This window comes from Cannabis sativa, chromosome 6 (genome assembly GCF_029168945.1).
Source record: "Cannabis sativa cultivar Pink pepper isolate KNU-18-1 chromosome 6, ASM2916894v1, whole genome shotgun sequence".
Classification (NCBI taxonomy): domain Eukaryota; kingdom Viridiplantae; phylum Streptophyta; class Magnoliopsida; order Rosales; family Cannabaceae; genus Cannabis; species Cannabis sativa.
Genome location: NC_083606.1, coordinates 34,638,450 through 34,710,538, shown reverse-complemented (window position 1 = coordinate 34,710,538; position 72,089 = coordinate 34,638,450). Strand labels below are relative to the sequence as shown.

General features: G+C 35.4%; 1 protein-coding gene across 3 annotated transcripts; it reads right to left on the bottom strand.

The window, feature by feature from the left end:
* Positions 1–44,287: 44,287 nt before the first annotated feature.
* On the bottom strand, positions 44,288–49,924 carry LOC133039466 (uncharacterized). 3 transcript variants are annotated; one of them, XR_009688624.1, is made up of 2 exons: positions 49,838–49,924; positions 44,288–44,536 (listed from the first exon to the last, which is right to left on the bottom strand). XR_009688624.1 is itself a non-coding variant. In XM_061118382.1 (2 exons), exons 1-2 carry the CDS (start codon positions 46,854–46,856, stop codon positions 44,533–44,535), a joined length of 387 nt encoding a protein of 128 aa, XP_060974365.1. In that variant the 5' UTR covers positions 46,857–46,862; the 3' UTR covers positions 44,288–44,532. The 3 variants fall into 3 exon arrangements, 1 of the variants encoding a protein (XP_060974365.1); XR_009688623.1 differs by lacking the exon at positions 49,838–49,924 and adding an exon at positions 45,008–45,219; XM_061118382.1 differs by lacking the exon at positions 49,838–49,924 and adding an exon at positions 46,474–46,862.
* Between the last annotated feature and the right edge of the window lie 22,165 nt (positions 49,925–72,089).

Here is a 72,089-nt window from a genome sequence, read left to right as displayed (position 1 = left end):
GTACATCCATCTGCGAATGAGATGAACTACTTTCAGTGGATATAGGCATATTAACTCTTTGCAGAGATTGATCTTGTCAAATCCCCTATGAACAAGATACTAATGCCATAGATTAATGAAAAATGTGGTTGAGTCTTTTGATGACTTAGGTATAGTTACATGAAAGAGTTCTTAGAATACTGCAAGTGGATCCTGGTCACAGAATACCTAACTCATATTCCATACAGTTTTAATCCTTTAATAGAAGTTGGATATTAAACACTTGAGAAAGTGTAACTGTATTGTATTCCGGAATTAGAAATATAAGAAAATTTCTATTTGGAATCTAAAATTAAAGTCAAAGACTTAAATTTATACCAAATATAATGAGTAATTCTATCTTGGACCACCACTACTAATACAAACTCTAAGTCAGATTTGCTCATACAAGTAGGAGATTTCTAAGATTGAGGATTTATATCAATTGGGAATAGAATTTCGGGATTATAATCATATGCGTCATTTAAATTTCTTAAGAGAAAATATAGAATGACATGAAATGATTTATAGACCATTCATCCAATGATATGTTATTGAGCTAATTCGAAATGAATAAGCTAAGAGGAATTAGGATAATTTCGTTTAAAATAAGAATCCAACGATGCTTCGATTAGCGAAAGTCAAAGTAATCTTATTTATACAATCTTCTTGTTTCATATCGTAAAGATACTAGTCTAAGGTGTCATCAATTGATGAACAGCTAGATGTCGCATATACAATATTTATCTTCCGAGATCTAACACTATTATGTATGTCTAATGGTGAAAATCCACTAGGGATTTATCTCATTAGATAAACAAGCCAAGTTAGACCAACAATGAAGATTCAAAATTAAACTACAACTTAATAACAGAAAATAACATGGTTCAATATAAATTCATACACAATTCAGAAATTATAAACATATAGCAAGTAGGAATGACAGGTGAAAATACTAAAACTTACAATCCTAAATAATTTCCAAGGTTTTCAACAAACTGATATCAGTGTCCCGTTTAGGCGAGAGTCAAAGCTACCATCCATTGAATAAAGTTGTCAGCTCATCTAAAATGTTAAACATTCTATCAACCTTTTATTCGATCAAGATTGGAATTCAGCGTTGTCCCGTTTAGGCGAGAGTCAAGGCAATTCTATCTTATGAGCTTCCACCATTGTTTCGCAATTTGCAAGTCAAATATGGTCGCCACCATTAGGGTGATCCATACCATATAAAACACTTACAAACTACTTATCTTTCGAGATTAAACGATGCGAAATTGCTAATGAACGTTCCTCAATTAGGGAGGATTACTCACTAAAACAAACGCGATGTAAAACAAACAATGGAGATCGAATATCTTAATAATAAAGCTCATTATTTAAAGAGAGTTGTATTTTCTTTGATTCTCTTTATTTAATCTATTTATTTTAAATATATATTTATTTAATTAAAGTTTCCAATTCATAATGAAAAATTCTAAATATAAATTTTAATTTAATATTTATAAATTTTACTTAGATGGATATGAAAATAACATGAATTATTTCCATCTTAGTAATAATTTCCAATAAATATTTATAAAAATATTCAATTTAAGTTGTTACAAAATTAATTTAAATTAATTTACAACTCAAATTTAACTTTCTATAAATATATATTGCATTTCGAAAAATTAAAGTATTTAAGAATACAATTTTCGAAAATGCATGTTAAAATAAAAAATAAATCCTGGAAAAATTATTCTAATTTAATGTTGGCCCAAAATTAATTAATAAAATTAATTTACAACAAAAAATATAATTTTTCTATTTAATTAAATATATAAGAAAAATTTCAAATATTTAATTATGATGATGAAAATCAACTTAAATATTAATTTTCTATTTAATTAAATACACTAGAAAAATACTTCAAGCAAAAATATCACCTATCTAGATTTTCCTTTGACTAATTAATTCAATTTCTAATAATATATTTTAATTCATTTATTTTAAATTAATCAATTAATGAAAAAAAAAAACATTGATTTAAGTTTGTCCAAAATTAAAATAAATAATTCACAACTTTAATCTATTTTTCAAATAAAATTCGAAATTCCAGCATTTAAGAAATGCAATTTCGAAATTTGATTAATAAAATAAAGAAAAAAATATATTTTGAAAATTATTTAAATTTAGTTGAAAAATTAAATTTCAACTAAAAATAATTTTCTATTTAATTAAGTGTCATGAAAAAGAAATATTTAAGTATCATGATGAAAATCAACTTAGATATTTAATTTTCAAATTAATTAAATGTATTAAATTCAAGAAATAAATAATTAAGTGTAGAGAAGGCTTAATTATTAATCTCTAGTTTAATACTAGGAAAAATATACTTAAAATAAATTGTACCAAAATTAATTATATAAATAATTAATTTCACAATGTATAATATTTTCCTATTTAATATTAGAAATAATAAGTAGTCTAGAAATAACTATCTAGAAAATATCTTATTTGACTAAGTATCTTTTCCACACAATTTGAAAAAATATCTAATTTAAGTTATATTAGAAAAAATCTAAAACTTAAATATTTTCAAATTTAAATTTAATTAAATAACAAAAATTAAGTTATAACCACTTAATCTAAAAAAATATTACATTTTAAGTTAATATTTGAAAAAGATATTAACTTTAAAAAATATTTAAAATATTCCATTTTAAGTTAATATTCGAAAAGATATTAACTTAAAAAATATCTAAAGAATCTTAATAACCAATGCCTAAAATTCCTCAACTTAATTTTGAAATTTTAAATCCAAAAGATATTCAGATTTAAGTTGGTTAGTTGTAGATAACTAAATATCAACTTAAATAAGAATATTTAATGAAAAATTTAAATTAAGTTCCAGAAAGAATCTAGATGGTTATAATTTTATATTTAATTAAATACAAGAAAATACATATAGTTTAGCTTAGAATAAAGAATTCTTTAAACTATAATTTTCTTAAATTAATTTCAAAATAAATAAAATTAATTATGCTGCTAATCAAGTTTATTAGGTTAAACTAGTGTAATTAACCTAGTACAGTTGTTCAAATCAGGCAAATGGGCCTTAACAATTGGGGTGGTTCATGTGAGGGGGTGCTGGGTTCAGTATGTCGTACTGTAATGACCGCTCTAGTAATATGGATTAGAAAAGGCAATTAGCACTAATTTTTATTATTTTATTATTATTTGTGAATTAAATTTAAATGTGGACCCCAATATTTAGAAATAAATATTAGAGTTATAATTTCTCAATTTCGGAGATTTTATTAAACTCTAGGGGTATTATTTAGCTTATATGTGTAATATGTTATTTTTGTAATTTTTGTTTGGCGACAACGGAAAATGCGATGGATGGCTAGATTGATCACATGGGTAAGTTTAGAACCTTATTTCATAGTGGGAAATATTTTAGAGAAAATATTTTATCGGGATTGAGCGGGGTTATGGAATTGACCATTTTACCCCTAGCTTTAGAATTAACCAAGTTATAACCTTAAGGGCTTTTTAGTCTTTTCTTAATTGGTGAGGGGTAGGTGGCTGCCCTTAGTGTTGACACCTATTTTATTTTGAATTTTAACTAAATGAAAAGGGGTTTTTATTTTGAAAAAGAGATTTAAAAAATTAAAGAAAATCAAGAACCATTTTCTCCTTTCTCTCTCTTGGGGTTCGGCTCTCTCAACCAGAAGGAAAAAACCCAGAATTTTCTTCATAATTTTCTGTATTTCCATCCAAGGATTCAAGGGAAAATATTTAAGGTAACCCTAGCTCCTTTCTCTTTCAAGTTCATGAAGTTGTAAGTTGGTTTTTGAGGTGATTTTGGGTAATAGGGTACATTAGGGTTTAAGGTTTGCTTAGTTCGAATTTTAGGGTTTGTTTAGCTTAATTCTAGTTCATGGTAGCTGGTTTAGAGATTGGTTGTTGGTTTTGAGCAATTCTAAGCTTTGAGTTCAAGCTTTAAGCTTTAATGGCAAGTTGTTATTTATTGTGAATTTACGTGAAATACCGGGCCGGGATTTATTGTGTATGCATTGTTTAGGAGCTGCGGAAAGTTTGGTATCATTTGGTGGAAAATTGAGCAAAGAAGGAAGTGTTTTGGGATTATCGGTGCAAACCGCAAACCGGTTTGCCATGCCCCAAAAACCGGTTTGCGGTTTTGGCAGATTCCCGAACACTTCGTTTTCTCAATTTTTGTCCATTTCAGTACCTCGGTTGGGTGTTTTCCCATTTCCAGAGTTAGAATAACCCCTTTAGAGTATTGCAGAACCTAGGGTTTTGGTTTTGGGTTTCCCGGGATTAGGGTTTTAATCATGTGACTTGCCCGGTTTCAAAATGTGATTAGGGCATCCATCTAGCACAGAAATTCCGTTCAGGTCGGCTAGCACACTTGAATTCGGAAAACAGGTAAGAACTGTGTATAATGTATGATGTGATTATCTGAATGTATGTATGTGTTAATTTGTATACATGCTTATTTATTGCGATTCATACACTACCAACACTTGTACGGTTGTGGTACGGAGTGCATTGGTAAGGTGTGTGATGTTTGGTAGTACATCATAGTGTTACCAGCACTTGTACGGGAAGGTACAAGGTGTTTGTGGTACAACACTAGATAGTACTCAGGGTGCGGTCATACCTTACCTATACTAATACGAAGGTATAATGAGTGTATGTGGTACATGGTACATGGTCGTGTCCCAGTTAGAACGTTCATACTCATCTGTTAAGCTCTGTAAATAGGTGTATGGGCGCCTATTTACAGGTCGGAAATTATATGATATGTTATATGCATTTCTTACTGAGTCTATTGACTCACAATTTCTGCTTCCATGTGTAGGTAAAGGAAAGGCGAAAGCTGAACAGGAGTGAACCTGAGCTCGGGTGAGATTGTACATGTCAAGCAGCGCGACCTGGAGTGTTCGGTCTCGGGACATCTGGGAGTTGTATTTTGAAAGTCGCTGTGCGACCTGTAAATCTGTATATTTTGGAATGTATGCTTAATAAGTAAAGTTTGTAAAGTTTTAAAAATCGGGATCCCGGCACTTGTAAATATTTCATTAAATTACAAAGTTTAATGTTTAATGCAAAAGTTTTAATTTGACACGTTTTTCGAGAAATTTCTTTGATTAGCAAAGATTGCATGATTATTAAAAAAAAGCACTGTAGCGTGCCTTAGCATTAGGGCGTTACAATTTTGGTATCAGAGCCGCCAGGTTTGTCTACCAAAGCTTGCTATGACATGTACAATCTTCATCAGAGAAAGCTCGGTTCACGGTTCAGTAAGCCTGTACTTGTTTAGTATCTTAAATAAATGTGAATGTGAAAGCATGTTAGGTAGCATATTAGATTTAAATTAAATATATTTTCTTAAAAGAAAAGAAAGTGTGTTGCCTTTAAGTTATTAAGAGCGGTGTTAATTTTGATCGCTGTCTAACCTTCCTGGCTTATGGATTCGCAGGCTAAGTCCTATTAAATGGACGCCCCGCGAAATACAAGAAGTCAGGGTGGCATGGTTGAGACCGGAGGCGGTCAGAGGAATCCTCAAAATCCTCGTGGTCGCGGCCGTGGCCGTGGCAGAGCTCAGGGTGGTCGCCCTGTAAATCCACCTCAAGCTCCTCCTGATTGGGAGCAAAGGTTTGCGGAGATGCAAGATAGAATCCGCCAGCAAGATGAAGAGATCCAAAGGTTGAGGCAGCAGGGTCCTCCTGCCGTGCCTCCTCAAGAAGTTCAGGCTGTTGCAGTTCCTGCAGTGCCAGCAGAACAACCTGCTGTTGGCAACCGTATGGAACCGTTGTACGAAAGATTTCGAAAACAGGCACCTCTAGTGTTTCTGGGAGGCCCTGATGTGATGAAGGCCGAGCAGTGGCTTTCGGTAATAGAACGCATCCTCAATTTTATGGGAGTGGTTGGAAATGACCGGGTAACCTGTGCCACTTTCCAGTTTCAGGAAGACGCTCTCGTGTGGTGGGAGTTAATAACCCTCACTCGAGACGTCACGCTGATGACCTGGGAAGAATTCAAGGAGTTGTTTAACTCCAAGTATTACAATGAAGCAGTCCGCAGTGCAAAGCGGAAAGAGTTCACTGATCTGGTTCAGACTGAGGGAATGTCGGTTACTGAATATACGACGAAGTTTGACCGGTTGGCCAAGTTGGCAGTGGGAATTGTGCCAACCGAGCTTCGCAAAAAGGAAAAATACTTGGCGGGTTTGAGTGCAAAAATTAGACATGATCTGGTTATTACTACTACTGAGGCAACCACTTATGCGGAGATGGTTGAAAAGGCTTTGAGAGCCGAGGGTGCGGTAAAATTCCTTCAGGAGGCCCGGGTGACTCCAAGTGTTGGTGGAACCCCCACTATTCCTACTCCTGTTTATGGTAGGGATGGTGGTGACTCCACCACCGAGCAGAAAAGAAAAGTTATTCCAGCTTCTGGTGCCTCGGGGCAAAGCAAGCGGTTCCGTGGGAACCAAGGCAGAGGGGGACGCCAGGGTTATTCTTATCCTGAGTGTCCAAGATGCAAGAAACATCATCCGGGAGAGTGTAACCGGAAGACATGCTTCCTGTGTGGCATGGTGGGGCATTTCAAGAAAGATTGCCCCTGTGCAAAGAAAGAGGAGCGGAAACCGAGGTGAAACCGGTTCTGCTCGTGTGTTTGCCATTACCCAAGCCGACGCCGCAGCCTACCTTCATAGTGACAGGTCAGCTTCCCGTCAACAACTTGTTATTTACAGTATTATTTGACTCGGGAGCTACACGTTCATATGTGGCTACAAGAGTGATTGATCTTTTGGGTAGGCCTTGTGAAATTTTAGAAAGAGGGTTCGGAACCCTAATGCCTAGCGGGGAATTGGTTATCTCTAATAGGCGCATTAGGTCTATGCCGATTAGGATCGAAGATAGGGAATTGAGTATTGATCTCATAGAATTGAAACTAACTGAGTTTGATATTATACTGGGAATGGATTTCTTATCCAAGTATTCGGCCAGTATAGATTGTAGGCGTAAAATGGTGACTTTTCAAATTTAAGGTGAAGATCCATTTGTTTATGTTGGATCGGTTCGGGGGTCTCGGATCCCGGTTATTTCTGTGTTGAGAGCTAGGGATTTACTATGCAATGGTTGTGTAGGATTTCTAGCGGTAGTATTTGACTCCAGCAGACCTGAAACATTTGGGCCTGAGGTAGTTCAGGTAGTGAAAGATTTTCTTGATGTGTTTCCCGAGGAGTTGCCGGGATTGCCGCCACAACGAGAGATTGATTTTGTTATTGATTTGGCACCTGGAGTCGAACCTGTTTCTAAAGCTCCATATAGGATGGCTCCAGCAGAACTCAAGGAGCTTAAGTTGCAACTTCAGGGGATGTTGGACATTGGGTTTATTCGACCCAGTGTATCGCCCTGGGGAGCTCCGGTTCTCTTTGTGAAAAAGAAAGATGGTTCCCTCAGAATGTGTATTGATTATCGGGAACTTAACAAGCTGACGATTAAGAATAAGTACCCGTTGCCCAGAATCGACGATTTGTTCGATCAACTTCAGGGAAAGACTGTGTTTTCAAAGATCGATTTACGGTCGGGTTATCACCAACTCAGAATTCGGGAGGAGGACATACCGAAGACTGCTTTTAGAACCAGATATAGGCACTATGAGTTTCTGGTCATGTCATTCGGATTGACTAATGCTCCTGCGGCCTTTATGGATCTTATGAATAGAGTATTCAAGGATTTCCTCGATAACTGCGTTATAGTGTTTATCGATGACATTCTTGTATACTCTCGGTCAGATGAGGAGCACGAGCATCATCTTCGAATGGTGTTACAGCGACTTAGGGATCACAAGCTGTATGCCAAGTTCAAAAAGTGTGAATTCTGGTTGTCCGAGGTATCCTTTCTGGGTCATATTGTGGGAAAGAATGGAATTATGGTTGATCCAAACAAGGTGGAATCAGTGAAGAATTGGCCGAGGCCTAAGTCTGTGACAGAAATTCGAAGTTTTCTCGGGTTAGCAGGGTATTATCGACGTTTCGTCGAAGGATTTTCTAAACTTTCTATGCCCTTAACCGAATTGACTAAGAAAAATCAGAGATTCGTGTGGTCAGATAAGTGTGAATCAAGCTTTCAGGAGTTGAAGCAGCGTTTGATAACAGCTCCGGTGTTAACTTTGCCATCAGATCAAGAGAAATTTGTTGTGTATTGTGATGCATCCAGACGAGTGCGGGATGTGTTCTGATGCAAGCTGACAGAGTCATAGCCTATGCCTCTCGTCAGCTGAAGGATTATGAGCAGCGTTATCCAACTCATGATTTAGAGCTCGCTGCTGTGGTTTTTGCTTTGAAGATATGGCGACATTATCTTTACGGTGAAAAGTGTGAAATTTATACTGATCATAAAAGTCTTAAATACTTTTTCACCCAAAAAGATCTGAATATGAGGCAGAGAAGGTGGTTGGAGTTAGTTAAGGACTACGATTGTGAAATACTGTATCACCCCGGGAAAGCCAATGTCGTGGCCGATGCTCTGCGAGAAAAGGTCCGGTCAAGTGTGTACTACGGTTATGATAGCTCCTCAACTAGCCTCGGAAATGGTTAGTGCAGGAATTGAGTTCGTGGTCGGGAAATTACATAATTTAACACTCCAATCTGATCTGTTGGAGAGAATCAGAAAGGCACAACTGGAAGATCCCGAGCTAGTTAAAGTTCGAGATGAAGTGATAGCTGGTCGACCTAAAGGTTTTACAGTCTCGAGCAGTGGAATGTTGCTATATAAAGCTCGAGTTTGTGTTCCTAGTGTGGATGAGCTTAAGAAAGAGATACTTGATGAAGCTCACACCACACCTTATTCGTTGCATCCGGGAACCACCAAGATGTATCAGGATTTGAAACCCTACTTCTGGTGGTATGGGATGAAAATAGATGTGGTGGACTACGTGTCCAAGTGTTTAACTTGCCAGCAGATTAAGGCTGAACATCAGAGGCCGGCAGGGTTATTACAGCCTTTAGTCCTTCCAGAATGGAAGTGGGAGGACATCACAATGGACTTCGTAACTGGTTTGCCTAGAACTACAGGAATGTATGATTCTGTTTGGGTCATCGTGGACAGATTCACAAAGTCAGCTCACTTCTTACCAGTGAAAATTACATATTCAGTGGATCAATATGCTGAATTGTATGTGAAGGAAATAGTTCGTCTCCATGGAGCCCCTAAATCTATTGTGTCAGACAGGGATCCAAAGTTCACATCGAAGTTTTGGGTGAGTCTCCAGAAGGCTATGGGTACCAAGTTAAAGTTTAGTACAGCCTTTCACCCTCAGACTGATGGTCAGTCAGAAAGAACTATTCAGATTTTAGAAGACCTATTGCGAGCCTGTGTCATGGACTTTGAGGGTTCATGGAGTAAGTACTTGCCTTTAATTGAATTCTCCTACAACAACAGCTACCAAAGTACAATAGGGATGGCTCCCTATGAGATGTTATATGGTAGAAAATGTCGTTCTCCTATTCATTGGGACGAGACAGGAGAAAGGAAGTACCTGGGTCCTGAGTTAGTGCAGAGGACCAGTGAAGCTATTGATAAGATCAAGGCTCGGATGCTTGCTTCTCAAAGCAGGCAGAAAAGTTATGCTGATCCGAAGCGTAGAGATGTTACATTTCAGGCAGGAGAACATGTTTTCCTGCGGGTTTCACCAATGAAGGGTATTAGACGCTTCGGGAAGAAGGGTAAGTTAAGCCCTAGGTTCATTGGGCCATTTCAGATACTTGAGAAGGTCGGGCAGGTAGCGTATCGGCTAGCCTTACCACCGGCATTATCGAGTACATTCATGACGTATTTCACATTTCTATGTTAAGGAAATACGTATCAGACCCGACTCATGTCTTGAGTTATGAAGCCCTTGAACTTCAACCAGATTTATCCTATGAAGAGCAACCTGTTCAAATTTTGGATAGAAAAGAAAAAGTTCTTCGGAACAAGACTATTGCACTGGTTAAGGTGCTCTGGAGGAATAGTAAGGTGGAAGAGGCCACCTGGGAGTTGGAATCAGATATGAGAACTCAACATCCAGAGCTATTCAGGTTAGATTTCGGGGACGAAATCCTATTAACGGGGGGATAATTGTAATGACCGCTCTAGTAATATGGATTAGAAAAGGCAATTAGCACTAATTTTTATTATTTTATTATTATTTGTGAATTAAATTTAAATGTGGACCCCAATATTTAGAAATAAATATTAGAGTTATAATTTCTCAATTTCGGAGATTTTATTAAACTCTAGGGGTATTATTTAGCTTATATGTGTAATATGTTATTTTTGTAATTTTTGTTTGGCGACAACGGAAAATGCGATGGATGGCTAGATTGATCACATGGGTAAGTTTAGAACCTTATTTCATAGTGGGAAATATTTTAGAGAAAATATTTTATCGGGATTGAGCGGGGTTATGGAATTGACCATTTTACCCCTAGCTTTAGAATTAACCAAGTTATAACCTTAAGGGCTTTTTAGTCTTTTCTTAATTGGTGAGGGGTAGGTGGCTGCCCTTAGTGTTGACACCTATTTTATTTTGAATTTTAACTAAATGAAAAGGGGTTTTTATTTTGAAAAAGAGATTTAAAAAATTAAAGAAAATCAAGAACCATTTTCTCCTTTCTCTCTCTTGGGGTTCGGCTCTCTCAACCAGAAGGAAAAACCCAGAATTTTCTTCATAATTTTCTGTATTTCCATCCAAGGATTCAAGGGAAAATATTTAAGGTAACCCTAGCTCCTTTCTCTTTCAAGTTCATGAAGTTGTAAGTTGGTTTTTGAGGTGATTTTGGGTAATAGGGGCTGTTAGGGTTTAAGGTTTGCTTAGTTCGAATTTTAGGGTTTGTTTAGCTTAATTCTAGTTCATGGTAGCTGGTTTAGAGATTGGTTGTTGGTTTTGAGCAATTCTAAGCTTTGAGTTCAAGCTTTAAGCTTTAATGGCAAGTTGTTATTTATTGTGAATTTCTGTGAAATACCGGGCCGGGATTTATTGTGTATGCATTGTTTAGGAGCTCTGGAAAGTTTGGTATCATTTGGTGGAAAATTGAGCAAAGAAGGAAGTGTTTTGGGATTACTGGTGCAAACCGGCAAACCGGTTTGCCATGCCCCAAAAACCGGTTTGCCGGTTTTGGCAGGATTCCCGAACACTTCGTTTTCTCAATTTTTGTCCATTTCAGTACCTCAGTTGGGTGTTTTCCCATTTCCAGAGTTAGAATAACCCCTTTAGAGTATTGCAGAACCTAGGGTTTTGGTTTTGGGTTTCCCGGGATTAGGGTTTTAATCATGTGACTTACCCGGTTTCAAAATGTGATTAGGGCATCCATCTAGCACAGAAATTCCGTTCAGGTCGGCTAGCACACTTGAATTCGGAAAACAGGTAAGAACTGTGTATAATGTATGATGTGATTATCTGAATGTATGTATGTGTTAATATGTATACATGCTTATTTATTGCGATTCATACACTACCAACACTTGTACGGTTGTGGTACGGAGTGCATTGGTAAGGTGTGTGATGTTTGGTAGTACATCATAGTGTTACCAGCACTTGTACGGGAAGGTACAAGGTGTTTGTGGTACAACACTAGATAGTACTCAGGGTGCGGTCATACCTTACCTATACTAATACGAAGGTATAATGAGTGTATGTGGTACATGGTACATGGTCGTGTCCCAGTTAGAACGTTCATACTCATCTGTTAAGCTCTGTAAATAGGTGTATGGGCGCCTATTTACAGGTCGGAAATTATATGATATGTTATATGCATTTCTTACTGAGTCTATTGACTCACAGTTTCTGCTTCCATGTGTAGGTAAAGGAAAGGCGAAAGCTGAACAGGAGTGAACCTGAGCTCGGGTGAGATTGTACATGTCAAGCAGCGCGACCTGGAGTGTTCGGTCTCGGGACATCTGGGAGTTGTATTTTGAAAGTCGCTGTGCGACCTGTAAATCTGTATATTTTGGAATGTATGCTTAATAAGTAAAGTTTGTAAAGTTTTAAAAATCGGGATCCCGGCACTTGTAAATATTTCATTAAATTACAAAGTTTAATGTTTAATGCAAAAGTTTTAATTTGACACGTTTTTCGAGAAATTTCTTTGATTAGCAAAGATTGCACGATTATTAAAAAAAAGCACTGTAGCGTGCCTTAGCATTAGGGCGTTACACGTACCCACTTCTATGGCTCCCAACTCTCACACAAGGCCCAAAAGAGAGGAATTTAACCTTAATAAAAACAACTGTTATTAATTGAATAAGCCCAATAACTAAATTGGCCTAAATAAATTCTATCAAGAACTATGATAATTTATTTTAGCAACAACAACCTATATGTATCTATAATCAAATTAAACACATAGGCTCACACAGGCACACTTTGGATGGGTCCTATCATGTTGCTAGGTCATACACAAATGAAAGAAGATTGTAAATATACGTGTTATAAATTATTAACTTGACCAAGGGAGCCATCAGATCATTAGATCTGGCAAAAAGTAATCATGGCTATTTGCAATCAAGTAATAAAAGGTTTTGAAAACTTACAAACAAGCTAAAACACATACTCCTGCAACAAGGTTAGCTGGATAGTTGGATGTAGGATTTATTTAATTTTAAATTAAATAATTAATTTCGAAATAATTAATTAATTAAAAAATAATTTTTCGAAAATTTAAAAAAAAAAAAAAATTGAATCATTCAAAATTTAAAAAAAAATTTAAATTTAAAATTAAACCTACAATTTTGAAAAATTAGGTTTCAACCAACCTAAATATCATTTCAAAATTTGCTAACTACTTTTAAAATTTAAATGTTATTTTATAAATAAAAATTAGAAAAGATAAGTTAAATATCTTTTTCAGATTTTAAATTTAATTTAAATAAATAAAATAACAAAATTTAAAAGTTAGCAAAATATCTTACATCTATTTAAAATTACATGATTATAATTATCTTATTTTAAATTTAAATAAGGTCAAAATATCTAAAAAAAATTTAATTTAAAAAATATATATAAAATCTGACCTTAAATTTAAAATTAAGATAAGATATAATCAAATTTAAAAATAATTAAGCAAGAAGATAGATACTAATTCTATTCAAATTCAAATTACACTAATATCTTGAATTAAATTTAAAAAATATTAAATTAATTCAAAATGATAATTAGAATTAAATTAAGAATAGTAATAGTATAAATACAAAACTAACCAAAAAATCGGAAGTTAATTCCATGAAAAAGCATGAAAAATCGAAGAAAAACGAAAAATTGTGAACTGTACGGACAGTTTTCGCGATCGCAGGAAAATTTCAGCACAGCTTCGATTTTTTCGAATCTTCAAAAAATCATAACTAATTCAAATAAAATCGAAATTGAGTTCTGTAAAAGGCTAACTTGCTTAATGTTTTCCATACTATCCAATAAAAATAATTTCAGAAACAGAATCGCAATTATTTTTTACGAAAATTTACAAACATCAATCAATCATCAAATAACACTCAATACAACATGATACCATCCAAAAACATACAAACAATCGTTTTAAAGTCCAAATTTCTTGCAAGTAAATCAATTACCATGGCTCTGAGGCCAGTTGTTGGAATTTATTTTACCAGGATCTTAGATCTACTCACAAGTATGTTGATTAACACCCTAAATATGAACTTTCTAAAACGATGAAATAAACACATATAAAGTTTAGGAAACCTTACAATGGGTGCAGCAGAATAATATGACTCCTTCCGTTCAGATATCTAGCCCTTGATTCCTTTTTGTAGCAGTGCATTATCAATATCTTAACCTGGATCTCTTTCTCTGAATCTTTGACGCTGAATCTCCTTTGCTGATGATCTTTCTTCACGATCTTCCTCACTATGATTGAGGTATCACTTGCTGTGTGTGGGCACTACTCATACACTAAGGATTTTGAAATTATCAAGGAAGAAGAGAGAGAGAGAGTGGCGGCTAGAGAAGAGAGAGGAGGCTCAGGTTTTTCTGATTCAGAAAGTGTCAGAAGAAAAGTGTGTTTTTCCTGAAGCCTTCACTATCTATTTATAGCATTCCACTAGGGTTAGGTTTGAATTATATGGCATTAAAATAATGAAAAAATCAACTTAAAATACCTACAATACGTGGCCAGCCATGCACTTAGTGGATTGGGCCTTGCTTTTTGCAATTTTGCAATTTTAACACCTTTTGTATCTGATTTTCTCAAAAATGCCAATTTCCTAATTCAACTATTTAAATGCCAATTCTAACTATTTAATAACTATAAATAATTATTAAATAATATTGTCATTTATCATGTTTATTAATTGAACCATACAAAGTATCATAATTAACAAATATGCCCCTATAAACTCTTTCTTTACAATTTCGCCCTTACTTAGTGAAAAATTCACAAATAGACATAGTCTAATTTGAGAATTATAATTGATTAATCAAAACCAATTACATGAGTCTTACAAGAAATATTATCTCAACTAGTGGGGGGACCATGGGTCTATATAACCGAGCTTCCAATAAGTAGATCAAGAATTTAGCACTAAAATTCACTAACTTATTAATTCTTCGTTGAATCCACGCATAGAACTTAGAATTGCACTCTCAGTATATAGAATGCTCTATATGTTCCACCATATAGACACATCATTAGTTATCCATTGTTATAATCCTAATTTGATCAATGATCCTCTATATGAATGATCTACACAGTAAAGGGATTAAATTACCGTAACACCCTACTATGTATTTTATCCTTAAAACACTTGACCCCGTATAAATGATATTTCAGCTTATGTGAAATGAGATCTCCACCATTTATTTTCGTTTGGTCAAGCTCGAAGAAGATCATCCTTTGCTTACTATTCGCCAGATAGAAGCTATAGATTCCATGTTTATGCTAGCGCTCCCACTCAATTGCACTACCGTGTTCCCAAAATGTACGTATCACCCTGACCTAAAAGTAGGCTTAACTAACAAATCAAAGAACACGAATAGCCTTTCAAGATTGAGCCTAATCATAACAGGATTAAGATCATTTGATCTAGGATCAACTAGGCGATATTGACTTGAATAGATATTACGGTAAGTTTAATAAATCTAAGTCAAAGTTCAATATCGGTCCCTTCCGATGCATACTCCATGCATCCAACCTGAGCTTTACTTTAACCAATGCTCTGGAAAGAACATAGCACTTCTCCAAATGCAAGTAAACTCTGTTGTAGATTATCATATCAGTAAAACCCTATGTCTGATAAATCTAGGAAACTTTATTCACATAGTCATGTTTTTCCAATTCTAATCATTTAAATGCCAAAACTAATTATTTAATAACTAAAATAGATTATTAAATAATATTGTCATTTAAAATAATTATTAATTAGACATACAAAGTCTCTTAATTAATAATTAAACCTAGAAACCCTTTTATTTACGATTTCATCCTTAAACTGTGAGAATTCATAAAGTGGACATAGTCTAACTTTTAGAATTATAATTGATTAATTAAAATCAATTAACTGAGTCTTACAAGCAGTATGGCCTCAACTAGTATGGGGACCATGGGTCTATATAACCGAGCTTCCAATAAGTCGAACCGAATTTACCAAGTAAATTCCCTAACTTATTAATTTCTCATTGAATCCACATTTAGAACTTGGAATTGCACTCTCAGTCATATAGAAATGCTCTATATGTTCCACGATATAGACACGTCATTAGTTATCCATTGTTATAACCCTAATGTGATCAATGATCCTCTATATAGATGATTTACACTGTACAGGATTAAATTACCGTAACACCCTACAATGTATTTTATCCTTAAAACACTTAACCCTGTATAAATGATATTTCACCTAAGTGAAATGAGATCTCCACCATTTATCTTCGTTTGGTTAAGCTCGAAGGAAATCATCCTTTACTTCTATTTGCCAAATAGAAGCTATAGATTCCATATTTATGTTAGCGCTCCCCCACTCAATTGTATTACCGTGTTCCCAAAATGTATATATTGCCCAGAGTAAAAATTAGGCTTAACTAACAAATCAAAGAACACGAATAATACTCTTGAAATTGAGCCTAACCATATCAGGATTTCGATCATGTGATCTAGGATCAACTTATGATATTGAATTGAATAGATATTTACGGTAAGTTTCAAAATCTAATTCAAAGTTCAATATCGGTCCATTCCGATGTATACTCCATACATCCGATACTGGTAAACTTTGCCAATGCCCTGGAAAGGACATAACACTTTTCCAAGGTGTAAGAATACCTATCGCTGATTATACCATGTCAGTCTAAATCCAGTGTTCTGACAAATCAGGGAATCTACTTTTGAACATATAATAAAGATTATATTCCACTGTGCTGACAACAATATAATCTTTAACCAACTCATATGTTCTGGACTTAAAAAGAATTCATACTTTATATACACATATAATCATGAAATAAATCATGTGAACCATGCAACATAAAATGTTATTTCTGATCTTTATTAATAAGTAAATCTGATTATACGAAATGAGTTTTATTTAGGGCATAAAACCCAACAAACTCCCCCTTGCACTAATATAAAACAAAAAGTGCATTTCAAATAATCATTAACACCTTGATATACCAATCAAGTGTAATAGTAGTATACTCCTCGTAATAGGATCTGATAGGTTGAATTAAACACAACCTCTTCTCCACCATTACTCTTCCTTAATCACAAAATCCTTGATAATGTGAAATTCCTCTCTATATGTTTACTCTTTTGGGATACTGGATTCTATACTTTTGGGCAACTACTCTTTTGTTATACAGGAAGTAACCCTAGTAGTTAAGGCAAGTTGGAACACTGCCACAAATGTATAGAACTTTCCTTAGACTGAAAAAGTATCTTTCCTGCAACTTTTAACATTCAGTCTCTTTCTGGTAGACTAAGAGATTTCAGATAGGTTTTTACACTTTTCCAAAATCACTACTCCACCCCCAAAGTAATCACCATCTCATCAGCCGACTTTCTAGCACAAAGGCAAGTCTTGAAATCTGATGTGGTGTAGTCTAAGAGTTTCAAAACCACCCTTATTGACTAACATATCGTTCCTCTTCTTAATCTTAAAATTTACTTGATTGTCTTCCAATGTTCTTCTCCTGGATTAATCTGATACTTACTCATTACTCCCACTCAACAGCAGGTGTCTGGTCTAAGGCATACAAAAGCATATCTGAGACCTCTCACTGTTGATTTAAGAATTCTTTCATGGCTTTATCTTCTCTGGAATAGTTGAGACTTTTCCTTAGATAAATAAAATCTATGTCTAAGAAGTTGTGAAGCTTCTATAGATTTCCATTGGAAAGAAAATGCATCAGCATCTCATGCTTGCATTAGAGTAAGTAATTTCCAGGTATACCACAAGCCATAGGTTTAGATAAACTCATACCTATAATACTAGGAACAAGAATTTTTGTTAAGTCCATTGAATAGACTTTCGAACGAAAATTTCCTTTCATGTCCTTGTAATAGAAAACTTTAGGTTACTCCATGTGAATGGATCAAACTATAGTTCTCTTGGCTTTCTTCTTAGTTTCTTATCTTGACAATCCATTACTTATTTAAACTCACAATGGGTTTTAATCACTAGTGTCTTCCAAGTCATAAGAAGAGTGAGTTCCTAGAAACTCTCCCACTACAAGAAGGTACCGTGAACTATGTCAAAGAAAACTAAATGGTAAAGACCTCTTCAGTTGTGTTAAGACAACAGAGGCAGTGGGATCATCTTGTAAAATAAGATGATAGAACACTTTTGGAATCAAGAAAAAAAAATATCTCCTTTATTTGCTACTTTATTTTCAAACTTAGTCATTTTCTTAGAAAGTAGTATTTGTTTAAACAAACACTTTCTTGTCTAATGACTATTGGATGCTCCACCCCTAATCACTAAGAATAGCTAACAAACATGCAAACCAGGGTTAGCAGTTCTAGCTTTTCTTAAGATTTCGATTAGGTCATCCATGAATCTAGTAATGATTTACATTAAGTATACAACCATTGCATCATTTTGAAATTTTATTTCCATAGAAGGATTTAGGCAACGACTAGTAACTAATCATCAATATGCAACTCGAATTTCTGGGGAGGTAAGTTTGGATATTATTCAAAATCAAATTAATGATCTTTGAACTGCATATCTACTAACTTTTTCTCCACCCCTATCAGTTCGCAAGATCTTTAACCACTTACCTTCACCATTGCTAGAAATTCATGAAATTTTTTTTTTAAACATTTCAAATTTCTTTTGCGTAAGGTAAAATCTAGAGTGATCGTTTTAAGAATACAACGAATACTCATATCCACCCCTGAATGTACATCCATCTGCGAATGAGATGAACTTAATTTCATTGGATATAGGCATATTAACTCTTTGCAGAGAATGATCTTGTCAAAACCACTATGAACAAGATACAAATGCCTTAGATTTATAAAATATGTGGTTGTATCTTTTGATGACTTAAGTTTAGTTACATCAAAGAGTTCTTAGAATAGTGCAAGTGGATTCTGGTCACAGAATACTAAACTCATACAGTTTAAATCCATTGATAGAAAATGGTTATGAAACACTTGGGAAAGTGTAACTGTATAATTAGTAATTCTTTCTTGGACCACCACTACTAATCTAACTCTATGATTTGCCTATACAAGTAGGAGATATCTAAGATTGAGGATTTATATCATTTTGGGATAGAATTCCGGGAATATAATCATATGTGTCATCTAATTTCTTAAGAGAAAATAAGACTTTATATGATTTATAGACCATTCATCCAATGATATGTCATTAAGCTAATTCGAAATGAATAAGCTAAGAGGAATTAGGATAATTTCGTTTTAAATAAGAATCCAACGATGCTCCGATTAGCGAGAGTCAAAGTAATCTTATTTATATAATCTTCTTGTTTCATATTGTAAAATACTAGTCTAAGGTGTCATCAATTGATGAACAGCTAGATGTTGCATATACAATATTTATCTTTCGAGATCTAACACTATTATGTTAGTCTAATGGTGAAAATCCATTAGGGATTTATCTCATTAGAAAAACAAATCAAGTTAGACCAACAATGAAGATTCGAAATTAAACTACAATTTAATAACAGAAAATAACATGGTTCAATTCAAATTCATACACAATTCAGAAATTATGAAGCACATAGCAAGTAGGAATGACAAGTGAAAATACTAAAACATACAATCCTAAATAATTTCCAAGGTTTTCAACAAACTGATATCAGTGTCCCGTTTAGGCGAGACTCAAAGCTATCATCCATTGAATAGAGTTGTCAGCTCATCTAAAATGTCAAACATTCTAGCAACCTTTTATTCGATCAAGATGTGAATCCGCGTTGTCCCGTTTAGGCGAGAGTCAAGGCTATTCTATCTTATGAGCTTCCACCATTGTTTCATATTCTTGCAAGTCTTATACAGTCGCCACCATTAGGGTGGTCATAAACTATATAAAAAACTTACAAGATTACTTATCTTTTGAGATTAAACGGTGCTAACTTGCTAATGAACGTTCCTCCATTAGGGAGGATTACTCACTAAAACAATAGCTATGTAAAACCAACAATGGAGATCGAATATCCTTATAATAAAGCTCATTATTTAATGAAGGGTTGTATTTTCTTCTAATATTTATTTTAATCCATTTATTTTAAATATATATTTATTTAATTAAAATTTCTAATTTAGAATGAAAAATTCCAAATATAAATTTTAATTTAACATTTATAAATTATACTTAGATGGATAAATAACGTGAATTATTTCCATCTTAGTAATAATTTCCATAAATATTTAGAAAATTATTCAATTTAAGTTGTTTCAAAATTAATTTGAATTAATTTACAACTCAAATTTAATTTTCTATAAATATATATTGCATTTCGAAAATGCTTTAAAATAAAATAAAAATAAATCCTGAAAAATTATTCTAATTTTATGTTGCCCAAAATTAATAAAATTAATTTTCAACAAAAAATATAATTTCCCTATTTAATTAAATATCTAAGAAAAATTTCAAATATTTAAGTATCATGATTAAAAAATTAACTTAAATATTAATTTTCTATTTAATTAAATACACTAGAAAAATACTTCAAGCAAAACAGATAATAACTATCTAGACTTTTCATAGACTAATTAATTCAATTTCTAATTATTATATATTTTAGTTCATTTATTTTAATTAACCATCAAATGAAAAAGTCACTGATTTAAGTTGGTCCAAAATTAAATAAATAATTTTCAACTTTAATCTATTTTTCAAATAAAATTCGAAATTTCTACATTAAAGAAATGTAATTTCGAAATTTTGGGAAATGATTAATAAAATAAAATAAAATATATTCTGAAAATTATTCATACTTAAGTTATTCTGAAATAAGATTCCAAACTTAAAATAATTTTCAACTTTAATTAAATAATATGAAAATAACAATATCAAAGTATCATGATGAAAATCAACTTAGATATTGAAATTTTCAATTTAATTAAATGTATTAAATTCAAGAAACAAATAATTAAGTAAAGAGGAAACTTAATTATTAATTCTAGTTTAATACTAGGAAAATATACTAAACTTAGATTGTACCAAAATTAATTAGGAAACAATTAATTTCACAATCAATGATATTTTCCTATTTAATATTAGAAATAATAACTAGTATTAGAAATAACTATCTAGAATATATCATTGACTAAGTGTTTTTCTAAAATTAACTTTAAAATATTACAATGAAAATAAATTTCATATATTTTAAAAGTTAATTATGTTGCTAATTCAATTTTAATTAGGTTAGACTAATATAATTAACCTAATACCATTATTTAAATAAGGCAAATGGGCCTTCACAATTGGGGTAGTTCATGTGAGGGGGAGCTGGGTTCAGTATGTCGTACCCACTTCTATGGCCCCCAACTCTCACACAAGGCCCAAAAGAGAGGAATTTAACCTTAAAATAAACAATTGTTATTCATTGAATAAGCCCAAATCTAATTGGACCTAAATAAATTTCCTTATGTCAAAATTTATTTTAGCAACCTAGTCCATTTACTTAGTAAAAACTTAAATGGGCTCCCTATATGCATCTAAGCCCAAAAGCAAACATATAGGCTCACACAGGTCAAATGATTTGGATGGATCCTATCATGTTACTAGGTTTACACAGATGAAAGAAGTACAAAATTTACCTGTTACAAATTATTTATAAGATCTATCGTCAATTGGACTATGATTAAAATCAGATCATTGGATCATGATCTGTCAACAAGTTAATCATAGCAATTTAGATCAGATAAATAATAGGTTTGTTAAAAAGTTTTGAATAAACAATATAAACAAACAAACATTGTCCATGTAACAGATGTGAAAACAAGATATTAATATAATTAAATTATTATTCTTAAACTAACCAAATAAAGGAAACTAATTTTAAAATATCTAGGTTTATTTGAATCAAAATTAAATTAAATATCTAATAAGATCAATGATTTGAAGGAAAGAATCTTCAATATCACTTTCAGATCTTATAATTTAATAAAATAAACCAATTTTAAAATAGATTTGGTTAGATAATTATTAAAATAATAAATGAATAATAATTACCATAATTATATGTCAAAATATCTCAAATTAAGCAATATTCAAATCTCCACAAAAATATCTATGTTATTTAAATATTTAAGATATGATTTATAAATTTCTAATAAGGAAAAAATGATATATATATATAGAAAAAATATCATTTTTATACTTATAATTTATAAATAATTAAATATTTAACAAAATAACAAATTTTTGAATTTGAAAACATTATGGTAAGTATATCTATAAAAATATCTATGTTAATTTCAAATTTATTAATTATTTAATTTGTCATATAAGATAATTTTAATATAATATTTTAAATAAAAAGACAAAGTTATCTTTTAATTTAAAATATCTTAAATATCAAAATATCTAATCTTATAATTAAATAATAAATAAATATTAAAGAAGTTAACAAATTTTTAAATCTGACCATTAGAGGAAATATTTAAAAATTGGAAACAATCCAAAATAGAAATATTTAAAATTGGAAAAATTCCAAATTGAAAATATTTAAAATTGGAAACATTTCAATTTAGAAATATTTAAAATTGGAAAAATGAATTTTTGGGAAACAAACCCATGAAAAAATTGGATTTTTAGGAAAAAATCCATAAAATCGCAATTTTGGGTTTTTGCTGCCAGTAGGCTGCAACTGCAGCCAAAATAGGCTGCATGACACCCAATACGCGCGCGGAGCAGGTGGTGACGCCGAGAAAACTCGGCGCTTGCAGGGACTTTGACCGAGAAGCCTCGGTCAGCTGCAGGGTGCACGCCCAGACTTACGCGCGCAGATGGAAAGGCTGATCCGAGGGTCTGGTGCGCATGAGCACCACCCTTGAGAGCCTTGAATCCCGATTTTCAAAAATTCATATCTTTCTCGATTTTTATCGGAATCGAGTTCCGTAAAAAATAAAATTGCTTAATTTTTCACAAGGAATCCAAATAAAATATTTTCAAAAATTGAAAAAATATTTTTCATTGAAAACGAAACTGTACAACATCAACATTCATCAAACAACACATAAACCAACATGAAACCATCCAAATCAACACAGAACATATCAATCATCGTTTTAATTCATATTACATGAAAGTAAATCATTACCATGGCTCTGGTGCCAGTTGTTGGAAATTATTTTACCAGGATCTAGATTTACTAACAAGTATGTTGGATTAACAACCTAATATGAATTCTAAAACAATGAAAATAAACACATATAAAGTTAGAAAACCTTACAGTGGGTGCAGCGGAATAATATGACTCCTTCCGTTCAGATCTCTAGCCCTTGATTCCTTTCTGTAGCAGAGCATCACCAAGATCTGAACCTGGATCTTCTTTTCTCCTTCTTTGATGCATAAATTCCATAGTCTTCCATACTATGATTGAGATACCACTTGATGTGTGTGGGCACTACTCATCTCACAAGGATTTCGAAAATTCTCTCTCTTTTCTCTCTTAATTTCGTGGCTTTTCATGCATACAAGAGAAGAGAGCAAGGTTCCTTTATATAGGAAAAAGGGAGAGCACAACTTTCCAAATAAAACAGTTTCCTTAATTACTGTGTAATCAATTAAATACCTTATTTAGTGTGATCCACCACTTTCCCATTATAGCTAGGCTTTGATTAGCAATTACATGGCATTTAAAAAATAAAAATAATAATTGGGAAACACAAAGGAGTGCTCAGCCATAGAGGGAATATGGGCCTCACTTGGATTTTGCAGTTTCCTCAATTTTATTTTAATTTCTCCAAAAATGCCATTTTTCCAATTCTAATCATTTAAATGCCAAAACTAATTATTTAATAACTAAAATAGATTATTAAATAATATTTTCATTTAAAATAATTATTAATTAGACATACAAAGTCTCTTCATTAATAATTAAACCTAGAAACCCTTTTATTTACGATTTCATCCTTAAACTGTGAGAATTCATAAAGTAGACATAGTCTAACCTTTAGAATTATAATTGATTAATTAAAATCAATTAACTGAGTCTTACAAGCAGTATGGCCTCAACTAGTATGGGGACCATGGGTCTATATAACCGAGCTTCCAATAAGTCGAACCGAATTTACCAAGTAAATTCCCTAACTTATTAATTCCTCATTGAATCCACACTTAGAACTTGGAATTGCACTCTCAGTCATATAGAAACGCTCTATATGTTCCACGATATAGACACGTCATTAGTTATCCATTGTTATAACCCTAATGTGATCAATGATCCTCTATATAGATGATTTACACTGTACATGATTAAATTACCGTAACACCCTACAATGTATTTTATCCTTAAAACACTTAACCCTGTATAAATGATATTTCACCTAAGTGAAATGAGATCTCCACCATTTATCTTCGTTTGGTTAAGCTCGAAAGAAATCATCCTTTACTTCTATTTGCCAAATAAGAGCTATAGATTCCATATTTATGTTAGCGCTCCCCCACTCAATTGTATTACCGTGTTCCCAAAATGTATATATTGCCCAGACTAAAAATTAGGCTTAACTAACAAATCAAAGAACACGAATAATACTCTTGAAATTGAGCCTAACCATATCAGGATTTCGATCATGTGATCTAGGATCAACTTATGATATTGAATTGAATAGATATTTACGGTAAGTTTCAAAATCTAATTCAAAGTTCAATATCGGTCCATTCCGATGTATACTCCATACATCCGATACTGGTAAACTTTGCCAATGCCCTGGAAAGGACATAACACTTTTCCAAGGTGTAAGAATACCTATCGCTGATTATACCATGTCAGTCTAAATCCAGTGTTCTGACAAATTAGGGAATCTACTTTTGAACATATAATAAAGATTATATTCCACTGTGCTGACAACACTATAATCTTTAACCAACTCATATGTTCTGGACTTAAAAAGAATTCATACATTATATACACATATAATCATGAAATAAATCATGTGAACCATGCAACAGAAAATGTTATTTCTGATCTTTATTAATAAGTAAATCTGATTATATGAAATGAGTTTTATTTAGGGCATAAAACCCAACATCTATACAGTATGTACATATAATCATGAAATAAATCATGTGAACCATGCAACATTAAATGTTATTTCTGATCTATATTAATAAGTAAATCTGATTATATTGAAATGAGTTTTATTTAGGGCATAAAACCCAACAAACTCCCACTTGCACTAATATAAAACAAAAAGTGCGTTTCAAATAATCTCAACACCTTGATATACAAATCAAGTGTAGTAGTAGTAAACTCCTCGTAATAGGATCTGAATGGTTGAATTAACCACAACCTTTTCTCCACTATTACTCTTCCTTTAATCACAAAATCATTGATAATGTGAAATTCCTCTCTATATGTCTACTCTCTTGGGATACTGGATTCTATATCTTTGGCAACTACTTTTGGTTAATCAGGAAATTAACACTAGTAGTTTAAGGCAATTTGGAATGATGCCAAAAATGTATAGAACTTTCCTTAGACTGAATAAGTACCTTTCCTGCAACCTTAACATTCAGTCCCTCTCTGGTAGACCTAGAGACTTCAGATAGGTTTTTACACTTCTCCAAAATCATTATTCCACCCCCAGAGTAATCACCATCTTATCAGAAAGATTTACTAGCACAAAGGCAAATTTCGAAATCTGATATGGTGTAGTCTAAGAGTTTTAAACACACCCTTATAGACTAACATATAGTTCCTCTTCTTAATCTTAAGATTTACTTGATTGTCTTCCAATGTTCTTCTCCTGGATTAATCTGATACCTACTCATTACTCCCACTCAACAGCAGGTGTCTGGTCTAAGGCATACAAAAGCATATCTAAGACCTCTCACTGTTGATTTAAGAAATTCTTTCATGGCTTTATCTTTTCTGGAATAGTTGAAACTTTTCCTTAGATAAATAAAATCTATACCTTAGAAGTTGTGAAGCTTCTATAGATTGCCATTAGAAAGAAAATGCTTCAGCATCTTACTAAAGTAAGTTGCTTGCATTAGAGTAAGTAATTACCAGGTATACCACAAGCCATAGGTTTAGATAAACTCAAACCTATAATACTAGGAACAGGAAGTTTTGTTAAGTCCATTGAATGGACTTATAAACGAAAATTTCCTTTTATGTCCTTGTAATAGAAAAATTTAGGTTACTCCATGTGAATGGATTAAACCATAGTTCTATTGGCCTTCTTCTTAGTTTCTTATCTTGACAATCCATTACTTGTTTAAACTCACAATGGATTTTAATCACTAGTATCTCCCAAGTCATAAAGGTGAGTTCCTAGAAACTCTCCCACTACGACAAGGTACCGTGAATTATGTCGAAGAAAACTAAATGGTATTGATCTCTTCGGTTGTGACAAGACAACAGAGGCAGTGGGATCATCATATGTTATATAAGATGATAGAACACTTTGGAATCAAGAAAAATATCTCGTTTATTTGCTACTTGTTTTCAGACTTAGTCATTATCCTAGAAAAGTAGTATTTGTTTGAACAAACACTTTCTTATCTATTGACAATGGGATGGTCCACCCCTAATCACTTAGAATAGCTAACAAACCATGGTTAACAGTTCTAGCTTTTCTTAAGATTTTGATTAGGTCATCCATGAATCTAGTAATGATTTACATTAAGTATACAACCATTACATCATTCTGAAATTGTATTACCATAGAAGGATTTAGGCAACGACTAGTAACTAATCATCAACATGCAACTCGAAATTTCTGGGTAGGTAAGTTTGGATATAATTCAAAAATCAATTTAATGATCTTTGAATTGCATATCTACTAACTATTTCTCCACCCCTATCAGTTCGCAAGATCTTTAACCACTTACCTTAATGGTTTTAACCATTGCTAGAAATTAATGAAATTTTTCAAACATTTCAAATTTCTTTGCTAAAAGGTATAATCTAGAGTTATCGTTTTAAGAATACAACGAAAAACTCATATCCACCCCTGAATGTACATCCATCTGCGAATGAGATGAACTACTTTCAGTGGATATAGGCATATTAACTCTTTGCAGAGATTGATCTTGTCAAATCTACTGTGAACAAGATACAAATGCCATAGATTAATGAAAAATGTGGTTGAGTCTTTTGATGACATAGGTTTAGTTACATCCAAGAGTTTTTAGAATACTGCAAGTGGATCCTGGTCACAGAATACCTAACTCATATTCCTTACAGTTTGAATCCATTAATAAAAGATGGATATTAAACACTTGAGAAAGTGTAACTGTGTTGTATCTCGAATTAGAAATATTAGAAAATTTCTGTTTGGATTCTAAAATTAAAGTCAAAGACTTAAATTCAACCAAATATAATGAGTAATTCTTTCTTGGACCACCACTACTAATACAAACTCTAAGTCTGATTTGCCCATACAAGTAGGAGATTTCTAAGATTGAGGATTTATATCAATTGGGAATAGAATTTCGGGATTATAATCATATGCGTCATATAAAATGACATGAAATGATTTATAGACCATTCATCCAATGATATGTTTTGAAGCTAATTCGAAATGAATAAGCTAAGAGGAATTAGGATAATTTCGTTTATAAATAAGAATCCAACGATGCTTCGATTAGCGAAAGACAAAGTAATCTTATTTATGTAATCTTCTTGTTTCATATTGTAAAAATACTAGTCTAAGGTGTCATCAATTGATGAACAGCTAGATGTTGCATATACAATATTTATCTTTCGAGATCTTACACTAATGGTGAAAATCCATTAGGGATTTATCTCATTAGAAAAACAAACATGTTAGACCAACAATGAAGATTCGAAATTAAACTATAACTTAATAACAGAAAATAACATGGTTCAATATAAATTCATACACAATTCAGAAATTATAAACATATAGCAAGTAGGAATGACTAGTGAAAATACTAAAACATACAATCCTAAATAATTTCCAAGGTTTTCAACAAACTGATACAGTGTCCCGGTAGGCGAGAGTCAAAGCATCATTTATTGAATAGAGTTGTCAGCTCATCTAAAATAGAAACCATTCTAGCAACCTTTTATTTGATCAAAATAAGAATCCAACGTTGTCCCGGTAGGCGAGCGTCAAGGTTATTCTCATTTTATGAGCTTCCACCATTGTTTCATGTTTTATGAGTTTATCTCTAAGTAGTCACCGTAGGGGAGAGTCTAAATAGAAACGAAAACTCACAAAACACTTATCAAATGAAATCTTACGGTGTTAAATGCGTTCAACGAATAACCATCCATAGGGGGACGAAGTCTAGCGTCTCGAGGTTATATTGAAAACATTTAACTTTTGTAAGACCAACAATGGAGATCGAATATGTTAATAATAATCAAGCTCATTATTTAAAGTGAGTTGTATTTTCTTTGATTCTCTTTATTTAATTTATTTATTTTAAATATATGTTTATTTAAAATTTCCAATTTAGAAAGAAAAATTCTAAATATAAATTAAAATTTAATATTTATAAATTTTACTTAGATGGATATGAAAATAACATGAATTATTTCCATCTTAGTAATAATTTCGAATAAATATTTAGAAAAATATTCAATTTAAGTTGTTACAAAATTAATATAAATTAATTTACAACTCAAATTTAATTTTCTATAAATATATATTGCATTTCTAATAATTAAAGTATTTAAGAATACAATTTTCGAAAATGCATGTTAAAATAAAAAATTAATCCTGGAAAAATTATTCTAATTTAATGTTGGCCCAAAATTAATTAATAAAATTAATTTACAACAAAAAAATATAATTTTCCTATTTAATTAAATATATAAGAAAAATTTCAAATATTTAAGTATGATGATGAAAATCAACTTAAATATTAATTTTCTATTTAATTAAATACACTAGAAAAATACTTCAAGCAAAAATATCATCTATCTAGATTTTCCTTTGACTAATTAATTTAATTTCTAATAATATACTTTAATTCAATTTATTTTAAATTAATCAATAAATGAAAAAATCATTGATTTAAGTTGATCCAAGAATTAATTAAAATAAATAATTAATTTACAACTTAATCTATTTTTCAAGATAAAATTCGAAATTCTAGCATTTAAGAAATGCAATTTCGAAAATTGATTAATAAAATAAAGAAAAAATATATTTTGAAAATTATTTAAATTTAGTTGAAAAAATAAATTTCAACTAAAAATAATTTTCTATTTAATTAAATGTCATGAAAAAGAAATATTTAAGTATGATGATAAAAATCAACTTAGATATTCAATTTTTCAAATTAATTAAATGTATTAAATTCAAGAAATAAATAATTAAGTGTAGAGAAGGCTTAATTATTAGTCTCTAGTTTAATACTAGGAAAAATATACTTAAAATAAATTGTACCAAAATTAATTATATAAATAATTAATTTCACAATGTATAATATTTTCCTATTTAATATTAGAAATAATAAGTAGTCTAGAAATAACTATCTAGAAAATATCTTATTTGACTAAGTATCTTTTCAACAAAATTTGAAAAAAATATCTAATTTAAGTTGTATTAGAAAAAATCTAGAACTTAAATATTTTTTCAAATTTATATTTAATTAAATATCAAAAATTAAGTTGTAACCACTTAATTTGGAAATATTCCATTTTAAGTTAATATTCGAAAAGATATTAACTTAAAAAATATCTAAAGAATCTTAATAACCAATGCCTAAAATTCCTCAACTTAATTTTGAAATTTGAAATTCAAAAGATATTCAGATTTAAGTTGGTTAGTTGTAGATAACTAAATATCAACTTAAATAAGAATATTTAATGAAAAATTTAAATTAAGTTCCAGAAAGAATCTAGATGGTTATAATTCTATATTTAATTAAATACAAGAAAATACATATAGTTTAGCTTAGAATAAAGAATTCTTTAAACTATAATTTTCTTAAATTAATTTCAAAATAAATGAAATGAATTATGTTGCTAATCAATTTTATTAGGTTAAACTAGTGTAATTAACCTAGTACAGTTGTTCAAATCAGGAAAATGGGCCTTAACAATTGGGGTGGTTCATGTGAGGGGGTGCTGGGTTCAGTATGTCGTACCCACTTCTATGGCTCCTAACTCTCACACGAGGCCCAAAAGAGAAGAATTTAACCTTAATAAGAACAACTGTTATTAATTGAATACGCCCAATAACTAAATGGGCCTAAATAAATTCTATCAAGAACTATGATAATTTATTTTAGCAACAACAACCTATATGTATCTATAATCAAATTAAACACATAGGCTCACACAGGCATACTTTGGATGGGTCCTATCATGTTGCTAGGTCATACACAGATGAAAGAAGATTGTAAATATACCTGTTATAAATTATTAACTTGACCAAGGGAGCCATCAGATCATTAGATCTGGCAAAAAGTAACCATGGCTATTTGATATCAAGTAATAATAGGTTTTGAAAACTTACAAACAAGCTAAAACACATACTCCTGCAACAAGGTTAGCTGGATAGTTGGATGTAGGATTTATTTAATTTTAAATTAAATAATTAAATTCGAAATAATTAATTAATTAAAAAATAATTTTTCGAAAATTTTTTTAAAAAAAAAATTTGAATCATTAAAAATAAAAAAAAAAAATTAAATTTAAAATTAAACCTACAATTTTGAAAAATTAGGTTTCAACCAACCTAAATATCATTTCAAAATTTGCTAACTACTTTTAAAATTTAAATGTTATTTTATAAATAAAAATGAAATAAAAATTAGAAAAGATAAGTTAAATATCTTTTTCAGATTTTAAATTTAATTTAAATAAATAAAATAACAAAATTTAAAAGTTAGCAAAATATCTTACATCTATTTAAAATTACATGATTATAATTATCTTATTTTAAATTTAAATAAGAACAAAATATCTAAAAAAGATTTAATTTAAAAAATCTATATAAAATCTAACCTTAAATTTAAAATTAAGATAAGATATAATCAAATTTAAAAATAAAATAGATTTTTAAGCAAGAAGATAGATACTAATTCTATTCAAATTCAAATTACACTAATATCTTGAATTAAATTTAAAAAATATTAAATTAATTCAAAATGATAATTAGAATTGAATTAAGAATAGTAATAGTATAAATACAAAATTATACAAAAAATTGGAAGTTAATTCCATGAAAAAGCATGAAAAATCGAAGAAAAACGAAAAATTGTGAATTGTACGGACAGTTTTCGCGATCGCAGGAAAATTTCAGCACAGCTCCGATTTTTTCGAATCTTCAAAAAATCATAACTAATTCAAATAAAATTGAAATTGAGTTCTGTAAAAGGCTAACTTGCTTAATGTTTTCCATACTATCCAATAAAAATAATTCTAGAAACAGAATCGCAATTATTTTTTACGAAAATTTACAAACATCAATCAATCATCAAATAACACTCAATACAACATGATACCATCCAAAAACATACAAACAATCGTTTTAAAGTCCAAATTTCTTGCAAGTAAATCAATTACCATGGCTCTGAGGCCAGTTGTTGGAATTTATTTTACCAGGATCTTAGATCTACTCACAAGTATGTTGATTAACACCCTAAATATGAACTTTCTAAAACGATGAAATAAACACATATAAAGTTTAGGAAACCTTACATTGGGTGCAGCGGAATAATATGACTCCTTCCGTTCAGATATCTAGCCCTTGATTCCTTTCTGTAGCAGAGCATTATCAATATCTGAACCTGGATCTCTTTCTCTGAATCTTTGACGCTGAATCTCCTTTGCTGATGATCTTTCTTCACGATCTTCCTCACTATGATTGAGGTATCACTTGCTATGTGTGGGCACTACTCATACACTAAGGATTTCGAAATTATCAAGGAAGAAGAGAGAGAGAGAGTGGCGGCTAGAGAAGAGAGAAGAGGGTCAGGTTTTTCTGATTCAGAAAGTGTCAGAAGAAAAGTGTGTTTTTCCTGAAGCCTTCACTATCTATTTATAGCATTCCACTAGGGTTAGGTTTGAATTATATGGCATTAAAATAATGAAAAAATCAACTTAAAATACCTACAATAGGTGGCCGGCCATGCACTTAGTGGATTGGGCCTTGCTTTTTGCAATTTTGTAATTTTAACACCTTTTGTATCTGATTTTCTCAAAAATGCCAATTTCCTAATTCAACCATTTAAATGCCAATTCTAACTATTTAATAACTATAAATAATTATTAAATAATATTGTCATTTATCATGTTTATTAATTGAACCATACAAAGTATCATAATTAACAAATATGCCCCTATAAACTCTTTCTTTACAATTTCGCCCTTACTTAGTGAAAAATTCACAAATAGACATAGTCTAATTTGAGAATTATAATTGATTAATCAAAACCAATTACATGAGTCTTACAAGCAATATTATCTCAACTAGTGGGGGGACCATGGGTCTATATAACCGAGCTTCCAATAAGTAGATCAAGAATTTAGCACTAAAATTCACTAACTTATTAATTCTTCGTTTAATCCACGCATAGAACTTAGAATTGCACTCTCAGTATATAGAATGCTCTATATGTTCCACCATATAGACACATCATTAGTTATCCATTGTTATAATCCTAATTTGATCAATGATCCTCTATATGAATGATCTACACATTAAAGGGATTAAATTACCGTAACACCCTACTATGTATTTTATCCTTAAAACACTTGACCCCGTATAAATGACATTTCAGCTTATGTGAAATGAGATCTCCACCATTTATTTTCGTTTGGTCAAGCTCGAAGAAGATCATCCTTTACTTACTATTCGCCAGATAGAAGCTATAGATTCCATGTTTATGCTAGCGCTCCCACTCAATTGCACTACCGTGTTCCCAAAATGTACGTATCACCCTGACCTAAAAGTAGGCTTAACTAACAAATCAAAGAACACGAATAGCCTTTCAAGATTGAGCCTAATCATAACAGGATTAAGATCATTTGATCTAGGATCAACTAGGCGATATTGACTTGAATAGATATTACGGTAAGTTTAATAAATCTAAGTCAAAGTTCAATATCGGTCCCTTCCGATGCATACTCCATGCATCCAACCTGAGCTTTACTTTAACCAATGCTCTGGAAAGAACATAGCACTTCTCCAAATGCAAGTAAACTCTGTTGTAGATTTTCATATCAGTAAAACCCTATGTCTGATAATTCTAGGAAACTTTATTCACATAGTCATGTTTACTTTCCAATGTGTTGACGGCACAATAAACAGGATCAAGTATGTGAAAAGGGTTTCAGATGAATCTATACATTATGTACATATAATCATGAAATAAATCATGTGAACCATGAAACATTAAATGTTATTTCTGATCTATATTAATAAGTAAATCTGATTATATTGAAATGAGTTTTATTTAGGGCATAAAACCCAACAGGGACCCCCACCTTTCCTACTCCTGTTTATGATAGGGATGGTGGTGATTCCACCACAGATCAGAAAAGGAAAGTTACTCCTGCATCTGGTGGCTCAGGGCAAAGCAAGTGGTTCCGTGCGAACCAGGGTAGAGGTGGACGCCAGAATTACTCTTACCCTGAGTGCCCACGCTGCAAGAAACATCACCTGGGAGAATGCAACTGGAAGACATGCTTTTTGTGTGGGATGATGGAGCATTTCAAGAAAGATTCCCCTCAGACAAAGAAAGAGGAGCCGAAAGCTGAGGTAAAACCGGTTCCTGCTCGAGTGTTTGCCATCACCCAAGCCGATGCTGCAGCCAGTCCTTCTGTTGTGACAGGTGAGCTTCCCGTCAACAACTCTTTGTATACTGTATCATTTGATTCGAGAGCTACACGTTCATATGTAGCTAAGAGAATAATTGACCTTTTGGGTAGGCCTTGCGATGTTTTAGAAAGAGGGTTTGGAACCCTAATGCCTAGCGGAGAGTTAGTTATCTCTAATAGGCGCATTAGGTCTATGCCGGTTAGGATCAAGGATAGGGAGTTGAGTGCTAACCTTATAGAACTGGAATTAACTGAGTTTGACATCATACTTGGGATGGTTTTTTCTGTCCAAGTATTCAGCCAGTATAGATTGTAAACGGAAAATGGTGACTTTTCAGCCAGAAGGTGAAGATCCATTTGTTTATGTTGGATCAGTTCAGGGGTCTCGGATCCCGATTATTTCTGTATTGAGGGCTAGAGATTTACTACACAGTGGATGTGTAGGATTTTTAGCAGTGGTGATAGACTCTACCAGACTCGAAACATTTGGGTCTGAGGTAGTCAGAGTGGTAAAAGACTTTCTTGACTGTTTCCCGAGGAATTACCGGGATTGCCGCCGCAACGAGAAATTGATTTCGTAATTGATCTGGCACCTGGAGCCAAACCTATTTCTAAAGCTCCATATAGGATGGTTCCAGCAGAACTCAAGGAGCTTAAGTTACAACTTTAGGGGATAATTGATATTTGGTTTATCCGACCCAGTGTATCGCCCTGGGGAGCTCCAGTTTTGTTCGTGAAAAAAAAAAGATGGTTCCCTTAGAATGTGTATTGATTATCGGGAGCTAAACAAGTTGACAATTAAGAACAAGTACCCATTACCCAGAATCGATGATTTGTTCGATCAGCTTCAGGAAAAGACAGTGTTTTTGAAGATTAATCTGCGATCTGGTTATCACCAACTCAGAATCCGGGAAGAAGACATACCAAAGACTGCTTTTCGAACCAGATATAGGCACTATGAGTTTCTGGTAATGTCATTCGGATTGACTAATGCTTCTGCGGCCTTTATGGATCTCATGAATAGGGTATTCAAGGATTTCCTCGATAACTACGTTATAGTGTTTATCGATGACATCCTTGTATACTCTCAGTCAGAAGAGGAGCACGAGCATCATCTTCAAATGGTATTGCAGCGACTTAGGGATCATAAGTTGTATGCAATGTTTAAAAAGTGCGAATTCTGGTTGTCTGAGGTATCTTTTTTGGGACATATTTTCGGAAAGAGTGGAATTATGGTTGATCCAAATAAGATTGAGTCAGTGAGGAATTGGCCGAGGCCAAAATCTGTGACGGAGGTTCGAAGTTTTCTCGATTTAGCAGGGTATTATTGACATTTCGTCGAGGGATTATCTAAAATCTCTATGCCCCTAACTGAATTGACTAAGAAAAATGAGAGATTTGTGTGGTCAAACAAGTGTGAAACAAGTTTTCAGGAGTTGAAGCAACGTTTGATGACAGCTCCAGTGTTAGCTTTGCCATCAGATCAAGAGAAATTCGTTGTTTATTGTGATGCATCCAGACAGGGTCTGGGATGTGTTCTGATGCAAGCTGACAGAGTTATAGCTTATGCCTCTCCTCAACTGAAAGATTATGAGCAGCGCTATCCAACTCATGACCTTGAGCTTGCTGCTGTGGTTTTTGCTTTGAAGATATGGCGGCATTATTTCTATGGTGAAAGATGTGAGATTTATACCGATCATAAGAGTCTCAAGTACTTTTTCACCAAGAAAGATTTAAATATGAGGCCAATGTTGTGGCTGATGGGTTGAGTAGAAGGGGTCCCGGGCAGGTTTGTAGCACGGTTTTGATAGCCCATCAACTAGCCTCTGAAATGGTTAGTGCAAGGATTGAGCTTGTAGTTGGGGAATTGCACAACTTGACACTTCAATCTGATCTATTAGAGAGAATCAGAAAAGCTCAACTAGAAGATCCTGATTTAGTTAAAGTTTGAGATGAAGTAATGGTTGGTCGGCCTAGAGACTTTTCAGTCTCAAATAGTGGAATGTTGTTGTATAAAGCTAGAGTTTGTGTTCCTGGTATTGAGGAGCTTAAGAAAGAGATACTTGATGAAGCTCACACCACACCTTATTCACTGCATCCGGGAACCACCAAAATGTATCAAGATTTGAAACCCTACTTCTGGTGGTATGGGATGAAAAGAGATGTGGTGGACTATGTGTCCAAATGCTTAACCTGCCAGCAAATCAAGGTTGAACATCAAAGGCCGGCAGGGTTATTGCAACCTTTGGTCCTTCCTGAGTGGAAGTGGGAGGACATTGCAATGGATTTTGTAACTGGATTGCATAAAACCACAGGAATGTATGATTCAATATGGGTTATAGTGGACAGATTCACAAAGTCAGCTCACTTTCTGCCAGTAAAAGTTACATATTCAGTGGATCAGTACGCTGAACCATATGTAAAGGAGATAGTTCATCTCCATGGAGCCCCTAAATCTATTGTTTCAGATAGGGATCCAAAGTTTACATCGAAGTTTTGGGTGAGTCTTCAGAAGGCTATGGGTACCAAATTAAAGTTCAGCACAGCCTTTCACCCTCAGACAGATGCTCAGTCAGAAAGAACAATTCAGATACTGGAAGACTTACTGCGAACCTGTGTTATGGACTTTGAGGATCATGGCATAAGTACTTGCCTTTGATTGAGTTCTCCTACAACAATAGCTACCTGAATACAATAGGGATGACTCCCTATGAGATTTTATATAGTAGGAAGTGTCGCTCCCCTATTCATTGGGACGAAACTGGAGAAAGGAAGTACTTGGGTCCAGAACTAGTTCAGAGGACCAATGAAGCTATTGATAAAATCAAGGCTCGGATGCTTGCTTCTCAAAGCAGGCAGAAAAGTTATGCTGATCCGAAGTGCAGAGATGTCGCATTTCAGGCAGGGGAACATGTTTTCCTGCGGGTTTCACCAATGAAGGGTATTAGGCGCTTCGGGAAGAAGGGTAAGATAAGCCCTAGGTTCATTGGGCCATTTAAGATACTTGAGAAGGTCGGGCAGGCAGCGTATCGGCTAGCCTTCCCACCAGCGTTGTCGGCTGTTCATGACGTATTTCATATTTCTATGTTGAGGAAATACGTGTCAGACCCGACTCATATCTTGAGTTATGAAGCCCTTGAACTGCAATCAGACTTATCCTATGAAGAGCAACCTGTACAGATTCTTGATAGAAAAGAAAAGGTTCTTCAGAACAAGACCATTGCTCTAGTTAAGGTGCTTTGGAGGAACAGTAAGGTGGAAGAAGCCACCTGGGAGTTGGAGTCTGATATGAGGACTCTACATCCAGAGCAATTCAGGTTAGATTTCGAGGACAAAATCCTTTTAACGGGGGGATATTTGTAATGACCACTTTAGTAATGTTGGATTAGTAAAGGCAATTAGCACTAATTTTTGTTAATTTTATAATTATTTATGAATTTATTTATTTGTGAACCTCAATATTATAAATGAATATTAGAGTTATAATTTCTCAATTCCGGAGATTTTATTAAACCCTAGGGGTATTATTTGGCTTATATGTGAAATATGTTATTTTTGTAAATTTTGCTCGGCGACAACGGAAAATGCGATGGATGGCTAGTTTGATCACATGGGTAAGTTTAGAACCTTATTTCTTAGTGGGAAATATTTGAGAGAAAATAAAATACCGGGATTAGACGGGGTTATAGAATTTGACCATTTTACCCCTAGTTTTGGAAATGCCTAAGTTGTAGGCTTAAGGTTATTTTTGTAATTTGCTAAATAGGTGATTTGGTGGCTGCCTAGGGTGTGGACACCTGTCCATTTTATTGAGCACGTAATTAATTGGGGATTATCTCTTTTTCATTTGAAGAAAATAGAGGAATAAGGAAAAAAAGTCAAAAATTCAAGAAAGCTATCTCTTTCTCTTTTTCTCTCTTTCCGCTGAAGCAAACCAGGGGGATTTGTTGCTAAAATTGGTATTTTCAGCAAGGTTGGAGGAGGATTCAAGCAAAGGTAAAACCCTAGAACTCTTGAGCATGTTTTTGAAGCTTTTTCTTTAGGTTGAATATGTGAATTTTGTTAAATAGGGGCTATTAGGGTTAGGTTTGTTTAAGGTTTGATTTTATAGGTTCATCTGAGTTGAGTATAGCATTGAGCAGCTGGTTTTGATGTTTGGTTTTAGTTTTGTCGAAGTTTAAGCTTTGAGTTCAAAGCTTTGAACTCTAATGGCATAAATTGATTCATTAGGTATTTCTGTGAAATTATGGTTGGAAAATATTGTCTATGCATTGTTTAGGTACTCTGGAAAGTTTAGTAGCATTTGGTGGAAAATTGAGCAAGAGGTGAAGGGTTTGGGGAGAACTGGTGCAAAACGGCTAGCCGGTTTTGCCAGACCTCTAAAACCTAGCCGGTTTTGGCAAGATTCCCAAACACTTCATTTTCTCAATTTTTGTCCATTTCAGTGCCATGGTTGGGTGTTTCCCTAATTCCAGAGTTTGGGTAACCCCTAGAAAGTGTTGCAGAACTTAGGTTTATGGTTTTGGGTTTCCCGGGTTTAGGTTTTTGTTCGTGTAACTTACCCAGTTTCATAATGTGATTAGGTTATCCATCTAGCGCGAGACTTTCTGTTCAGGTCGGCCAGCACACTTGAATTTGGAAAGAAGGTAAGAACTGAATATAATGTGTGATATCAATATCTGAGTGTATGTATATGTTATGTGTATATGCATGCTTAAAATTTTAGTTGCACTACTAATACTTATACGGTTAAGGTATGGAGTGTATTGGTATAGTGATTGTTGTCTGAAAGTACCGTGATACTAGCATAAGTACGGAGAAGTACTGAGTATGTGTGGTACATCACTCAGAGGTACTCAGTGTATGAAATAAACCCTACCAACACTCGTACAGAGAGGTACGTAGTGTATGTGGTATAGTGGTTATACCCTAGTATAGAACGTTCTTACTCATGTGTTGAGCCTTGTAAATAGGTGTATGGGCGCCTAGATACAAGTCATATATTATATGATATGTTATATGCTTTCTTACTGAGTCTGTCGACTCACAGTTCTGCTTCCATGTCTAGGTAAAGGAAAGGCAAAAGCTGAATAGGAGTGAACCTGAGCTCGGATGAAGTTGTACATGTCGAAGCGACCCGGCCTGGAGTGTTCGGTCTCAGGACATCTGGGGTTATATTTTGTAGTCGCTGTGCGACCTGGATTATATGTATTTTGAGATATTATATTTTAAAAGTTTGTAAACAGGATCTCGGTACTTGTAAATAGTTTTGTATATTATAAAGTTTATTAATTAATATAAAAGTTTTAATTTGACACGTTTTTCAAGAAAATTCTTTGATTAGCAAAGACAGCACTGTAATTGAAAAGGCACTGTAGCGTGCCTTAGCATTAGGGCGTTACAGATAAGTTTACCGTTTCACTCCTCAATGTATTTTATCCTTAAAACACTTAGCATCCTGTAAATGATATTTCAGTGAACTGAAATATAATCACTGAAACAAGAGCTCTTCCATTTACCTCTATTAAGCCAAGCTTAAAGGAAATCATCGTTTTACTTCTATGTCCTGATAGAAGCTATAGATTCCATATCTATGTTTAGCGCTCCCACTCAATCACACTACCATGTTCCCAAAATGTACGTATCACCCTGACCAGAAAGTAGGCTTAACAAACAAATCAAAGAACATGAATAGCACTCTTGAGATTGAACCTAAGCATGTCAGGATTAAGATCTTTTGATCTAAGATCAACTAGTGAATTGACTTAGAAAGATACAACGGTAAGATTATAATATCTTTACCAAGATCAATATCGGTCCCAGTCCAATGCATACTCCATACATTCGAAACTAGCATACTTTGCCAATGTTCTGTAAAGAACATAACACTTATGCAAAGTGTAAGTACACTTCATCGCTGATATCACATCAGTGTAAATCCAATGCACTGATGAAACAGGGACTTTGTCTTTTGAAGCATATAATCACAATCACATTCCAATGTGTTGACATCACTGTAATTGTAAATTACTATATGTTCTGGACTTAACAGATTTTGTATATATTAAACCATAAACATGAAAACTAAATGTAAACATAAATGACTTCTAATCTTTTATTAATAACAAATCAGATTAGATTGAAATTGGTTTTATTTAGGGCATAAAATCCCAAAAAACATAAAACAAGTAGTGCATTTCAATCAATCTATTGTCTTGATCTTCCGATCAAGTGTAGTATATTTGACTCAACCCAAATTTCTGGAACTGTAAGTCTGTGGTAAGCTACTGCTTTATCCACCATTACTTCCTTTGTGTTCATAAAACATTATGCAACATTATTTGTTATATGCATTACTCATCAAGGGATACTGAACTCCTTACTGCTTACAAAGTGCATATGAATAAACAGAAGACATATCTCTCATTCTTTTCAAGAATGAAATAGAGATAACAAAGTGTAGAATTTTCTTCAGTTGAATAACTTTCTGGTAATTTCAAATTTACAAAGTTATATATATCTTCACTGATGGAGCTTGAATTATTATAGATGAGTTTTAATACTCTTCTAGAATAACTCCTCCACCCCCAGAGTAACCACCATCTCAGATTCTTTATGAGTTGGTGTAGATATAAGGACTTCTAACATATACATCCCTATAATCTAACATATAGCTCACTTTCATAAATCTTTCTTGACTTTCCTTTACTGTTCCTTTTGATTACATTCCAAATGGCTCCCACTCAACAGTAGGAGTCTGGTTAAATTCATACATAGAAGTACATTTAACCTCTTACTATTGTTTTCAGGGATATCTTGTTGTGATGTTTATTTTAGTCTGAAACTGTAAGTTCCTTCTAGACTAAGTCAACAACATAGCAATGTTGTATTAACATTAATTTAAAATACTTGCTTAAGATTAAGTAATCATTTGAGATACCATAAAACATTTCATGAGGATTAGGAATTTTCTTGCCTAAGTCATTCGAATAGAGTATGCAAGAATTCTACTCTCTTATTCTCATAATTCTGATAAGTTATTTATATCCATATGAATGGTTAGATTTACTTTCTCAGTTGTAGTCTAAAGTTCCTATCACAAGTGTCAACCAAATGAAGATGGGTTTAGAATTTTAAAATTCTCCCACTCAAATATGGTAGTGTGATACAATGTCAAAGAACTTTGTTAGTATCAATTTCTATTACAACAGTAAATATTAATTGGAACATAAATTAAGATCAAGAATATACTCTGATAATTGGCTAATTTATTATATTTAATCCATGTTTAAAATATGTGTGCCATAGAGTACTGTAGTGTATTGAGTATAGTCTAGAGTTCAAAATGAACTACATATTTAAATAGTATAGTCCACCCCTAAGTATATAGAGATCATGATCCACCCCTAAGGGATATAGAGATCATGGTCCATCCCTTACTGATATAGAGATCATGTGGAGTTATGAATATAATCCAGAGTTCAATAGATATAAAAGATCGTTGAACTGCATATTATTCTTAACTTTTTCCACCCCTATAAGATCAAAAGATCTTTCTATTAAATAAATTCTTAATAATTGTTTTTAGAATTAGCACTTTTTCATAAACATAGAATTGAGATTCTAAGTGTTTGTGTAGTATTAACTCTTTGCAGAGTTGAATATACTATAGAATTTGTGTCAATAATAAAACACATACATATACAAATATTAAAACATATAAATATAATTGGAACTGGCATACACAAGATAAAGTAAATAAAGCTCAATTCATAAATGCAATTCATTTTAAAAATAGAAAACTTTATTATAAAATTCTCCAAAATAAAAAGAATTGTCTGCAATAATATGAAAAATAGGGAATAAAATCCCAAACTAATAATTGAAATCCAAATTGTTCTAAAAATAAAAAAAATTAATTCAAAAATAATAATTTTAAAAAATAGAAGATTCTGAGCTTCATCTTCGTCTTGGACTATCTCCACCCATTTGTCCAACCATCTGATTCAACTCGCTAGGATAGCATCCGAGTTAAAGCAGCTGTTGCTTGTTTCTTTGCTAGAAATTTAGGGCATTGGGGTTTCCAGTGGCCCTTTTCATTGCAATAGAAGCATTTTCCTTTTGGTTTATCACCTGGAGTAGCAGCCTTTTTCTTTTCAACTGTTTTCACATCTTGAACAGGCTTCTTGCTATTATTCCACTTCTTCTTGTTCTTGGGTTTGGAAGTAGAGGCAAAGTTTGCCTCAGCCTTAGCCGCCCCATTAGCATTCCCAGAATTATGAGCTTTAGATCCTCCTTTCTGTGGTCCTCCAATCAAATTTTAAAATGTCTGAAGGTCATTTGCCAACTCATGAAATTCTTGTTCCATCTTGTTCATGACATAATTTGAAGTGTAAGGTTGAAAGGCTGGAGTCAGACTTTTCAAGATCAGACTCACTTGAGTTGTCTGATCCATAACAGCTCCATCATTCTGAGCAACCTGGAAGTAACTCGCCATTTGGAGAAGGTGATCACGCACGTTCTGATGAGGTTTCATCCGTGCATTGATGAAATTCCTTGTCACTTGAAAGCAAGATTGAATTGATGCCATCCCGAATAGTTCAGTTAACTGGTTCATGATTTCTGCAGCCGTGTCAGTGTTAGCAAACCTTGTTTTCAAGGTGTCAACCATGCTAGAAAGCATGAAGTATCGAGCTTTTTTATTGGCATTCTGCCAACGCCCGTACTTCTTTTTTACTGCTTTGGTTGCATTATCACCCGACTGCTTAGGAGACGGTTCAATTAACACAAACATGGCATTTTCACCAATGAGAGCAATGTTAATGTTCTCTTTCCATTTTGGAATGTTAGATCCATTCAGCTTATTATCATTCAACAGTGACATCATGGGGTTGGTCATTGTCATGTTGGATATGTTGGAATATTTATTTTACCAGGATCTAAGATCTACTCACAAGTATGTTGTTTAAACACCCTAAATATGAACTTTCTAGAACGATAAATTAAACACATATAAAGTTAAGAAAACCTTACATTGATGCAGCGGAATTAATGTCTCCTTCCACTCAGATCTCTAACCCTTGTATCCTTTTTGTAGCAGAGTATAATCAAGATCTGAGCCCGAATGTCCTTCTTCTTCAAGTTTGATCATTCACAGTCTTCCAATCTATGATTGAGTTACTGCTTGCTGTGTGTGGGCACTTACTCTTTCACTAGGGTCGAAATTGATCAAGGAGAAAAGAAGAGAGAGGGTTTTGGCCAGGTATAGAAAGTGGGGAAGGCTCAGTTTTTCTGAAGAGAGAAATTTCTGTCAGAAAGCTAATGAAAGCTTATGAAAGCATGTTATGTGACTGAGCCATCACTTTCTATTTATAGGCTACTATTAGGTTTAGGATAAGAATTATTTGGCATTAAAATAATGAAAATATTAATTTGAAATCCCACATTAAGTGGCCGGCCATGGTGTTATAATGGGCCTCACTTGATTTTGCAGTTTTATCAAATTTTATCTCTATTTTCTCAAAAACGCCAATTTTCCAATTCTAACCATTTAAATGCCAAAACTAATTATTTAATAACTAAAATAGATTATTAAATAATATTGTCATTTAATTTAATTATTAATTAGACATATAAAGTCCATTAATAAATAAATAAACCTAGAAACTCTTTTCTTTACAATTTCACTCCTGCTTAGTGAAAATTCATAAAATTAGACATAGTCTAACTTTAGAATTGTAATTGATCAATCAAGAATCAATTAATGAGTCTTACAAGCAGAATATTCTCAACTAGAATGGGGACCATGGATCTATATGCTGAGCTTCCAATAAGTGAACCAAATTTACCAAGTAAATTCCTACTTATTAATTCTTCGTTGAATCCACTCTTAAAACTTAGAATTGCACTCTCAGACTTATATAGAGCATATTGTATGTTCCACGATATCAATACACTATCTCATTTAACCATTGTTATAATCTTATTGTGATTTAAAGATCCTCTATATAGATGATCTACATCGAGATGGGATTTCTTTACCGTTCTCACCCCTCAATGTATTTTGCCCCTTAAAACACTTAGCTACCTGTAAATGGTGTTTAGTGATCTAATGATTAGTCAGTTAAACAAGAACTCATCCATTTACTTCTATTTGCTAAGCTCGAAGGGAATCATCACTTGACTTCTATACACCAGTAGAAGCTATAGATTCCATATTTATGTTCAGCACTCCCACTCAATCATACTATCATGTTCCCAAAATATACGTATCACTTTGACCCAAAAGTAGGCTTAACTAATAAATCAAAGAACATGAATAGCACTCCTGAGTTGAGCCTAAGCATATCAGGATTTAGATTCTTTTAATCTTAAGATCAACTACTGATATTGACTTGGAAAGATATGTATAACGGTAAGTTTGTAATATCTTAACTTAGTTGCAATATCGGTCCAGTCCAATGTATACTCCATACATTCGAAACTAGTATACTTTACTAATGTCCTGGAAAGAACATAACACTTACTCCAAGTGTAAGTACACATCATCGCTGATTATCACATTAGTGTAAATCCAATAACACTGATGAAACAGGGACCAAGTCTTTTGATTCATATGATCACAATCACATTCAACTGTGTTGACGATACTGTAATTGTGAATAAACATATGATCTGGATTTAACTGATTTTGTGTGTATGAATGTAATAAACATATTAAATGTAACACCCTAACTATCTTAGGCGTATTACGTGATTTTTAAACGTACTGTGCAGCTCGTTGCTAGTCAACGAGGTTTATGGAAAAACGTGATTAATTAAAATTTTGCTTTTTTCATTAAACTTATAAACCATTTTGCAAAAAGTCTCGGGATCCCGATTTATAAAAATATTTACAAACGTTTTTACTGTTCAACTTTTACATCAAAATAAAGTCGTCTAACGACAGTTACAAAATCTCAGCCCTGCTGTCCCGAGGATCGTACGCTCCAGGCCTAACCGCCCCAACATGTACAATCTCATATGCTCGGTCACGGTCCATCAGCTACAGCCTTGCCTTTACCTACACATGAACATAAACTGTGAGTCGACAGACTCAGTAAGAAAAGCATAATAATAACATACATAAAACTGACTGCCGTGTCCAACACGATACTGAGTCCCGCTACTGCCATGTCCAACATGGTACTGAGCACTACTGCCATGTCCAACATGGTACTGAGTTTTGAACGTTCAGGGGACGGTACTATTGACAAGTATCCTCCTGATCGGTCGAACCGGTCATACTCCGCCGCCGGTCATACTCCGGCTGTCGTACCGACGGGATAGGTCAATAAAGATCGAACCACCAACCAAGTGTCGGCTGATCGGTCGAACCGGTCATACTCCGCTTCTTGGTCATACTCCAGCCTGTACCGACGTGACAGGGTTGAGTGGTTCGAAGCCTAAATACATATCTAATGTAATCTAGCAGGCTTCCTACATGCACGCTAAACATGTAATCTACATATGCATACTGTTATACTAATCTTACCTGGATTCCGATTTCAGGTGTGCCGGTCAACCTGACTGGAACTGAAGCTGAACGGCGGATTATTGGCTCCTAAACCATAAAAATCACAACGCTATAAGTGACACGCTAAATCACTTCCCGGGGACTAAAACTTGAAACTAAAAGTTTCCCTATCGATAAAAAGCATGGCAATACCCCTAAAAACCCAAAAACGAGGAAAACTAGGGTTCTGAAAAATCCCCAACCGTAGACCGGTTGCCCAACCGAATTCCGGTTCGGGAAATTACGAACCCCCATCCGAATGGGATGCTCAACCGGAATTCCGGTTCCTCGCAGGCAGCAACCATAAAATCTCATAACTTGACCAATTCGACCCCAATTGGTCCCAAACTTTCCAGACCTGTTCTATATGCCCCAAATAACAATTCCAAGGCATCAAATTCACCCAGAAAACACATATGCAAAATTCACCATTGGAGCTCAAGCTTTGAGTTCCAAACTCAAGCTTGAGCAAAACCACCTAACATGCATCCTAACCTATTTAATTCTACTCAAGTAAGCATATAATCATCTCTGAAAACATACAAGAACACCCAGCAATTCACAGAAACATAATCACACTATTTTACTCCAAAAAACCACATTTTTGCATATAAAATTCAAACTTTAAACAATCAATCTAACATGCCTTCAACACAGCTCAATCAACAACAATAATCATGCTTTAATCCTCATAAATCAACAACAAAAACACAGCAGTAACATCTCTCAAAATCACATGCATTTACTCAACTATTTTCACTTAAATTTCAAGAAAACACAAAGGAAATTATAAGGGATCAAACCTTGACTTGAATTACACTTAGAGGAGAAGAAAATCACAAGCTTTAGGCAGAAAATTCCCAGCCCTAGCAGCCCAAGTCTCAGCCGAAAAGAGGGAGAAAGAGAGAGCTTTGAGTGTTTGATTTTTTTTGAGAAAAAATGATTTTATTTTCTAAGTTTGGAAAAATGAATAAAAGCTATACATATCATTATATTCAGCCAAATAAACACTTAAGTAATTATTTATTTTCCATTTAATAAATCACATAAGACAAAACACAAATGGGGCAAAAAGACCATTTTGCCCCTCCACCATAAAATCACTAAAATCATACTAAAGGGGTATTTTTGGGACATTCTAAATTCCCGGCCATTCCCGACATTCCCAATGTCTAAAACCCGTCCCCAAAATACTAACATACTAAGTTGTGATTTCTACTGAGCCAAACGCCGCGTTCCAAAATACCGGACACCGGAAATGCGAAATATAAAAACTGTTGATGACATAATTATGCATATCTGAATTTCATAATTAACAATGATAAATTATTTAAATGGCTATAAATAATTTCCTGATTAACATAAATAACTGCTAATTTCCAAATTAACTAAGCGGGCTTTACAACTATCCCCCCCTTAAAAGGATTTCGTCCCCGAAATCTAACCTGAATAACTCTGGATATTGAGCTCGCATATCTGACTCAAGCTCCCAGGTGGCTTCTTCCACCTTACTGTTTCTCCAGAGAACCTTGACCAACGCTATGGTCTTATTCCGAAGGACTTTATCCTTCCTATCCAGGATCTGCACTGGCTGTTCCTCATAAGACATGTCTGACTGAAGCTGAAGGCTCTCATAACTGAGTATATGAGAGGGGTCTGAAACGTATTTTCTCAGCATTGAGACATGAAATACGTTGTGCACTGCTGATAAAGCTGGAGGCAATGCTAACCGATATGCCACTTGACCTATCTTCTCGAGAATCTCGAAAGGTCCTGTAAACCTAGGGCATAACTTGCCTCTTTTCCCGAAACGTTTAATCCCCTTCATCGGAGATACTCGCAAAAACACATGATCCCCTACTCGGAACTCAACATCCCTACGTTTCGGATCTGCGTAACTCTTCATGCCTTTCTGTGAGGCAAGCATTCTAGCTTTTATCTTTTCTATTGCCTCATTGGTCCGCCGAACCGACTCGGACCTAGGTATTTCCTCTCCCCTGTCTCATCCCAGTGGATAGGGGATCTACACTTTCTACCGTACAACAGTTCGTAGGGTGCCATCCCTATCGTACTCTGGTAACTGTTGTTGTACGAGAACTCTATTAACGGTAGGTATTTATTCCATGAACCCTCAAAGTCCATAACACAGGCTCTCAGCATATCCTCCAATATCTGAATTGTCCTTTCGGTCTGACCATCTGTCTAAGGATGGAATGTTGTACTGAATTTCAGCTTCGTACCCATTGCCCGTTGCAAACTTTGCCAAAATTTGGAGGTGAATTTCGGATCCCTGTCCGAAACTATAGACTTCGGTACCCCGTGAAGTCTCACTATCTCCCTGACGTACAGTTCTGCCAACTGATCCACTGAAAATGTTGTTCTGACCGGCAGAAAATGAGCAGATTTCGTAAATCGATCCACCACTACCCAAATGGAGTCATACATACCCGTGGTCCTAGGTAACCCGACCACAAAATCCATCGTAATATCCTCCCATTTCCATTCTGGTAGGGTTAGAGGCTGCAACAACCCCGTCGGTCTCGATGTTCGGCCTTGATCCGGCGACACGTGAGGCATCTCGAAACGAATTCTACCAAATTCTTCTTCATACCGCTCCACCAGAAGTACGGTTTCAAATCTTGGTACATCTTGGTGGTGCCGGGATGCAGAGAATATGGAGTAGAATGAGCCTCCTCAAAAATCTCATTCCTCAGTTCCACAATTCTCGGAACACAAACCCTAGCTTTATACAAAAGCATCCCACTGTCTGTCACTGAAAAGTCTTTGGCTTGACCAGCCAATACCTCATCTCGGATCTTCACTAACTCCGGATCTGTCGTCTGAGCAACCTTTATTCTTTCCAACAGATCAGATTGCAGCGTTAAGTTGTGAAGCTGACCTACCACAAACTCGATGCTGGATCTAACCATATCCACTGCTAGCTGAGGTGAGATCTGAACCATGCTAGCTACTTGCCCGGGACCCTTTCTGCTCAGGGCATCGGCCACTACATTGGCTTTCCCGGGATGGTAAAGGATCTCACAATCATAATCCTTCACTAATTCCAACCAACGCCTTTGTCTCATGTTCAAATCTTTCTGAGTAAAGAAATACTTGAGACTTTTATGGTCGGTATAGATCTCGCACTTCTCACCATACAAGTAATGCCGCCAAATCTTCAGTGCAAAAACCACTGCGGCCAATTCTAGATCATGAGTCGGGTATCGCTGTTCATAATCCTTTAACTGACGGGAGGCGTAAGCGATAACCCGATCGGCTTGCATCAATACGCACCCCAAACCCTGTTTGGATGCGTCACAATAGACCACGAACTTCTCCTTGTCCGAAGGCAAAGCTAGTACTGGAGCCGGTAATCAACCTCTCGTTTCGGCTCCCGAAAACTAGCTTCGCATTTATCTGACCAGATAAATCGCTGATTCTTCTTTGTAAGCTCGGTTAGGGGCATTGAAATTTTGGAGAACCCCTCCACGAACCTACGGTAGTACCCAGCTAATCCCAAAAAGCTTCTGATCTTTGTCACTGTCTTCGGTCTCGGCCAATCCCTGACGGATTCAATCTTCCCGGGATCCACCTTGATCCCATCTTTACTCACAATGTGCCCTAGGAAGGACACCTGAGACAACCAGAACTCACATTTCTTGAACTTGGCGTAGAGTCTATGTTCTCGAAGTCGTTGCAGTACCATCTGAAGATGTAACTCATGCTCCTCTTCTGACTGAGAGTACACGAGGATGTCGTCGATAAACACAATCACACAGATATCGAGGAAATCCTTGAATACTCTATTCATCAGGTCCATGAATGCTGCAGGAGCATTGGTTAGTCCGAATGACATAACCAGGAACTCGTAGTGTCCATACCTAGTGCGGAAAGCCGTCTTTGGAATGTCCTCCTCTCGGATTCTCAACTGATGATAACCCGAACGGAGATCAATCTTAGAAAAGACCGTCTTCCCCGAAGCCGATCGAACAAGTCATCGATCCTAGGTAATGGATATTTATTCTTCACCGTCGGCTTGTTCAACTCTTCGTAGTCGATGCACATCCTCATAGATCCATCCTTCTTCTTCACGAACAAAGCGGGGCTCCCCGGGGTGACACATCGGGCCGAATGAACCCTATGTCAAGCAACCCTTGGAGCCGAATCTTCAATTCCTTAAGTTCGTGGAGCCATCCTATACGGGGCTTTAGAAACCGGATCCACCCCCGGTGCCAAGTCAATCACGAAGTCAATCTCCGAGATGAGGTGGTAACCCCGGAAGTTCTTCGGGAAAAACGTCCAAAAATTCCCGAACCACACTGATGTCCTTCGGCCGAATGGTGTACGGCCGAGTGGTGTCCACCACCACGGCCGTAAACCCTAAGCACCCACCGTGCAATAATTCTCTCGGCCGACATCGCCGAGATCACGGGATCCGAGATCCCTGAACCGAACCCACAAATACGAACGGTTCTTCACTTTCCGGTTGAAAGACCACCATCTTCCTCTTACAGTCAATGCTCGCCGAATATTTAGATAGGAAATCCATTCCTAAAATAATATCGAATTCGACTAAGCTCATCTCTATCAGATCAGCGCTTAACTCTCTACCATCTATCCTGATCGGCATAGACCTAATCCACCTATTGGAGATAACCAATTCTCCGCCGAGTAACGGGGTTCCAAACCCTGATTCATATCTATCAAAGGGTCTACCCAACTTACTAAAGACTCTGGCCGCCACATAAGAGTGTGTAGCCCCAGAATCAAACAGCACTGAATAAAGCGAGTTGTTAATAAAAAGCTGACCTGTAACAACTGATGGGCTGGCATCTGCATCAGCCTGCGTGATCGCGAATACCCTGGCTGGAGTGGGTACCGCTGGAGCTCTCGGTGCCTCCGGCGGAGTTGGGGACATTCCCTCTTGAAGTGCCGGGCATGCCACAATGAAAGCATCCTGCCCTTGCACTCTCCCCGATGATGCCTCTTGCGGCTAGGGCACTCGGGTTAGGAGAATCGGGTCTCATTACCACCGGGACGACTCCTGCGTTCGGTTCCCCGGAACCTCTTGTTCTGGCTCGAGCCGCCGGAAGCAGTGGGTGCCCTCTTCCTCTGATCAATGGCCGAACCACTACTCCCCCTGCTAAAGCCTGATGCGGGAGGGGTAGGAGCTCCGCCACCAACCGAGATGCGGGCCGAATGCGACATACACCCCACCGCGCCCTCGGCTCGCGGTGCCTTCTCCACCATCCGAGCGTAGGTGGTGCGTCGTCGATGGTAATCATCGGGTCATGCACGATCTTGGGACTCAACCCGTCCGGATACTTCTCCTTCTGCTGAAATCGGTCGGCACAATTCCCGAGGCTAACCTCGCCAGCCGGTCAGGCGAGTAGTATACTCAGTGACGCTCATGTTCTCCCGCTGGGTCAGGTGAACGAACTCTTTCCTCTTGGCGCTTCTGACCGCCTCATTATAGTATTTCGCATTGAAGAGTTCTTGGCACCTCTCCCAAGTCATGGTGGTGACATCGTGAATCTGAGACACCATGTCCCACCATACCAGGGCATCCTCACAGAACCGAAATGTGGCGCACACCACTCGTCGTTACGGTGACACCCATAAAGTTCGAGTTCAGTGATCACCGTAAGCCCTTTGCTCGGCTTTCGACACATCCGGACCTCCCGGGAATACGGAGGTGCTTGCTTCGAACCGCTCATACAACGGTTCCAATCTATGGGCCGCCACCACTATCTCGGCACAGGCGGCGGGGGCGGTGCCACCGGAACTACGGCCTTGGGCTGCGGGAGCACCCCGCCGTCTCAACCTCTCGAATCTCGAGGTCTTGTTCTTCGATCCGGGCTTGCATCTCCGCAAACCGCAACTCCCGGTTCGGGGCTCCCCGATCGAGTGGGGAGCACGGGCAGCTGTGGCGGGTCCTCAACACCCCGACCACGAGCCCCGCCTCGGGGACCTCTACCTCGGCCACTAGCGGGTGGGGGAAACCGAGCTCCCTCTCCCTGATTCGACCCCACGGAGTTGCCCCGACTCCTGGTAGTCCGCCTGGCGTCCATCTAGTTAGAACCGCCTGCGAAACCAAGAGTTGGCATATCAGGTCGTATTCAAGGCGAGCTTACTAACGCCGCTTAATTTGGAAATTAGAAATGAAACATGCGCCTACTCTACTATCAGGCTACTAACATGCTTCCTAACAGGCTTTTCTTTTACATAACTGAATAAAATAAACTACTAAAGCAATAAAGGCTTACTGAACCGTGAACCGAGCTAACTGCTGATGATGATTGTACATGTCGTGACGATCTTCGGAAGACAACACAGCGGCTACGATACCAAATTGTAACACCCTAACTATCTTAGGCGTATTACGTGATTTTTAAACGTACTGTGCAGCTCGTTGCTAGTCAACGAGGTTTATGGAAAAACGTGATTAATTAAAATTTTGCTTTTTTCATTAAACTTATAAACCATTTTGCAAAAAGTCTCGGGATCCCGATTTATAAAAATATTTACAAACGTTTTTACTGTTCAACTTTTACATCAAAATAAAGTCGTCTAACGACAGTTACAAAATCTCGGCCGTCGTCCCGAGGATCGTACGCTCCAGGCCTAACCGCCCCAACATGTACAATCTCATATGCTCGGTCACGGTCCATCAGCTACAGCCTTGCCTTTACCTACACATGAACATAAACTGTGAGTCGACAGACTCAGTAAGAAAAGCATAATAATAACATACATAAAACTGACTGCCGTGTCCAACACGATACTGAGTCCCGCTACTGCCATGTCCAACATGGTACTGAGCACTACTGCCATGTCCAACATGGTACTGAGTTTTGAACGTTCAGGGGACGGTACTATTGACAAGTATCCTCCTGATCGGTCGAACCGGTCATACTCATTGCTGGTCATACTCCGGCTGTCTGCAGACGGGATAGGTCAATAGACGAACCACCAACCAAGTGTCGGCTGATCGGTCGAGCCGGTCATACTCCATTCTTGGTCATACTCCGGCTGTCGTACCGACGTGACGGGGTTGAGTGGTTCGAAGCCTAAATACATATCTAATGTAATCTAGCGGGCTTCCTACATGCACGCTAAACATGTAATCTACATATGCATCTTGTTATACTAATCTTACACGGATTCCGATTTCGGGTGTGCGGTCAACTTTGGGCCCGAAGCTGAACGGCGGATTATTGGCTCCTAAACCATAAAAATCACAACGCTATAAGTGACACGCTAAATCACTTCCCGGGGACTAAAACTTGAAACTAAAAGTTTCCCTATCGATAAAAAGCATGGCAATACCCCTAAAAACCCAAAAACGAGGAAAACTAGGGTTCTGAAAAATCCCCAACCGGCAGACCGGTTGCCCAACCGGAATTCCGGTTCTGGGAAATTCTGAACCCCCATCCGGAATTCCGGATGCTCAACCGGAATTCCGGTTCCTCGCAGGCAGCAACCATAAAATCTCATAACTTGACCAATTCGACCCCAATTGGTCCCAAACTTTCCAGACCTGTTCTATATGCCCCAAATAACAATTCCAAGGCATCAAATTCACCCAGAAAACACATATGCAAAATTCACCATTGGAGCTCAAGCTTTGAGTTCCAAACTCAAGCTTGAGCAAAACCACCTAACATGCATCCTAACCTATTTAATTCTACTCAAGTAAGCATATAATCATCTCTGAAAACATACAAGAACACCCAGCAATTCACAGAAACATAATCACACTATTTTACTCCAAAAAACCACATTTTTGCATATAAAATTCAAACTTTAAACAATCAATCTAACATGCCTTCAACACAGCTCAATCAACAACAATAATCATGCTTTAATCCTCATAAATCAACAACAAAAACACAGCAGTAACATCTCTCAAAATCACATGCATTTACTCAACTATTTTCACTTAAATTTCAAGAAAACACAAAGGAATTTATAAGGGATCAAACCTTGACTTGAATTACACTTAGAGGAGAAGAAAATCACAAGCTTTAGGCAGAAAATTCCCAGCCCTAGCAGCCCAAGTCTCAGCCGAAAAGAGGGAGAAAGAGAGAGCTTTGAGTGTTTGATTTTTTTTTTGAGAAAAAATGATTTTATTTTCTAAGTTTGGAAAAATGAATAAAAGCTATACATATCATTATATTCAGCCAAATAAACACTTAAGTAATTATTTATTTTCCATTTAATAAATCACATAAGACAAAACACAAATGGGGCAAAAAGACCATTTTGCCCCTCCACCATAAAATCACTAAAATCATACTAAAGGGGTATTTTTGGGACATTCTAAATTCCCGGCCATTCCCGACATTCCCAATGTCTAAAACCCGTCCCCAAAATACTAACATACTAAGTTGTGATTTCTACTGAGCCAAACGCCGCGTTCCAAAATACCGGACACCGGAAATGCGAAATATAAAAACTGTTGATGACATAATTATGCATATCTGAATTTCATAATTAACAATGATAAATTATTTAAATGGCTATAAATAATTTCCTGATTAACATAAATAACTGCTAATTTCCAAATTAACTAAGCGGGCTTTACATTAAACATATTAAACCATTAGCATGTAAAATTCATGCAAACATCAATCACTTCAAATTTCTTATATTGATAACTAATCAGATTGTAAAGAGTTTTATTTAGGGCATAAAACCCAACAAACTCCCACTTGCACTAATATAAAACAAACTGTGCAAATAGGTCAATCTGATGTCTTGATCTTCAGACCAAGTGTAGTATATTTGAATCCACCCAAACTTCTGGAAACTAGTTCATAAATACATTTATGAAACATCCTTTACTATATGCTTTACTCATCAAGGGATACTGAAATCTTTACTGTTTTAAAAGTACATCTGAATTAACAGAAGACATATCTCTCATATTTTAAAATATGTAATTGAGATAATACAGTGTAGACTTTTCTTCAGTGATATAACTTTCTGGTATTTTCGAATAGACCAAGTTATAGTTCTTCTCTGGTAGAGCTTGAATTATTATACAATAATTCCTCCACCCCAAAGTAAGCACCATCTCATAGAAATCGAAATTAGATGGTGAGATACAAGGATAACTGATACACAGTTCCTTAATATCTAACATATAGATCACTTTCATAAATCTTTCTTGAATATCTTCTAATGTTCCCTATTTGATTACATCTCAGATAGCTCCCACTCAATAACAGATGTCTGGTTAAATAATGCTTTTAACCTCTGATTGTTTAGAGAGTTACCTAGTTGTGACTTTTGTATTAGTCTTAAACTTTAAGTTAAGACTAAGTCATCAACATAGCAGACTAGTATTTTGAAGTGAAAAATACATGCCAGAGATAAAGTAATAAAAATTAAGATACCATCAAAATTTATGAGGATTAAGAATTCTTGGTTCAAGTCATTCGAATGGACTGAACTAGAGTTCTTTATCTTATTCTCATAATTCTGATAAGCTATACCTATCCATGTGAATGGTTAGATTTGCTTTTCAGTAGTGTTCTTAAGTACCTATCACAATTATCAACCTAATGAAGATGGGTATAGAACTTTAAAATTCTCCCACTCAATTAAGGTTGTGTGAAACTTTATCAAAGAACTTTCAAAGGTCTCAAACTTTTACTTACAACAGTAAAATCGAAATGGAACATACAATCAAGATCAAGAATTTATATTGATAACAGCTAACTCATTATATTACTTCCATGTTTAAAGAAGATATGTGTTACATAGGGAATTGTGGAATGGACTCCACCCCTAAGAATATACATATAGGGTACTATGGATAACCTCCACCCCTAAGTATATAGAGATTATGATCCACCCCTAAAGGTTGTAAAGATCATGATTCTCTTAGTGTGATAGAGTTTATGTGGAGTTGAATACTATCCAGAGTTCATTAGATATAAAAGATCGTTGAACTGCATAGTTTTCTTAACTTTTCTCCACCCCTATCAGATCAAAAGATCCTTTTATTAAACAAATTCTTAATAATTGTATGAGAATTAACAATTATTGATAAACATAGAAATAATTTCTAGTGTTTATTTAATATAACTCTATGAAGAGTTGTAAATATTATAGAATTTGCATCAATAATAAAAACACTTACACATACAAGTAACAAATATGATGTGGTAATAGTTGATGAAGATAAAATAAATGAAGCTCAATCTCATAAATTGCAATGGTGTTTTCGAAAAAAAAGAAACTTTATTAATAATAATAAAAAAAAAGTATTGCAACAATATGAGAATAACAGGGATAAATATCCCTAACTAAAATTTGAAATCCAAATTGTCTTTAAACTAAAACAATTAATTCAAAAATAAATTGAAGAGCTTCATCTTCATTTGAACGATTTCACCCTTGGTCCAGCTTTCTGATCCAACTCAATTGAGTTCAAGTAGCTTGGCCTATAAGAAGAAGAAAACAAATAAACAAAGTTAGTCCAGAATCATAAATCCAATTGGATAATAATTCACTAAAACTCTTAAAGTTTATAGATGGAAATACCTTGTTTCTTTGCAAGAAGTTTAGGACACTGGGGTTTCCAATGACCTTTCTCATTGCAGTAGAAACACTTTCCTTTAAGTGTAGCATCACCAGAAGGAGCAGCCTTTTTATTCTTCATGGCTTTAGTTCGCTTCTTGGTGTTGTTCCACTTCTTCTTCGATTTGGGCTTTGAAGCAGAGGCAACATTTGCTTCAGGTTTCATCGTCCCATTACCATTCCCAGGATTATGAGGTTTACTCCCTTTCTTCTTGGGTCCTCCAATCAAATTTTCATAAGTTTGAAGGTCATTGACTAATTCATGAAAGTCAATTTCCTTTTTATTCATGACATAATTTGATGTGTATGGTAGAAATGCTGGAGTCAGGCTATTCAAGATAAGACTTACTTGAGTAGCACTGTCCATTTCAGCACCATGATCCTGGGCTTCTTGGAAATAACTTGACATGAGGAGAACATGGTCACGCACGTTTTGATGAGGTTCCATCCGTGCATTAATTTACTTCTTAGTCGCGTCAAAGCGTGACTGAAGTGATGCCTTACCAAATAGCTCATTTAACTTCGTCATAACTTCAGCAGCCTTCTCAGTTTTAGACAACCGAGTTTTGAGGGTGTCAACCATGCTAGAAAGCATAAAGTATAGAGCTTTGTCATTTGCTTTCTGCCAACGCTCATACTTTTCTTTCACAACTTTGGAAGCATTGTCCCCAAGCACTTCAGGTGACGGCTCAGTTAAAACAAACAAGGCACTTTCTCCTATGAGAGCAATATTAATGTTCTCATTCCACTTATTGAAGTTAGATCCATTCAGCTTGTTTTCAGTTAGCAGTGATAACATGGGATTCATTTTGACAAAACAGGATACTACAAAATAATAGAAATCAACAAATAGAAATAAATAATGGTTTAACACACAAAATCAATTCAGAAATTATAAGCACATAGCAAGTAGGAATGATATGAGAAAATACTTAAAAATTCAATCCTAAATAATTTCCAAGGTTTTTCAACAAACTGATATCAGTCTCCCGTTTAGGCGAGAGTCAAAGCTACCATCCATTGAATAGAGTTGTCAGCTCATCTAAAATGTTAAACATTCTAGCAACCTTTTATTCGATCAAGATTGGAATCCAGCGTTGTCCCGTTTAGGCGAGAGTCAAGGCTATTCTATCTCATGAGCTTTTACCATTGTTTCGCAATTTTCAAGTCAAATATGGTCGCCACCATTAGGGTGATCTATACCATATAAAACACTTACAAACCACTTATCATGCGAGATTAAACGGTGCGAAATTGCTAATGAACGTTCCTCCATTAGGGAGGATTACTCACTAAGACAAACGCGGTGTAAAACCCACAATAGAGATCGAATATCTTAATAATAATAAAGCTCATTCTTTAAAATGTATTTTCTTTATTATTCTAATAAATAAAATCTCATTAAATTCGAAATTAAGAATTGAAAAATTCAAAAATAAGAATTTAATATAATATTTATAAAATTATACTTAGATGGTGATTGAAATAAAATTAATTATTTCCATCTTAGTAATAATCTTAAATATAAATATTAAGGAAATTAATTTAAGTTGAATTAAATTAGATTAATTAGCAACTTAAAAATTTCCTTTGAGAATATATTTATTGAATTCGAAAAATAAGTATATAAAAAATACAATTTTCGAAAATAATAAAAAATAGAAAAGAAATACTTCAAGCAAAAATATCACCTATCTAGATTTTCTTTTGACTAATTAATTCAATTTCTAATAATATATATATATTTTAAATTCATTTATTTTAAATTAATCAATTAAATGAAAAAATCATTGATTGTAGTTGGTCCAAGAATTAATTAAAATAAATAATTAATTTACAACTCAATCTATTTTTCAAAATAAAAAATTCGAAAAATATTGCATAAATTAAATGCAATTTTCGAAATTGATTAAGAAAATAAAGAAAAATATATATATTGAAAATTATTTAAATTTAAGTTGAAAAATTAAATTTCAACCTAAAAATAATTTTTTATTCAATTAAGTGTCATGAAAAATCAATAAATATTTAAGTATCATGATGAAAATCAACTTAGATATTTAGATTTTTCAAGTTAATTAAATGTATTAAATTCAAGAAATAATAATTAAGTGTAGAGAAGGCTTAATTATTTATTTCTAGTTTAATACTAGGAAAAATATACTTAATAAAATTGTAGCAAAATTAATTATTTAAATAATTAATTTCACAAAGTATAATATTTTCCTATTTAAATATTAGAAATAATAAGTAGTCTAGAAATTACTATCTAGAAAATATCTTATTTGACTCAGTATCTTTTCAAAAATTTGAAAAATATCTAATTTAAGTTATATAGAAAAAATCTAAAACTTAAATAATTTCAAATTTAGATTTAATTAAATATCAAAAACTAAGTTGTAACCACTTAATTTGAAGATATCTTTTTAAGTTAATATTCGAAAAGATATTAACCTAAAAAAATATCTAAAATATTCCATTTTAAGTTAATATTCGAAAAGATATTAATTTAAAAAATATCTTAAGAATCTTTAATAACTAATGCCTAGGATTCCTCAACTTGATTTAAAATTTAAATCAAATATTCAAATTTAAGTTAGATAAGAAAAATCAGTTGTTACAACTCATTTATAACTTAAATAGGAATATTTAATTAAATAAGCTCCAGAAAGAATCTAGTTAGTTAAAATTCTATATTTAATTAAATACAAGAAAAATACAAATAGTTTGTCTAGAAATAATATCTAAACTAAAAGTATTTTTCTTAAAATTAACTTTAAAATATTAAAATGAAAATAAATTTCATATATTTTAAAAGTTAATTATGTTGCTAATTCAATTTTATTAGGTCAAACTAATATAATTAACCTAGTACAGTTATTCAAATCAGGCAAATGGGCCTTCACAATTGGGGTAGTTCATGTGAGGGGTGCTAGGTTCAGTATGTCGTACCCACTTCTATGGCTCCCAACTCTCACACAAGGCCCAAAAGAGAGGAATTTAACCTTAAAATAAATAACTGTTATTAATTGAATAGGTCCAATAACTAAATGGACCTAAATAAAATCTATCATGGTGTGACATTTTATTTAGCAACAACCTATATGCATCTATATAATAAAATAAACATATAGGCTCACACAGGCACACTTTGGATGGATCCTATCATGTTGCTAGGTCATACACAGATGAAAGAAGATTGTAAAATTTACCTGTTACAAACTATTAACTTGACCAAGGGAGCCATCAGATCATTAGATCTGGCAAAAAGTAACCATGACTATTTGCAATCAAGTAATAATAGGTTTTAAAAACTTACAAACAAGCTAAAACCACATACTCTTGCAACAAGGTTAGCTGGATAGTTGGAAGTAGGATTTATTTAATTTTAAATAAATAATTTCGAAAAATAAATAATTAAATAAATAAATAAAAAATAAAAAAAATATTTTAATTTTCGAAAAAAAAATTTTAAAAAAAATATTTAATTTCGAAAATAAAAAAAATAAATTTAAATTTTGAAATTATTTAAAAAATAAATATTTAAAATTAAACCTACTATTTTGAAAAAATTAGGTTTCAACCAACCTAAATATCATTTCAAAAATTTGCTAACTACTTTTAAAAATTAAATGTTATTTTAAAAATAAAAAATTAGAAAAGATAAATGAAATATCTTTTCAGATTTTAAATTTAATTTAAATAAATAAAATAACAAAATTTAAAAGTTAGCAAAATATCTTACATCTATTTAAAATTACATGATTATAGTTATCTTATTTTAAATTTAAATAAGGTCAAATTATTTAAAAAGATTTAATTTAAAAAATAGTTAAAATCTGACCTTAAATTTAAAAATAAGATAAGATATAATCAAATTTAAAAATAAGATAGATAATTAAGCAATAAGATAGATATTTACTATTTAAAAAATTCAAATTACACTAATATCTTGAATTAAATTTAAAAAATATCAAATTAATTCATAATGATAATTAGAATTGAATTAGGAATAGTAAATCTATTAATACAAAACGACACAAAAAATCGGAAGTTAATTCCATGAAAAAGCATGAAAAAACGAAGAAAAACGAAAAAATTGTGAGTTGTACGGACAGTTTTCGCGATCGCAGGAAAATTTCAGCACAACTCCGATTTTGTTGAATCTTCAAAGAATCAGAACTAATTCAAATTAAATCGAAATTGAGTTCTGTAAAAAAGTAACTTGCTTAATTTTTTCCATACTATCCATTAAAAATAATTCCAGAAACAGAATCGCAATTATTTTTCACGAAAATTTACAAACATCAATCAATCATCAAATAACAATCAATACAACATGATACCATCCAAAAACAAACAAACAATCTTTTTAAAGTCCAAATTTCATGTAAGTAAATCAATTACCATGGCTCTGAGGCCAGTTGTTGGAATGTTTATTTTACCAGGATCTTAGATCTACTCACAAGTATGTTGTTTAAACACCCTAAATATGAACTTTCTAAAACGATAAATTAAACACATATAAAGTTAAGAAAACCTTACATTGATGCAGCGGAATTAATGTCTCCTTCCACTCAGATCTCTAACCCTTGTATCCTTTCTGTAGCAGAGTATAATCAAGATCTGAGCCCGAATGTCCTTCTTCTTCAAGTTTGATCCTTCACAGTCTTCCAATCTATGATTGAGTTACTACTTGCTATGTGTGGGCACTTACTCTTTCACTAGGGTCGAAATTGATCAAGGAGAAAAGAAGAGAGAGGGTTTCGTCCAGGTATAGAAAGTGGGGAAGGCTCAGTTTTTCTGAAGAGAGAAATTTCTGTCAGAAAGCTAATGAAAGCTTATGAAAGCATGTTATGTGACTGAGCCATCACTTTCTATTTATAGGCTACTACTAGGTTTAGGTTAAGAATTATTTGGCATTAAAATAATGAAAATATTAATTTGAAATCCCACATTAAGTGGCCGGCCATGGTGTTATAATGGGCCTCACTTGATTTTGCAGTTTTATCAAATTTTATCTCTATTTTCTCAAAAACGCCAATTTTCCAATTCTAACCTTTTAAATGCCAAAACTAATTATTTAATAACTAAAATAGATTATTAAATAATATTGTCATTTAATTTAATTATTAATTAGACATATAAAGTCCATTAATAAATAAATAAACCTAGAAACTTGTAAAGCCCGCTTAGTTAATTTGGAAATTAGCAGTTGTTTATGTTAATTATGAAATTATTTATAGCTATTTAAATAATTTATTACTGTTATTTATGGAATTCAGATATGCATGATTATGTCATCAGTAGTTTTTTATATTTCGCATTTCCGGTGTCCGGTATTTTGGAACTCGGCGTTTGGCTCAGTAGAAATCACAACTTAGTATGTTAGTATTTGGGGACGGGTTTTAGACATTGGGAATGTCGGGAATGGCCGGAAATTTAGAATGTCCCAAAAATACCCCTTTAGTATGATTTATGTGATTTTATGGTGGAGGGGCAAAATGGTCTTTTTGCCCCATTAGTGTTTTGTCTTATGTGAGTTTTTATTTGGAAATTAAATGTTTATTTTATTAAATGTTGGCTGAAATAATGTGTTATATGCCTTAAAACTCTTCTTTCCCTCACATTTTACACTTAGTCAAAATTAGAAGTTCATTTCCAAAAAAATCACACACCAACTCTCTCTCTCTCTTTCGGCCAAGCTTTGAGCAGCAAGGAGGGGGTGTTTTTCCTTTGATTTTGGCTGGTTATTCATCATCTTTTAAGGTCCATTGCAAGCTAGGTTGGTTCATGTCTCTCCTTCTTTAATTTCTTGAAAAATATGATGAAAAATGATGATGCATGCATGAGTTTTTAGTTGATTTTGCTGCTGTGTTTTTGTGGTTAATTTGTGTGATTCAAAGCATGATTATTGATGTTGATTGAGCTGTGTTGAAAGCATATTAGTTAGGTTGTTCAAGCTTGTAGTTTTTATGTGAAAAAGTTATGAATTTTGGAAAGAAATGTTATATTTTGTTTCTGTGAATTGCTGGATGTTCTTGTATGTTTTCAGAGGTGTTGTTATGCTTAGTTAAGTAGAATTAACTAGGCTAGGATGCATGTTAGTGGATTTAACCAAGTTTGAGTTTTTGAACTCAAAGCTTGGTCTTTAATGGTGAATTTTGTATATGTGCTTTCTGGGTGATTTTGAGGCTTTGGATTTGTTCTAGGGATAGTTTAGAACAGGTCTGGAAAGTTTGGGACCAATTGGGGTTGAATTGGTCGAGTTATGGGATTTTTAGTTGGTCGCTCGCGAGGAACCGAATTCGGTTGTGCATCCGGAATTCCGGATGGGGGTCCTGAATTTCCCAGAACCGGAATTCCGGTTGGGCAACCGGTCTTCCGGTTGGGGAATTTTTCCGAACCCTAGTTTTGCTCGTTTTTGGGTTTTTAGGGGTATTGCCATGCTTTTTATCGATAGGGAGACTTTTAGTTTCGAGTTTTAGTCCCCGGGAAGTGATTTAGCGTGTCACTTATAGCGTTGTGATTTTTATGGTTTAGGAGCCGATGTCCGCCACTCGGCTTCGGTTCCGGTCGGGTTGACGGCACCTGAAATCGGAATCCAGGTAAGATTAGTATAACAGTATGCATATGTAGATTACTTGTTTAGCGTGCATGTAGGAAGCCTGCTAGATTACATTAGTTATGTATTTAGGCTTCGAACCATCCAACCCTGTCACGTCGGTACGAGACAGCCGGAGTATGACCGACGGCGGAGTATGGCCGGTTCGGCCGATCAGTCGACACTTGGTTGGTGGTTCGGTGCTATTGACCTATCCCGTCGGTACAGTGGAGTATGACCAGCGGCGGAGTATGACCGGTTCGACCGATCGGGAGGATACTTGTCAATAGTACCGTCCCCCGAACGTTCAAAACTCGCACCATGTTGGACATGGCGGTAGTGCTCGGTACCATGTTGGACATGGCGATGGCGGGACTCAGTATCGTGTTGGACACGGCAGTCAGTTTTATGTATGATATTATTATGCTTTTCTTACTGAGTCTGTCGACTCACAGTTTATGTTCATGTGTAGGTAAAGGCAAGGTCATGGGCGATGGACCGTGAGCGAGCTTATGAGATTGTACATGTCGGGGCGGTTAGGCCTGGAGCGTACGATCCTCGGGACAGCACGGCTGAGATTTTTGTAACTGTCGTTAGACGACTTTCATTTTGATGTAAAAGTTAATCAGTTAAAACTTTTGTAAAGATTTTTGAAATCGGGATCCCGAGACTTTTGTAAAATGGTTTATAAGTTTAATGAAAAAGCAAAATTTTAATTAATCACGTTTTTCCATAAACCTCGTTGATTAGCAACGAGCTGCACAGTACGTTTAAAAATCACGTAATACGCCTAAGATAGTTAGGGTGTTACAATTTGGTATCAGAGCCGCCAGGTTGTCTTCCGAAGATCGTCACGACATGTACAATCATCATCAGCAGTTAGCTCGGTTCACGGTTCAGTAAGCCTTTATTGCTTTAGTAGTTTATTTTATTCAGTTATGAAAAAGAAAAGCCTGTTAGGAAGCATGTTAGTAGCCTGATAGTAGAATAGGCGCATGTTTCATTTCTAATTTCCAAATTAAGCGGCATTAGTAAGCTCGCCTTGAATACGACCTGATATGCCAACTCTTGGTTTCGCAGGCGGTTCTAACTAGATGGACGCCAGGCGGACTACCAGGAGTCAGGGCAACTCCGTATGGTCGAATCAGGGACAGGGAGCTCAGTTTCCCTCACCTGCTAGGGGCCGAGGCAGAGGTCCCCGAGGCAGGGCTCGTGGCCGGGGTGATGAAAACCCGCCACAGGCTGCCTGAGCTCCCCGCCCGATCGTGAGCCCCGAACCGGGAGTTACGGTTTGTGGAGATGCAAGCCGGGATCGAAGAGCAAGACCTCGAGATTCGGAGGTTGAGACGGCGGGGTGCTCCTCAGCCCGGTGCCTATTGTACCGCGGGCACCCGCCCCCGCCGCCTGTGCCGAGTTAGTGGTGGCGGCCCACAGATTGGAACCTTTATATGAGCGGTTCCGAAGCAAGCACCTACGGTATTCCCGGGAGGTCCGGATGTATCGAAAGCCGAGCCGGTGGGCGACGGTGATTACCGGAGTCGAATTTCATGGGTGTCACCGGTAATGACAGAGTGGTGTGCGCCACGTTTCAGTTTCAGGAGGACGCCCTGGTATGGTGGGACATGGTGTCTCAGATTCACGATGTCACCACCATGACTTGGGAAAGGTTCCAAGAACTCTTTAACGCGAAATACTATAATGAGGCGGTCAGAAGCGCCAAGAGGAAAGAGTTCGTTCACCTGACCCAGCGGGAGAACATGAGCGTCACTGAGTATACTACTCAGTTTGACCGGTTGGCGAGGTTAGCCTCGGGAATTGTGCCGACCGACTTCAGCAGGAAGGAGAAGTATCTGGACGGGTTGAATCCCAAGATCAGGCATGACCTGATGATTACCACCGACGACAGCACCACCTATGCTCGGATGGTGGAGAAGGCACTCCGAGCTGAGGGCGCAGTGGGGTGCATGTCAGATTCAGTCAGTACTCCGGTTGGTGGCGGGGCTCCTACCCCTCCCCGCATCGAGCTTTAGCAGGGGAGTAGTGGTTCGGCCATTGATCGGAGGAAGAGGGCACCCATCGCTTCCGGCGGCTCGAGTCGAACAAGAGGTTCGGGGGAACCGCAACGAGAGGGAGTCGTCCTGGTGGTAATGAGACCCGATTCTCCTATCCCGAGTGCCCTAGCTGCAAGAGGCATCATCGGGGTGAGTGCAAGGGGCAGGGATGCTTTCATTGTGGCATGCCCGGACACTTCAAGAGGGAATGTCCCCGGCTCGGCCGGAGGCACCGAGAGCTCCGGCGATACCCACTCCGGCCGGGGTGTTCGCTATCACGCAGCCGATGCGGATGCCGGCCCATCGGTTGTTACAGTCGGCTTTTTATTAACAACTCGCTTTATTCAGGTCTTTGTTTGATTACGGGGCTACACATTCTTATGTGGCGGCCGAGTCTTTAGTAAGTTGGGTAGACCCTTTGATAGATATGAATCGGGGTTTGGAACCTGTTACAGCGGAGAATTGGTTATCTCCAATAGGTGGATTAGGTCTATGCCGATCAGGATAGATGGTAGAGAGTTAAGCGCTGATCTGATAGAGATGAGCTTAGTCGAATTCGATATTATTTTAGGAATGGATTTCCTATCTAAATATTCGGCGAGCATTGACTGTAAGAGGAAGATGGTGGTCTTCCAACCGGAAAGTGAAGAACCGTTCGTGTTTGTGGGTTCGGTTCAAGGATCTCGGATCCCGGTGATCTCGGCTATGTCAGCGAGAGAATTATTGCACGGTGGGTGCTTAGGGTTTCTGGCCGTGGTGGTGGACACCACTCGGCCAGACACCATTCGGCCAGAGGACATCAGAGTGGTTCGGGAATTTTTGGACGTTTTTCCCGAAGAACTTCCAGGGTTACCACCTCAGCGGGAGATTGACTTCGTGATTGACTTGGCACCAGGGGTGGATCCGGTTTCCAAAGCCCCGTATAGGATGGCTCCAGCTGAACTTAAGGAATTAAAGATTCAGCTCCAAGGGTTGCTAGACATAGGGTTCATTCGGCCCAGTGTGTCACCTTGGGGAGCCCCGGTTTTGTTCGTGAAGAAGAAGGATGGATCTATGAGGATGTGCATCGACTACAGAGAGTTGAACAAGCTGACGGTGAAGAATAAATATCCATTACCTAGGATCGATGACTTGTTCGATCAGCTTCAGGGGAAGACGGTCTTTTCTAAGATTGATCTCCGTTCGGGTTATCATCAGTTGAGAATCCGAGAGGAGGACATTCCAAAGACGGCTTTCCGCACTAGGTATGGACACTACGAGTTTCTGGTTATGTCATTCGGACTAACCAATGCTCCTGCAGCATTCATGGACCTGATGAATAGAGTATTCAAGGATTTCCTCGATATCTGTGTGATTGTGTTTATCGACGACATCCTCGTGTACTCTCAATCAGAAGAGGAGCATGAATTACATCTTTAGATGGTACTGCAACGGCTTCGAGAACATAAGCTCTACGCCAAGTTCAAGAAATGTGAGTTCTGGTTGTCTCAGGTGTCCTTCCTAGGGCACATTGTGAGTAAAGATGGGATCAAGGTGGATCCCGGGAAGATTGAATCCGTCAGGGATTGGCCGAGACCGAAGACAGTGACAGAGATCGAAGCTTCTTGGGATTAGGCGGGTACTACCGTAGGTTCGTGGAGGGGTTCTCCAAAATTTCAATGCCCCTAACCGAGCTTACAAAGAAGAATCAGCGATTTATCTGGTCAGATAAATGCGAAGCTAGTTTTCAGGAGCTGAAGCAGAGATTGATTACTGCTCCGATACTAGCTTTGCCTTCGGACGAGGAGAAGTTCGTAGTCTACTGTGACGCATCCAAACAGGGTTTGGGGTGCGTATTGATGCAAGCCGATCGGGTTATCGTTTATGCCTCCCGTCAGTTAAAGGATTATGAACAGCGATACCCGACTCATGATCTAGAATTGGCCGCAGTGGTTTTTGCACTGAAGATTTGGCGGCATTACCTTTATGGGGAGAAGTGCGAGATCTATACCGACCATAAAAGTCTCAAGTATTTCTTTACTCAGAAAGATTTGCACATGAGACAAAGGCGTTGGTTGGAATTAGTGAAGGATTATGATTGTGAGATCCTCTATCATCCCGGAAAAGCCAATGTAGTGGCCGATGCCCTGAGCAGAAAGGGTCCCGGGCAAGTAGCTAGCATGGTTCAGATCTCATCTCAGCTAGCAGAGGATATGGTTAGATCCAGCATTGAGTTTGTGGTAGGTCAGCTTCACAACTTGACGCTGCAATCTGATCTATTAGAAAGAATAAAAGTCGCTCAGATGACAGATCCGGAGTTAGTGAAAATCCGAGATGAGGTATTGGCTGGTCAAGCCAAAGACTTTTCAGTGTCAGATAGTGGGATGCTTTTGTATAAAGCCAGGGTTTGTGTTCCGAACAGTGCGGAACTTAGAAATGAGATCTTTGAGGAGGCTCATTCTACCCCGTATTCTCTGCATCCCGGCACCACCAAAATGTACCAAGATTTGAAACCGTACTTCTGGTGGAGCGGTATGAAGAAGAATTTGGTAGAATTCGTATCGAGATGCCTCACTTGTCAGCAGATCAAGGCTGAACATCAGAGACCAGCAGGGTTGTTGCAGCCTCTAACCCTACCAGAATGGAAATGGGAGGATATTACGATGGATTTTGTGGTCGGGTTACCTAGGACCACGGGTTTGCATGATTCCATCTGGGTAGTGGTGGACCGATATACGAAATCTGCTCATTTTCTGCCGGTCAGAACAACATTTACAGTGGATCAGTTGGCAGAGTTATATGTCAGGGAGATAGTGAGACTTCACGGGGTACCGAAGTCTATAGTTTCGGACAGGGATCCGAAATTCACCTCCAAATTTTGGCAGAGTTTGCAACGGGCAATGGGTACGAAGCTAAAATTCAGTACAGCATTTCATCCTCAGACAGATGGTCAGTCCGAAAGGACAATTCAGATATTGGAGGATATGCTGAGAGCCTGTGTTATGGACTTTGAGGGTTCATGGAGTAAATATCTACCGTTGATAGAATTCTCTTACAACAACAGTTATCAGAGTACGATAGGGATGGCACCCTATGAACTGTTGTACGGTAGGAAATGTAGATCCCCTATCCACTGGGATGAGACAGGAGAGAGGAAATACCTAGGTCCAGAGTCAGTTCAGCGGACCAATGAGGCAATAGAAAAGATAAAAGCTAGAATGCTTGCCTCACAGAGCAGACAGAAGAGTTACGCAGATCCGAAACGTAGGGATGTTGAGTTCCGAGTAGGGGACCATGTGTTTTTGCGAGTATCTCCGATGAAGGGGATTAAACGTTTCGGGAAAAGAGGCAAGTTATGCCCTAGATTTACAGGACCTTTCGAGATTCTCTAGAAGATAGGTCAAGTGGCATATCGGTTAGCATTGCCTCCAGCCTTATCAGCGGTGCACAACGTATTCCATGTCTCAATGTTGAGAAAGTACGTTTCAGACCCCTCTCATATACTCAGTTATGAGAGTCTTCAGCTTCAGCCAGACATGTCATACGAGGAACAGCCAGTGCAGATCCTGGATAAAAAGGATAAAGTCCTTCGGAATAAGACCATAGCATTGGTCAAGGTTCTCTGGAGAAACAGTAAGGTGGAAGAAGCCACCTGGGAGCTAGAGTCAGATATGAGAGCTCAATATCCAGAGTTATTCAGGTTAGATTTCGGGGACGAAATCCTTTTAAGGGGGGGATAGTTGTAAAGCCCGCTTAGTTAATTTGGAAATTAGCAGTTGTTTATGTTAATTATGAAATTATTTATAGCTATTTAAATAATTTATTACTGTTATTTATGGAATTCAGATATGCATGATTATGTCATCAGTAGTTTTTTATATTTTGCATTTCCGGTGTCCGGTATTTTGGAACTCGGCGTTTGGCTCAGTAGAAATCACAACTTAGTATGTTAGTATTTGGGGACGGGTTTTAGACATTGGGAATGTCGGGAATGGCCGGAAATTTAGAATGTCCCAAAAATACCCCTTTAGTATGATTTATGTGATTTTATGGTGGAGGGGCAAAATGGTCTTTTTGCCCCATTAGTGTTTTGTCTTATGTGAGTTTTTATTTGGAAATTAAATGTTTATTTTATTAAATGTTGGCTGAAATAATGTGTTATATGCCTTAAAACTCTTCTTTCCCTCACATTTTACACTTAGTCAAAATTAGAAGTTCATTTCCAAAAAAATCACACACCAACTCTCTCTCTCTCTTTCGGCCAAGCTTTGAGCAGCAAGGAGGGGGTGTTTTTCCTTTGATTTTGGCTGGTTATTCATCATCTTTTAAGGTCCATTGCAAGCTAGGTTGGTTCATGTCTCTCCTTCTTTAATTTCTTGAAAAATATGATGAAAAATGATGATGCATGCATGAGTTTTTAGTTGATTTTGCTGCTGTGTTTTTGTGGTTAATTTGTGTGATTCAAAGCATGATTATTGATGTTGATTGAGCTGTGTTGAAAGCATATTAGTTAGGTTGTTCAAGCTTGTAGTTTTTATGTGAAAAAGTTATGAATTTTGGAAAGAAATGTTATATTTTGTTTCTGTGAATTGCTGGATGTTCTTGTATGTTTTCAGAGGTGTTGTTATGCTTAGTTAAGTAGAATTAACTAGGCTAGGATGCATGTTAGTGGATTTAACCAAGTTTGAGTTTTTGAACTCAAAGCTTGGTCTTTAATGGTGAATTTTGTATATGTGCTTTCTGGGTGATTTTGAGGCTTTGGATTTGTTCTAGGGATAGTTTAGAATGTGTCCGGAAAGTTTGGGACCAATTGGGGTTGAATTGGTCGAGTTATGGGATTTTTAGTTGGACTCGCGAGGAACCGGAATTCGGTTGTGCATCCGAATTCGGATGGGGTCCCGAATTTCCCGTAACCGGAATTCCGGTTGGGCAACCGGTCTTCCGGTTGGGGGATTTTTCAGAACCCTAGTTTTCCTCGTTTTTGGGTTTTTAGGGGTATTGCCATGCTTTTTATCGATAGGGAAACTTTTAGTTTCGAGTTTTAGTCCCCGGGAAGTGATTTAGCGGGTCACTTATAGCGTTGTGATTTTTATGGTTTAGGAGCCAGTAATCCGCCACTCAGCTTCAGTTCCAGTCAGGTTGACCGGCACACCTGAAATCGGAATCCAGGTAAGATTAGTATAACAGTATGCATATGTAGATTACATGTTTAGCGTGCATGTAGGAAGCCTGCTAGATTACATTAGTTATGTATTTAGGCTTCGAACCATCCAACCCTGTCACGTCGGTACAGCCGGAGTATGACCCGGCGGAGTATGACCGGCTCGACCGATCAGCCGACACTTGGTTGGTGGTTCGGTGCTATTGACCTATCCCGTCGGTACAGCCGGAGTATGACCAAGGCGGAGTATGACCGGTTCGACCGATCGGGAGGATACTTGTCAATAGTACCGTCCCCCGAACGTTCAAAACTCGCACCATGTTGGACATGGCGGTAGTGCTCGCACCATGTTGGACATGGCGGTAGCGGGACTCGCATCGTGTTGGACACGGCGATCATTTTATGTATGATATTATTATGCTTTTCTTACTGAGTCTGTCGACTCACAGTTTATGTTCATGTGTAGGTAAAGGCAAGGCTGTAGCTGATGGACCGTGAGCGAGCTTATGAGATTGTACATGTCGGGGCGGTTAGGCCTGGAGCGTACGATCCTCGGGACAGCACGGCTGAGATTTTTGTAACTGTCGTTAGACGACTTTCATTTTGATGTAAAAGTTAATCAGTTAAAACTTTTGTAAAGATTTTTGAAATCGGGATCCCGAGACTTTTGTAAAATGGTTTATAAGTTTAATGAAAAAGCAAAATTTTAATTAATCACGTTTTTCCATAAACCTCGTTGATTAGCAACGAGCTGCACAGTACGTTTAAAAATCACGTAATACGCCTAAGATAGTTAGGGTGTTACAAAACTCTTTTCTTTACAATTTCACCCCTGCTTAGTGAAAATTCATAAAATTAGTCATAGTCTAACTTTAGAATTATAATTGATCAATCACGAATCAATTAATGATTCTTACAAGCAGATTATCACATTTACCAAGTAAATTCCTACTTATTAATTCTTCGTTGAATCCACTCTTAGAACTTAGAATTGTACTCTCAGACTTATATAGAGCATATTGTATGTTCCACGATATCAATACAGTATCTCATTTAACCATTGTTATAATCTTATTGTGATTTAAAGATCCTCTATATAGATGATCTACATCGAGATGGGATTTCTTTACCGTTCTCACCCCTCAATGTATTTTGCCCCTTAAAACACTTAGCTACATGTAAATGGTGTTTAGTGATCTAATGATTAGTCAGTTAAACAAGAGCTCATCCATTTACTTCTATTTGCTAAGCTCGAAGGGAATCATCACTTGACTTCTATACACCAGTAGAAGCTATAGATTCCATATTTATGTTCAGCACTCCCACTCAATCATACTATCATGTTCCCAAAATATACGTATCACCCTGACCCAAAAGTAGGCTTAACTAATAAATCAAAGAACATGAATAGCACTCTTGAGTTGAGCCTAAGCATATCAGGATTTAGATTCTTTTAATCTTAAGATCAACTACTGATATTGACTTGGAAAGATATGTATAACGGTAAGTTTGTAATATCTTAACTTAGTTGCAATATCGGTCCAGTCCAATGTATACTCCATACATTCGAAACTAGTATACTTTACTAATGTCCTGAAAAGAACATAACACTTACTCCAAGTGTAAGTACACATCATCGCTGATTATCACATTAGTGTAAATCCAATAACACTGATGAAACAGGGACCAAGTCTTTTGATTCATATGATCACAATCACATTCCACTGTGTTAACGATACTGTAATTGTGAATAAACATATGATCTAGATTTAACTGATTTTGTGTGTATGAATGTAATAAACATATTAAACATATTAAACCATTAGCATGTAAAATTCATGCAAACATCAATCACTTCAAATTTCTTATATTGATAACTAATCAGATTGTAAAGAGTTTTATTTAGGGCATAAAACCCAATAGGACACTACAAATAACAATAAAAAGAAATCAAGTAAGGTCAACACAAAATCTCATTCAGAAATTATTAGCACATAGCAAGTAGGAATGACAAGCGAAAATACTAAAACATACAATCCTAAATAATTTCCAAGGTTTTCAACAAACTTATATCAGTGTCCCGTTTAGGCGAGAGTCAAAGCTACCATCCATTGAATAGAGTTGTCAGCTCATCTAAAATGATAAACATTCTAGTAACCTTTTATTCGATCAAGATGAGAATCCAGCGTTGTCCGATTTAGGCGAGAGTCAAGGCTATTCTATCTTATGAGCTTGTACCATTGTTTCATACTTTTGTAAGTCTTACTAATAGTCGCCACCATTTGGGTGATCCATACTAAAAATAAGACACTTACAAATAGTACTTATCTTTTGAGATTCTACAGCGTTAAATTGCTAATGAACGTTCCTCCATTAGGGAGGATTACTCACTAAAATAAGAACTATGTAGAACCAACAATGGAGATCGAATATCCTAATAATAATAAAGCTCATTATTTAAAATGTATTTTCTTCTAATATTTATTTCAATCTATTTATTTAATTAGAATTTCAAATTTAGAATAAAATTCTAGATATGAATTTTAATTTAATATTTATAAAATTATACTTAGATGGATATGAAAAATAAAATGAATTATTTTCCATCTTAGTAATAATTTTTCAATAAATATTTATAAAATTATTTAATTTAAGTTGTATCAAAATTAATTTAAA

Bases quoted from the DNA above. Each gene is read 5' to 3' on its own strand.
- LOC133039466 (XM_061118382.1), bottom strand. From the start codon at position 46,856: ATGAAGGGGATTAAACGTTTCGGGAAAAGAGGCAAGTTATGCCCTAGG.